We start from the raw sequence: 66,278 nt of genomic DNA, 5'->3' as shown, positions 1-66,278 counted from the left end.
AAGCTGATGTCGAAGTTCGAACAGGTTCGACGGTCACATTACGTCTATGGAGCCTTTTCTTCTTACATAGACTTTCTTTGACTCAGCCGACACACGTGTCGGTATCGGTGCTACTCTGTATAAATGTGTCGGTATCGGTGCTTAAAACTGTTTGTTTTAAAAAATACCCTGTAAAATATTACTACAGGAAACAAAAGATTAAGCTGTACAATTCAGTATAAACTAAGAGTGTTAAACTACGCCAAAGTGCATGGATGGAAACAGAGCAGCAGCAAGGGATTTCGGTCCACCACCTACCGAAAAAAATAGCTTGCCGTTTGTTTATTTTCCTTAATAAAAATATGTTTGGTAATTGCATTCAATGATTGTTTATTTGGCTTTTACGAAACGTGAGAACTAAAAGAAACCACATTTTAAGTTATTGTGGTACAGCGCTATCGCGCGGACTATTGAAACTTTTTTTCCTAGTGTGTGGCCGTCTAAATAAGGGTGCGTCTTATATGCCAGTGCGTCTTATATGCCGTCAATTACGGTAATCAAAAGTATTTTGTTAAAAGCTACATTTAGTTTGTAGAGCCATTAGGAATTTTGAAGCCGGAAACAGGAAAAATGAGCAATGGCCTCTCCGAGTCTGGACACTCGAACACGCGCCAAATGTCCTAACATTATATTACAAAGGCACGTAGAAAGAAGCGAGAAAATGCCTTACATATAAGGATTCGGGAATGCAATTTTCAAATCCTGGTGGTGAAGAATCGATCATCCACCACCTTTTGTTAATTCGGGCTCCTCTGTAGAGTCTTTAGGATTTTTTTATGCTGGAGATGTGAAAGATGAGCAATGCCTGGATCTCTGAAATAGGCGCCGAGTGTGCTATCTTTATGTCATGAAGGCATGCAGAAAGGAGCGAAAAAATGCCTTATAAGTTATATGCAAAATCATAACCTGCTTAAAAAGAATTAAATACAATTCAGTAAATGATTTTTTTTTCTACTTTTCAATTCTAGATATCGCCACCAAATGAGATGACCATACCACATATAGGTTTTAAATACTTCTCCTTTATGGGATCGAATCAGATCCGTTCGCTCACTAAATTGAGTCAGCTCTTTTTTTATGACTCATCGCTCCTAAACAATAACCTTGATGTAAAATATCGCTGACCAAGAGATCCGTTCGCTCACTAAAACGAGTCGTTCCTTTCTATGACTCACCGCTCACTAACAATAACCTTGATGCAAAATATCGCAGAACAGGAGATGTGTTGGCTCACTAAAATGCGTCGTTTCTTTTTTATGACTCACCACTTCTAAAAATAACCCTGATGCAAAATATTGCACAACAAGAAATCCGTTCTCTCACTAAAATGCGTAGTTTCTTAGTTTGTTTTTTATGACTCGCCACTCACTAACAATAACCTTGATCAAAATCGTAAAAACAACCTTGTATTTAGCGTAGGTATAATGAAACACTCAATCGATTTCGAGGGCAAGTAAAGGTCGCTCCTCATCAGGAGAAAGAAATACTTAGAAAGAAGAAAATAAAGGAGTCACAGAAACACGTGGTCCTTATCAGCATTGCACGTGGTTATAACTAGATTTTTAATCAGAGTTGTACTGGCCGCCTACTTTTACTGAGCCAGGCTATCTGATCAAGCATAAAGGACAAGAAAAAATTAAGTTAAAATAGGGAGCGAGGGGCAAATGCACCTTACGCTCAAAATCTGAACTTCAAATAATGGAAAGCAACCACTGAACGGATTTTTATACCCTCTGATAGTACCAAACGCGAGGAGGTAACGCCATCTATCGGCAAAAATAACTGAATTAAGATAGTAGAATTTTAAAGGCATTAGGAAGGACTGGATTGGACTTCAAATCATTAACTAAACTTGCTAAATCTTTGTGAATGTGAAAATCCAACTCACCTATGGAAGAAGCCTTTTGGATAATTTTTGCGTCAAGTCAATAAGTGTCGTCAACATACCGAATCAACATACCGACGTCAACATACCGACGACACTTTCGCACTTTTTGACGGTTATAAAGAGGATTTATCCGAGATTCTATCTATTATGAATTCAATTGATCCAGCCATCCAATTCACTCTTGAAATTGAAGCCAACAATTCCCTCCCCTTCCTCGATATTCTTATAATCCGCAATGAAACTGATTTTAGCACCACTGTGTACCGTAAAACCTTTGCAGCTTGTTTACCACCCCATGCCAAGTCATGCCACACTGTTAAGCAAAAAATGGCTTCTTTTTACTATTATGTATTCCGCGCGCTTAAAGTTTGTTCCTCTGAATCTTTGCTTACCAATGAACTTAATTATTTGAGAGCAGTTGCGATTGACCGTGGATTTTTCTCCCATGATTATTGATAAAGCCGTTAAAAAAATTTCAGATTCCCATTAAAGAAGACATTCCACTGTTAGAAATAATATTAATGACCTTTTCGTGCTTCCATTTTATCCTTCTGTTAGCTATAAAATTGCACGGATTCTCCAGAAATTCAATTTTCAAGTCGGTTTCTCCCCTATTAATAAAATTCACCCTTCGATTCTAAAAGATTGCGTTTCTGTCTTGAATTCTTGGGGAATTTATAGTATATCGTGTCAGTGTGGTTTAAGATATATTGGCCAAACAAAAAGAGCGTTGAAGTTTCGTATCAAGGAACATGAATCTTATGTCAGAAAAGGCGAAATTAACAAGTCTTCAATAGCGTATCATAGTTGGACTTTTAACCATAATTTTGATTTTGGGTCAGCAAAAATTATCTAAAAGGCTTCTTCCATAGGTGAGTTGAATTTTCTTGAGGCTTTTCACATTCACAAAGATTTAGCAGGTTTAGTTAATGATTTGAAGTCCAATCCAGTCCTTCCTAATGCCTTTAAAATTCTACTATCTTAATTCAGTTATTTTTGCCGAAAGATGGCGTTACCTCCTCGCGTTTGGTACTACCAGAGGGTATAAAAATCCGTTCAGTGGTTGCTTTCCATTATTTGAAGTTCAGATTTTGAGCGTAAGGTGCATTTGCCCCTCGCTCCCTATTTTAACTTCGCTAATTTTTTCTTGTCCTTTATGCTTGATCAGATAGCCTGGCTCAGTAAAAGTAGGCGGCCAGTGCAACTCTGAATAAAAATCTAGTTATAATCACGTGCAGTGCTGATAAGGACCACGTGTTTCTGTGACTCCTTTAATTTCTTCTTTCTAAATATTTCTTTCTCCTGAAGAGGAGGGACCTTTAGCTGCCCTCGAAATCGATTGAGTGTTTCATTATACCTACGCTAAATACAAGGTTGTTTTTACGATTTTGATTGTCACATTAGCGTGTTTCTCTTCTAGTCTAATAACCTTGATGTAAAATATCGCAGAACAAGAAATCTGTTCGCTCACTAAAATGCGTCGTTTTTTTTATGACTCACCACTCACTAACCATAACCCTGATGCAAGATATCGTACAACAAGATATACGTTCGCTCACTAAAATGCGTAGTTTCTTTTTTATAACTCACCACTCACTGACAATAATCTTGATACAAAATATCGCAGAACAAGACATCCGTTCGCTCACTAAAATGCGTAGTTTCTTATTTCATTTTTATAACTCACCGTTCACTAACAGTAATCTTGATGCAAAATGTCGCAGAACAAGACGTCCGTTCGCTCACTAAAATGCGTAGTTTCTTATTTCATTTTTATAACTCACCATTCAATGACAATAATCTTGATGCAAAATATCGCAGAACAAGACATCCGTTCGCTCACTAAAATTGAGTCGTTTCTTTTTTATGGCTCACCATTCCCTAACCTTGATGCAAAATATTGCACAATAACAAATCAAGAAAAGTTAGTGAGGATGGAGCAACGAGTTGAGGGAACAGACTTAAAGGTCAACTTCCTGAATTGATTTCTTTCAGCTGTAATTTTTGGGCTTACTAAAATCTTCTTTCTACAAAGAACTAAAAATAATATTCTAAACTTAAAAATTTCAAACAGTTGGGAAATGATAAAAAATAAGCTCACTGTTAAGATGGTAGAGTAAACAGTCTGTTTTCCCTAAAATGGGAATCGGAATTTCCTGCATGTTTCGAACAAAAGCTCTGCTCTTTTTTGGTGAATCAGCCATCCTTTGCTGAGTAAAGTGAAGCACTACGTGAACGAAAAAAAAAAAAAAAAAAAAAAAGCGCATCGCTCTCCCTATCACGTTTTCAACAAGAGCTGTTTCTTAACTGTAAAAGAGCCCAGACTCCGTGTTGTGGAATTAACTCTTCTTTCGTTCTGCGAGTCGGCTCTTTAAATAATGTCGGGAGCAAATACAAACCTATATAGGTTTGGATTTGTATACTTTATACAATGGATTTCAACTTGTCAAGAGTTTCCATTTTATACGCGCAACAAATTTTAAAGTGATAAATAAACCACTAAACTGCAAAGTTACAGTACCTGCAATCCAAGTGTTCGAGAATTATTCTAGGACAATTTGAAAGAAATAAACCTAAATAAATAAACCTAAGTAATTGCTATTTTTCATCTTGACTGCTTCTAAAATATACCCAATGTTTCTACAGTGGCGCCTGAACTAAAAGGGTTGTGGATGATGATTCTCAGCACCCAGGATTTGGCGACTAGGTCCCCTAAAACCCCAGTCGCCCTTTAAGAAGGGGAGTATATAAAGTATTTCTCCCACTTTCCTAGCGTCCTTCTTGGTGTAGTAGGTCTGCACGCTGGGCCGGTATTCCAGAGGTCCGTGGTTGGATTCCCGGCGAAGGCGTTTGCTATTTTTCATCTTGCCTGGCATCAGCAATTGACGACTGGCATCAGCAATTGACAACCAGTGCTGCCTGGTGTCGTATACAGGTGGTGCGCTGCTCCTCTGGAGGGGTAATAGTGGAGGTATACTTTATACAATGGATTTCAACTTGTCAAGAGTTTCCATATAGTGTGCTGAGTTCACGGAACAGGGCAGCCAAAAATCTTATCTTATTTTGACTGTCTTATTCTTATTCTGACTCTATTAACAAAAACGAAAGCGTTCAGGAGAATTCGTCGGCTACTTTTGCTTAATAGGTTTGTTTATTATTTTCTTTTTCTTGGACTAATCAACAACGTGCGAGACTGTTTCTCGGAAATACTAAAGATGTGATGTTGTTAAATATTTGTGATTTTGCTGTTGAATTGAAGGAGAACGTAAAAAATCGTAATACATCTTTTTGGGGGATCTTCAAAATCTGAACTCGTTCAGATTTTTTTTTATTATTATTTGAAGAGTATGAACTAATATTTGAGACATGATTAATTTGTCTCGTGATACCATTGTCCAATTACCTATCTCATAGATTACATCATGGGCGTCTTACTGACAGTGACATAACAAACAATGTTTATCGGCATCTTTTTTTACCGTGAAAAAAGCAGCAAAAATTCTTTGAAAGTCGTATCTCATATGCTTTCCAGATATACTGAAATTCCACTATTTTTTAAAAACACTTCCTTGTGTCTGTTTTTTCACTATCTGTGAATACATAACAAAAATGAACTTCGGTCAAGGATTCCATTTTCATATTATTTTACTGCCAAAATACAAGTGGTGATGCGCCAGAACTAATCCACTTTTTTTCTACAGCATACGCAATTGACTGATAAGCAGACTCGACATTGAGATAAAATTACATAAACGGAGTTTTGGATAATATTTTTGTGTATAATTTAGTTATTTAAGCTTTTGATAACATCAGCGTCTAACAGGATATTAAAAAATCTTGAGGATGATTTCTGAAAACGAATATCATCTGAAAAACGCAAATGCCATTTTAGCTCAAATATAATATTGTCTTTCTTAAAAGTCACTCCACAGGGGCTCAGGCATGTGAAGACACTTTAAAATTTAAAAAAAAGTGATTTGGATGTAATTTCTAATATGCATGATGAAAGTGGCCTAAATGAAATGCTAAAAGAAGGAAAATTTGAAAGTAATCAGATTTCAACTTCGCACCAGAAGAATTGATATCGTTTTCTTATGCTTTCGCTGAGCATCGCAGGTTCCCGCTTTGATTTAGGACTCACTTCTGCTAACATATTTTTTTTTTTTTTGTCTTTTTAGCTTTACTATCAAGCATCACTTTCTTCTCACTTCCGCTTCACAAAATTCAAGAGCAAAGTCACAGAATATTTTAAAGCAGCATGTCTTTAGAATTCCTTATAGAATGGTAAGTCTTTACTTTTTTGTATTCGTTATGCATAATATTTTTGATAACTAACCACTAAGGCAGCTAGCAGCATAAAAAACTTAATGACTACCATAAAAAAGAGAAAACACATAAAGATTTTAATGAGTCCAGCTTGAGTCTATTTCCAAAAAATATTGCATATTTCAAATTACGCATCTCGCCTCCCAGACGGAAAAATGGTTAGTAACTCTGACTGCCCTATCGAAGTACTAAGATTTGGATCTCAGACAAGGCATGGATGTAATTTGTCTATCCCTTATAGGGGGAAACGTTGCCCACTTACTATAGTAACTAAGTACTAAGGGACCACTGCTTTTGGCCTTAGTAATAGCCAAAGTCTACGGACGACTCGGGCCCGCCATTTGGAGGTTGGAATAGACATCTCATGATATAAAGGCATTTTCATTTAAATCAAACAAATTAAAAAACACAAAAATTGTTTTTAAGAACTGAGCGTATTGTGTTTCAATCACCTGGTTTGATAATTGTTGACAGAAAGATTAAATTCGGAAGATAAATTGTAAATCTTATGCTTTAATAAAAGGCAACACGCTGGTTCGCAGCGATAATAAATACAGTCAAAAGTCGTTAATCCGGACTCGTCGGGACTTCGGCGATTCCGGATTATAGGTTTTTCCGAATTATAGATCATCAATTTAAATCTGGTAAGATGGCATGCAGAAATTACAAAATTAAAAATATGAAACCGTAATTTATGAAATAAAGAACAATTATGATCTAAAGGGTATCAAAATTTACAAGAAAAAGCTTAATATTTATTTGTTTACTTTATTAAACATTTCTTTCAATGTATGTTGTTAAAGTTGCTTCGTTTTATGTGATAATGCTTTCTCTTTAATTCTAAAATCAGACATAATTTCTTCTTCAGTTACAATGTTCCGCTGTTCAAGTCCTATAATTGCTGTGTCGAGAATACCGACTAATCTGTCAATCGAAATTTTTTCGTTTTCAATAACTTCTGTGTCACTTTCTTCACTATCGGAAGCGAATTATAATGACGAGGAACTTGATTTATATCATATCAAAGACGGAGTACATCGAGATGAAATACTACATTTAGTAAGGAATAAGCCAAATAAAATAAAAACATCTGCGACTTTTGACTGTACTCTATTTGAGGCAGTGCCAACCGCCATTTGAGGCATTCAAAAAGCCGAATTTGTGGATTAAAATTGAAAGAAAAATATCTTACATTTTGCCAAATAGCAACAGTTTTGCGCGCTACAGATAAAAATGCCTTATTTTGAACAGTTTGTCAGTTCTAGTTTTCAAATCACTGAAGTTGATTAAAATAAGTAAACCAAATTCGAAATTCAAAATTCTGATTTCTGTGGGTCCGTCTTCAGGTGGAGCATGAAATATATTAAAAATATTAATGCGGTGTCTGTAGGTTCCGTCGTTTTTACCAAATGCGAGGAGCAAGCATAAATCCATAAATATAAATCCTTCGTTATTTTATTTTTGTTTAAATGATGCTCAGTGATAACATTTGCAGGCAACATTTTGAAAAGTGATTCGGACACAAAGTGGTACTTATAAAAAGTGAGTTTTAATACTAATGCAACAGAAGTGTTTGCTAAAAAATCGATTGTAGTTTATCAGATTACGCCTTAATAAATATGTTTAATTGTTAACACTGATTTTCGGTTCTTTTGGCAACTTACAGTAGTTGCAAATATATGGCAACAATCTGAGTTCTGCTATGACAGAGATGAAGATATATAGAATATTGTCAATATCTCATAACTGGTGACTTTAACATCCTGGATTTACAATTCTTTAATGTCATACAGGCATTGCAACATCTAGTCGCGCCTATCAACGCAGACTCCATTATTGAATTTATTTATACTTCATTCAATGCGTTAAATGTTATCAACGTTTTTTTACTTCGTTATGCGAAGTAAAGGAATTACTGTAATCACGAAAAATTTCGGGTATCATATTTCAACGAAAATATCTATTTTGACCGATCTCGAATCCAATTTAATTAAGTTTTTGTGTGACATCTGTACGTACAGGCAAAATAAAGGGCAACTTTTACTTCATAATACTATATAATAGAGAAACATTACATACTCCGCTGGGACAGACTACGATCACGACTTGCATCACCACGGTTCTAAACTGACACTTTCCAGGAATTTCAAGGAGCTGTTCATCATGAATATTCACTTTGCGGCAGGAACTTCTGGACTATCAAATATAGAGGCATTATATATTCCTTTAGGGTGCACTACCACCACGACTTCCATCACTGCAGTTCCAAACTGGTACTTTCCAGGAGTTTCAAGGAGCTGTTCATCATGAATATTAACTTTGTCACAGAAACTTCTGGACCATCTAATAGAAAAGCAAGACATATTCCGATAGGACACACTACGGCCACGACTTGATTCTCTACAATTCCAACTTGGCACTTTTCAGGAGTCATCAAGGAGCTGTTCATCATGAATATTCACTTCGCTGCAGGATCTTCTGGACTATCTAATATAGAGTCATTACATATTCCGATACGACGCACTATGACTACGACTTGCAACACTGCAGTTCCCATACGGCATTTTCTAGAAGTTTCAAGAAGCTGTTTAACGTCAATATCCACTTTGCCGCAGAAACTTCTGGATTGCCTAATGGAGAGCATGAAAACTCCTTGTAAAGCTTGATTTCGGGCAAGAGTGCCCACAAACTTTATTAATGCTTTCTTTGTATTCCTAAGAAGTTATAAAACCAGCGTTTCCATAACGGACTTTACATCATATTTCTTATGTTCTTATTCAAATAATTTTTTTTTCAGATATAGGCGATTCTGAGTTTTGAGGTACATCAAGAATGTCAATGTAGACATCAAGCGAAAGTTCTGTTTTTTTACCTGCAAAATTCATTGGAGATTTGTGAGTTTTAGAGTTATTTCTTTAGTTTTTCTGGGCAGTATACGTTTTTAAGGTAACTTTCAAGCATTTTTAAAAATACCTGATATATTAAAAATAGTGCTGAAGAATAAAGCAAAATAAGCTGAATTGTTAAGCATAGAACAATTGTTTAGTTATAAGCTATTTTTATCCCTCCTTTCCACTTGCCTTCGTGGTGTGATTGGAAGCATACTCGACATGTATTGGAAAGGAAAAGGGATCGAGTCTCCGTGACTTTACTGCGCATTTTTTATGTTTCCTGCTTCAAAATAAGCTACCGACTTTACAAGTGGCTCGAGAACTAAAAGAGTGGTCTCTTGTAGAGTCATTAGGTTATTTTGAAGCGATAAGCGATAAGCAACGGAGCTTTTTTACGTTCAGCAGTACAAGTGAAAAACGTGCAGAGCCCTCGCCCTGTGCTTCTGGAATATGCATCGACTATGCTGCCAATTACACCACAAGGGCATGCGGAAAGAAGGGAGAAAATACATTACATACACCCTCTTTTTTAAAGACAACTTGTGATTTGGAGACTATACTCCAAATCTTTGTGGTGACAAATTATCGTTAACGCCTTTCTTTTTCAGTTCGAGCGCCACTTGTAGAGACTTAAAAGAAATTTTCGAAGGTCAGGAAACTGACGAAATACGCAGCGCCATCCCCGAGGGTTTCGAGCTTCGACCTTCGGAATACGCGTCGAAGGTGCTTCCAGTTACACCACGAAGGCAGGCGGAAAGGAAGGACAAAATTCCTTATATTCTCCATAACTGTTACATATAATCCATAACTGTTATACTGTCGACGCTTGTTTTAATGACCGTTCAATGCAGAAACTAGTTCGCTACGAAGATCAGCAAAAAATTTTTCCAACATTTAAAAGTCTAGTAAACATATTCCCGTTATGGCCACTATTTGTTATAAAGTTCTCCTTTAAGGTTTACGTGGTCGAACATCAGCCATAGTATTAGAGTTTTCCCTTTTACTTCCTTGTACAAAGTAAAGCACGTATTGTTATCTCGAAAACTTTGGGTATCATACTTGAATAGAAATATCTATTTTGACCTTTCCCGAATCCATTTGGAAGATTGTTTTGCGTGGCACTTGTATGTACGGACAGAATAAACGATACCTTTTTTCAAAACGGATTGTAAAAAGGATTTAAAAGGAATTCTTCGTGACAACTCTGGGTGTATATGTATGTATGTGTGTATGTATCTTGGTAGCTCAAAAAAGATTAGCTGCATAAAGTTGAAATTTTATGCATTGCACTGCTATAACATCTAACTGAGCACCTCCGTTTTTATTGCAATCGGAAATATATATAATTACAAAACATTTCTTTTGATAACAAAATTTAAACATACCTAGTATTTTCGCGCATTAAGCTGCAGAAAATCTATCATTAGACATAATTTAAGAAATTTAGAACTAATTTTCCACAAAGGCTAAAAATTGAAATTCATAACTAATAAATTTCAAATAATCTTACAAATACCACAAAGAATTTTAAAACGTTAAAACCAAAACTTTTTACATTTAAAGCAAAACCCCATTAAAAAAATTAATGAAACTTAAAGAAAAATGAACAAAACCAGAAGAGGAATTCAATCAACATTAGTGATACTTCGTAAGGGGGGAGTAACATTTAAATAAATTGATCTCTTTAGTTATAATAATATTTTAATTATAATAGTTCACCCGAAAATTCTGGCCCTTCCACAAAGCAAGGAGAAAACAAAGTAAATTCTAATTCGAATTAATTAGACTAACCTCTAATAAAGAGAATTTTATCTTATTAAAGGAATTGAAAACGAAAGTGAAAAAACAAAATATTTCAGTGAAAAATTTAAATCCAAATGTTTACCTTTAAGCAGATAAGCCAAAGACTAAAACGTGAGTGAAAATAAAAAGCATAGTTGAATAAAACCTAATTGAAACACACTAGAAGTAATTAAGAACTTCAAGCACTCTCATTAGATATATATATGTAAATAACATATATGTCATAATAAAAGCACAGGAAAAGACAGAACACTGTCGATGCGTGATTAGACCCATATTGAAGAAGAATTTTGATTGCGTAGTATTTAAAGAACTTGGCAGTCGAAGCAGTTTTAATTCCATTTTTATTTCCAATTGATATATGTGGCCACAATCACTTGGCACTCTAGTCGTGCCTTTCCACAGAAGATTTACATTTTTAATATTGCTGAGATAGAAAGCAAGCCAGCGAAATTACATCTTAGCAAAGTTGAGAGCAAAAGCTGAAGTGCGTAGTTATGAAAGATGGAAGCACGTGAAGAGAAAAGTTTTGGTTTACAATTCGGTGATTGGTCGTCAAGAGGCATCTGGTATTAACGGTTATGTAAGATCGCATGATTAATTTGAATGACGCAATGCAGATAAGTTATTACGATTTTAGAATAGAGAGGAAGAATTAATGTTTATGGTTATATTATAATTTTGATTCATACATTTTTATCTTACATATATATATATATATATATACGTTTATATATATATATATATATATATATATAAACACGCACATATATACATACGTTTTTATATATATACAAATACATATATATAAAATCCTCACCCTGCGTCTATTTTCTTTACCGTTGGTAGCAGTATATGCTTCTAATTACAGAAGTGTTTTAAATGAGAAAGTACTCATGTTTTGGAAACGTCGAATCTTTTTAAAATTGAAATTTTGGACAAATAACGAAATCTAACTTTGAATGCGGTCTCTCGGTTCTTATACGAAGTAAAATTTAAATTAAAATTTATTAAAAAGTTTGATTCCCGTAAGATAAAATTTTACTTTCAAAATTTGCAATATGTGTCTTCATTTTCAAATTGCCTTGTGGAATCGGTTAATTAATTTAGAATAAATCGAGGAAAATTGTTTAAATTAAGCGAGCAAAAAATGTGTATAATTTAATGGGCAGTATAAGAAAATCATGTGGCATCCAAACAGACTTTTAATTTCGTTAGTACGTTGTTGCTTGCGTATGGGTTCGTTCGTAACAGATCTGATAAAAGTCCGTTAAAAGGTTAAAATTCATTCTTATCAAAAGAAATATAACAGAAAGTTGGAATTTGTGCAAGTAATTCACAGTAATCAGAGTAATAATCAGTAGTTATACTTTAAACAACTAAAACGTTAAACATAATGCAAAGCACAGCAAAGAGAAGCTAATCCGATAAACAATAACAACAGCAGCTAACAAACAACTGGGCTGAAATGTCTCTCTCCGGCGTTTTAAAGCTTTCAATCGGTCGCGAGAGAGTTCTAGTAATTTTTTTGCTTATCGAGATTTCTGGAAACCAACTAGAGGATGGAATTACGGTTACAGCTAACACAGTAGTCAATTACATATATTAAATTTCAGTACAAATGAAAGCTATGTCCATTTATTTCAATGTTACATGCACGTGCTTTTATATTTTTTTCTATATTTCGGCGTAGCTTTCTCTGAAAATTTCTCACGCCCTGCATTGTATGCGGACATTAGCTATTTATATACTAAATTCGTCAAAATATTTTCAAATTTTTTATAAATACTTAGAGACATAAGGTTATTTTAAAGCAGAAGAGATGAAAAATGAGCAGTGCCCTCACCGGATCTCTCGAAATCGTGTCGAGCCTTGTCACCACTACACCACGAAGGCATGCTAAGAAGCATCAATGGCAGTGATATTGAAGACACCCTGGCTAAGGCCGGTGCTGGAGTTTTGGTGCCTTCTATGCTTGTCACCTGCATGGAACTTTGTTCCATGATTTAAGTGCAAGAATAAAACCACTTGGCTTGTTCCAACGGCGCATCTCTGATATCGGAGTAATCGGCCACATGGCTCTCTGGCACTTGATTGCGATAGGCAAGATCCAATCACCCTCAGCCGCTTCCTCAGTGGGCGTCTTAGATCTTTCACATTTTAAGGGTTCCAAACGTTTTGAAGTCTGCATCAAGTGTTCTTCTGAGCAAGCTTTCCCTGATTATAATTCTTGCTTGTCTGAGGTTCTCTAAGAAAGAACTTACTGACAATTCGTTGTTGGTTCTGGATCTCTTTGGGGTGCCCAGTGTTATACACCATATTTAGTCCTGTTGGTCTTTGGCAATGAGCAAACAATAACAGCAACATATGGTTATTTAGACGTACCGCAGTTTTGTTTTTTAATCTTTATTTTTCGAGTTGGTGGTATATGAAAATATTTTCTTCTTGCTAGAAGTAACGTCTTTCGATATTCTCAATGAGTGGAATTAAATGAAGTGTTAAGCTATTAGCTGCCATGATTCCCGTTTGGGGATTTGTCTTAGTAGCGGAAGTTTGTGAACTTCAGATAGGTTGGCAACAATGGTTAAATTTTTACATCGTTGATTAAACCTTTCTCAAGCTTTTGCATGAGTTGTTGAGTAGTAGTCGTTAAACGAGTGAGCTGGAGAATATTAATTGTGAGAAGTAAAATTTTTGTGAGTTGCAAGATTTCAACATTTTCAAAACGCGGTATGTCATATTACACTGCTCGACGTTGAAAATGCAACACCAAGAAGGAGTGGTCAGAAAGTGATGAAATTTGGAAAAAAAGACAGAGATAGAAAGCAACAATAAGTGATCTTTATTTCAAAATGATAGTCAGAATACAGAACGAGAACGGCGTCGGCTCTGTAGGATGTAGGGCCACCGCGGACAGCGATGCACGAAGAAACACGTCTAGGCATTGAGTCAATAAGAGTGCGAATGGTGTCCTGAGTGATGGCTCTTCATTCCTTTTCAACCATTTGCCACAGTTCGCCTTCTCAACGAGGCATGGGCAGAGCCTGTAAACGGCGTCCAATCACATCCCACACATGTTTGATTGGTGACAAGTCAGGTGAGTACGGTGGCCAGGGAAGCATCTGTATACCTTGCAGAGCATGTTGGTAGATACGAGCACTGTATGGTCGGGGGTTATCGGGTTGAAAAATTGCATTAGGCAGCCCCTGAAGGGTGGGGAATGCCACCGGCCGCAGTACATTATCCAAGCATCTTTGGGCCGTCATAGTGCCCTGAATACGAACTAGAGGGACGTGGAATCGTAGGCAATAGCGCCCCAAACCATTATGACACGTTGTCGCGCGGTGGGGTGTTCCACAGTTACTGCCGGATTACATCTGTCTCTATGTCGACGCCACACACATATGCGGCGACTGTCACTGGATAAACAGAAGCATGACTCATCTGAGAACACGACGTTTCGCCATTCTGTCATTCACATCGCTCCAGTCCGGAACCATTCTAAACGTTGGCGTCTATGCTGTGGGGGTCAATGGCAGTGTTCTTAACGGACGCCGTGAGTGCAGGCCACGTTCAGCCATTCGACGGGAAATGGTTCTGGTCATCACGAGAACATTCAGGGTATCTTGCACATGCTGCAGAATCTCGGTACAAGCGACTTGCGGGACCGCCACAGCTTGTCGGCGGATGCGTCGATCCACGCGTGCTAACGTCACTCTGGTTGCACCTGCACCCCTCCTTCTTCCTACAATTCCTTGTTCCAACCATGTTCGCCATAGCCGATGCACCGTGCTCGCATCCATGTGGGTATCAGCTGCGATTTGACGTAATGACCAACCCGCCCTTCTCAGTCCGATCACCATACCCCTCGTAAAATCGCCTATCTGCTGGAAGTGCCTTCGTTGACGGGGGCCTGGCATTCTGTCCTATTACACGTATCCTCCGGGACAAAAAACCAACTTTCTTCGATAATTCGTCCCGGAGAAATAACGACACGAATATTGCCCATTCTGCACGTTCCTTCCCTTATATCTTACTTAACGTGCGCCGGAGAGCTGCGCATTTCACATCATTCGCATAACTCAGTGACGTGCGTCTACTCTAGAATTTGCATAAATTTCTGACCACTCCTTCTTGGTGTTGCATTTTCAATGTCGAGTAGTGTATTATGTACATCATTTCGTACTCCTGCGTCCTGCCGTGTTCTCTAATAGTTTTTGAGTATACTATTTACTAACTATTTATTGTCAATGTGAATTTTATTTTCCGGTGAGGGCTACTTAAATGTAGATCTTCATTTAGGGCTTCATGGCAGATTCCGTATATATTCCATTTATATTCCAAATTCAGTCTCTATGTCAATCGAGCCATTCAGAAATAAATGTAAATTGAGAGGAAAAAAATTGGCAGTTAATGGGTTAATTTCAGTGTTTAAAATTGACTTCAATGAACATCCAGTGGACTGTTGATTTCGTTGTATAATAATAATAATAATCTTAAAGCTTTCAGATTTTTATATTACGCCGAAAGGGTCTTTTTTTTAACGTTTTGTGTGTTATATTTGCTTATTAACTATCTTGTTCTTAGCATTTAAACCATAAAATTCAATTCAATAGCAATATCGCAAAATATTTAAAAGAGCATATCTTTAGAATTTCCGATATATTGTCTGGCGCACTGGAGATAATTTTTTTTTCGTACAGTGTTGCCATTGCTTGCTTTGAAATCGTTGAGTTTTTTAATAAAAAAACTCATAAATGCTTTACAAAATATGAAACAGATAATAAAAAAATTCCGAATTTGGGCTTCCAGATGCCCATATTCGAGTGGAGACGTGCGTTATTCAAAATTGGATGTCTCTAGAAACCGTTGTTTTATAACAATGCGAGAAACATACATACATTTATGACGAATCTTCATTATTTAATTTCTTTAAATATAATACAGGGCTTTATTATTTGGTTTTAAAAATTTAGCAATTTAAAAAGTGATTCGTTGTTTACAGTGAATCAACACAAAATGCCAAAACAAAAGTAATAGCTCTTGTGTGAAAGTTGCCCCTTTGGACTGATAATAACAAAATATAAAAACTAAAATTCTTCCTCATAAGGGTTACAGCCGAAAACATCGCGGACGAAAACGTCGAGGAGAAAACAACGCAAGGCGAAAACGTCGTGCTACAAAACATCGTGGGAGAAAACATCGCAAAGAGAAAACATCGCAGTTCTAAAACATCGTTGTACAAAACATCGACGTCGAAAATAAAGCGGTTCAAAAACTTCTCAGATTAAAAACATCGTCGGCGAAAATATCGCGGTAAAAAATAAAGTATCTACAAATCATCGCATGACGATAACATCGCAGAAGTACTTTTTTTCAGGTTTTAATAACTGTAAATGGATATTCCCATAATGATTTGTAAGCGCAAGATGGAAAGAAGAATAATTTTTACTTTCATATCTTTTATTAACTAATAAATTTTTGTTGAGAAAATAAGAAGGAAACTTAAGCATAAAAAATTAATGCAACTTATAGCTCTTGATAGAATTTTAAACCGACATGGTTAACTAACTAACAAAGGCCATTAATAATCATATAAGGCGCATTTAATTTTCTATGCTTAAGTTTCCTTCTTACTTTTTCAGCAAAAATTTGTTAGTTAATAAAAAAATGTGAAAGTAAATATTATCCTTCTTTGCATTTTGCGCTCACAAATCATTATAGGAATATCCATTTACAGTTATTAAAACCTGAAAAAAGCATGTCGGCGATGTTATCGTCATGCGATGATTTGTAGATACTTTATTTTTTACCACGATATTTTCGCCGACGATGTATTTAAACTGGGAAGTTTTTCAACCGCTTTATTTTTGACGTCGATGTTTTGTACCACGATGTTTTAGAACTGCGATGTTTTCTCTTTGCGATGTTTTCTCCCACGATGTTTTGTAGCACGACGTTTTCGCCTTGCGTTGTTTTCTCCGCGACGTTTTCGTCCGAGATGTTTTTTACGCGATGTTATCGGCGGACACCCTCATAAGTAGTACTGATTTTAATCATATACCGAGCTTTGGAAAAAAATTAGGCTTTGGAACAACTTTAATTAAATTAAGGATTTTTAGCCTTATTCGTATTGCCTTTTAAATTATCTAGAACGTAATTAAAAAACTAAATTTCATTTCTAGATTTCAGAAAACAGGAGACTTTGTTTTTATGAAAACATATCTGTGCCGTAAAATGAAAATAATAGTAACAGAATCGGTAATTAGAACAAGTTCGCCTTATATATATTAATTATTTCAAACACTAATTTTTACCCAAGCTTTAATTTATTTAGCGATAAAGTGTTTTGTATGGCAACATGATGTATCATTTTAACTCGTTTAAGCAGTGCCATTAGAGGTGACCTCAGCCAAAAAATTTGTCATTTTTTAAATCAATTATGAATGTTTATAAATACATTTTAAATGCTTGATACAATTTTTGCATTTGTAAACATGTTTTGCATTTGTAGGCATATCAATAACTTGATTCTGTATCATTGAACAGTAACTGCTTTTGTAAGCCACTACTTTTGATTTACAGTATATGTTTACTTTCGAGGAAAATACAATTTCAGGAAAATTTTCACGAATAAAACAGAAAAAGAGTTTTGTAAAATATGGCACTATAATTTTGAAATAATTTCTTTATATTAAATTTTCTAAAATATTATTCGGTGTGAACGAAATCTAGAAACCTAACCCTTACAAACAAGCCCTCTAGAGCTGCTCCTCTTAAGTGGGATGTTTTCTGGGAAAACTTCCCAAGGGAATGTACTCGCATTCCAATTGGAAAACTCACAGATCCATGTAAATTCCTTTCCCTTACCATGGAAACTGAAGCAACGTTAGACTGTCAGTTTATAGTGATAGTGTAGACATATTAGGTTATTTCGAAGCTGAAGACGTGAAAAATGAGCAATGTCCTAGCCGTGACTCGAACGTCGGACCTCAATCTGCGCCGAGTGTGCTGTTCACCAAACCACGAAGGCATGTTAAGAAGGCGGGCAAAATACCTTATATACTTATCCTTTTAAAAACGACTAGGAATTAAGGAACCCACTCATCAAATCCTGGTGGTGGAGAATCCTAATCCACCATCTTTTTTTTTTTTTTTTACTTCGGGCGCCACTGTAGACACATTAGGTTATTTCGAAGCTGAAGACGTGAAAAATGAGCAATATCCTAGCCGGGACTCAAACTTCGGACCTCTCGAATTTGCGCCGAGTGTGCTGTTCACTAAACCATGAAGGCATGTTAAGAAGGCGGGCAAAATACCTTATATACTTATGCTTTTAAAAACGACTAGGAATTAAGGAACCCACTCATCAAATCCTGGTGGTGGAGAATCATCATCCACCATTTTTTTTACTTCGGGCGCCACTGTAGAGACATTAGGTTATTTCGAAGCAGGAGACATAAAAAACGAGCAATGCCCTTGCCAGGACTCGAACCTCGGACCTCTCGAATTCACACCAAGCGTGCTGACTATTACACCACGAAGGTATGCTAAGAAAGCGGAAGAAATACCTTATGGTCGATTTAGACTTAACGTCCAACACACTCCGGCTTCTGAAAGAATGTGTTTTACTTCATCAATGACTATTATGTCTATTATGAAGGAAAAAAACAGGTTTACCAATGATAGTAATATACAATTTAATTGGAACATACATAGCTACTCTGACGCTCAGGGTATATTTTTTGGTTCAAATTTCTTGTCATATATTATATGTAAGATGTTTTTTCAAAGTTCTAAGAATTGAGCTGTAGTTCATTTTCTATAACTTGTAGTCAAGGTTACCGACCACAGACAAGTCTTGCCATGTTTATCCCATGTATCACTGTTTTTCTGGATTCGGTTGTTGGCGATTGAAAGTGGAGTTTTGTAGCACTGTTCTCGTAACCATGGAAGGTGCGAGGAGTAATCCGTTTTTCTTGTGGGAAAAGAAAGTGGAAACTTCAGAAGTTTTCCAACGTCTGCGAGGAGTATTCTATTGCCCCATTTGATAAAAATTTACGGTGTGTTCGATTTAAGATTTTAACCATGCCATAAATAGATGGATTGAGGTTCAACAAAAATGTTCCAAAATTGTTCTTTGAAGACGGTTTAAAGATTAGTTTTCCTTTGGAATAATAGTATTCAGTTAAATTAGAGGTATGATGGAAAACTGCAATAATTCAGCAAAACTGATGAAATAAAAAAGTATATTTAAATTAATAGAACCTCAGAATCATCTCTCGTAGATGATCTACACGAGATCATTTTGTCATGCCACATATTCATTCTATAGTCATTTTTGGTCCACCGACGTTAAGGCATATCCGATGGGACGTGCTCGATATAAATAACATAATATATAATAATAAATAATATAATACTTAAATCGGTAAAAAAGGTATTGAGAAACGCATCATCATTTTCTGATTTGTAGCCAATCCACACTGTCGCTCTTAATGTAGACTTCCTGTACACTTAAAATTGGCGAAACCATTGTAACATACTCTGCTTTGCTGAATGATCTCAGTCGGCAAAAATTTAATTGAACCGTAATTGAAGATGTTGTCTGTAGCATACTGCAGAACACATACACACAGATACACTAAAAAAAGTTTCGCTCAGAACTTGTATACTAGCCAAGTGTATTATGGCTCACGCGCTCATTAAGGGTATTCCAGTGTCATATTTATGAAGCTTGGATAGTTATAGTTTAATTGATGCATCACAGATAAGTAGACAACTGTTGCATTGTTAACTACAATAATTTATAACAGGATGATTCTTTTTCCACTTACCCTGCATAGAGCAATTTAGAGAAATGCAGTATGTTAATTCTGCTGTTAAATTGCGATTTTATGTGGCAGAATAAATATAGCTTTAACATATCGGTAGTCAATTTTCTATGCGCACTGGAAAGGTGTGACATAAAATATCCCAGAAAAGGATAGACGTCACTGTGTGTTTAAGATTTGAGAGTCACTGTGTTGCACTTCTGTTGACTTAGTCTTGAAACCAAACTGATTGAGCTTCTGAATGTAAGATTCATAACTGAGAATGAAATTCCGGAATTCTTCGTCGTTAACTGGGTCGCCTGTTCCTCCAAATTCTGAGGGAAGGACATCTTGTGGGATATATTTATATAAAGATTTCATATCAGTACCATGCATGACAAACTGAAATATAAGAACAAATTGCATTAATTTCAATTGTTTAATATTTCTGAAGATAAGACAGGTAAGTGAGATGCTAATAAATTATCACTACATACAATGCTTTTAAAACTCTAAAAATTCAGTAATGGAAATTTATTTTGATAAACAAAACAGCGATTATGAACATATCCATGCACTTAAAATTTCTGTAAAATACACTCAATATTCTTTGGTACACAAATATTCTTTGGTACGTAAAGATACACATTTATCTTTATGTACCAAAGAATTGCGTTATTACATGAGCTATCCAATCAATGTAATCCATTTTTACAGAGAATACAAGAAAGACAAGCCTAATTAGCATTATCCAATCAAAAGTGATCTTTTGATTTTTTTATCCAAACGGTTTCAGGAAATCAAATCAAAGCGTCGCATCATCTGACGGTAAATAAAGTGTTCTGCGCAAAGCGAATGACGGTTTCAGAAAAGCAAATCAAAGTGTTACGATATCCGACGGTGAATCAAGGGCTTTGCGCAAAGTGAAAATCTGAGTAAATTTCTGTAATACGGCTTTTGATTTTAGTGCGTAAGCCAAAAAGGAGCCATAACGAACCTCAAAAAGATTTGTTATGGCTCCGAAATTTGGAGCAATCTGTGAAATGGCTAATCATTGGCCATTTAAAGGCAGGGAAGAAATCATGGAAGCAGTGAGATGTGTGAATGTGTCAAAACAGGAAGTCTCCAAGCAATGGAAAAAATTTCAGAGTTCTGGAACTCTTTAAAGAAGCACGAATAAGGTCGTAAATAAATAACAACTACATTTACCACTTTGAGTCCTGCAATGAACTTTCCGTGTGGCCAGCATCGGCCACTGGGGAACGGCACTGGAATTTTTGTTTGGCTGGCGTCTGTCCGCGGGACCGGCAGTATTAAATTTAAAAAATAAATATAGTCTTAATGAAATGTGATCAAATGTAGGCTCTACTCTTATATTCGCCCTAAGATCACCAAATGTGGCGAGATATGTTCTGTGCTGGTTTTTGGCGCGATTGCGGTGGTTTGGGGGACGATGTTGTTTGTATGGCAACCCTTTTAGATATTGAACCTTAACTCTTTTGTTGCAGGGGTTTAATTGCTCATTGATTCGTGTCGTGCGTGTTTTGAAATGGCCTATGTTGCAATGATAGACGTGGTGGCAAGATTTCAGTTGCGTATTTAGATTGTGTGGAAAGTAAATTTAGTATTAAAAGGTACGATTTTGGAGTTGTTAAAGAGTCTTTTGTTCACATTGTTCACAATTGTTCGAGGATCGGAGTGTTTGGAATTTCTGTGGGACTTTTAAAATGAAGTTCGAAATGCGGAGTTGGAGAACTCGGACGAAGAAAGGCGTTTCTGATAGTTCTTCTGTGGACTTGCAGTTAAATGCTTGCTGATAGAGTATATGACTGTCAGCGGAGTTTAAAATTTGGATCGTGGATTTCGTGTAGCAAGTTAACGTTGGAGGAAGTTTTTATTGTTACTTTCGAAATTTTGAATCGTAGAAAGAGATGTGATATAGCAAAATTGTGGCACTTTTGTTCACAGACGTTGTGTGACTGGTGAAATTTTATTAACGAATATATTATGGTAAGTGCATTTTATTTTACAGTTTTTATTTTGTAGAATATTATATTCATTGCTTTTTACTATGAATTTCTGTTGTTACTGTTGTTTTTTGAATTGTTTGTAATTTTAGCTATTTTAGTTTATTGTGTTGATTCGTGTTCAATACCTATGTGCAATTCGTAGATATTTTTTTAAGTTTAAACAGGATGCTGTGTACATGGTATTCTTTGAAATTTATTGCTGTTATGTTAATTTATTAAAGCGAGTAGATGTTAAGTTAAAACATATCGCTGTGTACATGGATTCTTGTCAAATATTTTTGGTTAGAAACTTTACGTTTTCGCTATCTAAATGTTTTGTTTTTGCTTCGGTTTTTTAGCTTAAATTGTGTGTTGAAAACGTGGTTTTTCCATGAGAAAACCGCGTTTTTGAAGACATTTTAGGTTTAAAGTTCGAAATGTAGACGTAGTAATATGGCACCGTGGAGTTTGGGCGCTTATAAGAGTAGTTCCCAAATGTAGTTTTAATGAAATTTATTGAAACATTCTAACGAAAGTACGGCATAGGTTTACACATATTACAACACGTAACAATTTTTTTGGTAACATTTTGTTATGAATGTGGATTAAGCCGATTTTGTTACCAAGATAATCGGCTGAACCGAAACCAGCCGATTACCGGCTGAACGGAAAGAACAGCAAATTCGGCGCCGGGCTCAACGTGTTAAAGATCGAAAATAACACACTTGTTAACTTTTGGCTGAACCGCCAAAAAGAATTTAAAGGCGTTTCAAATAAAGCTATTACATTTTTATTGCATTTTTGCACAACCTATTTATGTGAACAAGGATTTCCTTCTACGTTTTATTTAAAAAAGAAATGCAGAACAAAATTAGAAGTGGATCCTAATTTATGATTAAAGTTAAGTGAAATAAGTCCAGACGTAAAAAAATGCTCTCTCTTAAACAGGCCCAAATTTCACACTAAATTTCAGAATTAAAGTATTATAACTTAAATTTTGATAATTAAATGGTAACCAATTTTTAATTTAATATTTTTTATGCGCACACATTTAATATAGCCATAGGTTGTGCAAATGGAAACATATGTATATTTTATTTTATATTTCTATTTATAAATTGAAAAATAGTCATTGTAAAATGTAGGGGAATACTAAAGTTTTACGCGTTAGTCAAAAACTTGAGAACCTGAGCTAAGTGTAGTCAATAACTGACATAATAACACTAACTTTATGGCTAAGTCGAAGCTCGGTCTGCAGCAATTTTTATTATTGGAACTGTACAATAATTGTTAATATTGTTGCGTTCTACAGATTCGTAGATTTGGAGTGACTGGTGGTAACACTTGATGAAGAAACAAAACACAATCCATACGTCAGTATTTCACAGGATATTTGCAAGACTATTTACCGTAGTCGAAAAATTACGGTAAACATGCTGAAACAATCAGCAACACAGCCAATAACGGTGAAGATAGCTTCACGGCAAAGCACTAAAATCCAGCTCCCGACTCAGTCGATCGCTTTCAAGCTAATCTCTGAGTTCAAAACACTGAAGATAAACTCGACGATACATTGTCACTCCGCGTACAGGCAGTGTTTTGTATAGCTTTTGATCTGCCTTCGAGAACATTCTGGGGTAAATCGGTAGAAATTCGTTCTAGAATATTCTCGTTCCATCTCACATCGCCAATTCTGTAGCCAAATTTCCCAAACGGGAGATTTCGGGCCAAATTTGTTAACCCTGCCCTTTCTTTCCATTTTCTGGCAATCCTAAACTCGCTCTGCAGAGAAGTAATCTTACCACGGCCGGGCATTTCGCAACAGTAGTTACTTCTCTTGAATTATCGGTCATGCGCACAATTGTTTTAAATCGCTCTTCATATTTCTTACAATTTCATTATATATTTCCTTGCAATTAAAAGAAAAAGATATCGTGTCAAAATTAGAAAATAGCAGAACTAAATATTGTTAAAATAAAAAAATTGAAATAACTTTATCTAAAAACCTATTGTATATTTATTATTACTTACCCTTTCTTTTAATTTTTTTGTCAGAAAAACCTTTATAATCCGGTATACATAATGCACGTATAGAGGCTCGTTTATTATATGGAAGCCTTTGAGTCGATATGGCCAACATTCCTGTAAGGATAAAGCAGCATTACTGAAAGATAAATTCGTAGGATTTTATGTTAATTAACCAGTTATTATAATTTGAATATTAACTTCTTTCCGTTGTCCAAAAAGAATGCAAATGGGTTGTTGTATTTAAGCTAATTTCTTCCTTCCTTCCCCATGCTTTTGTGGTAAAACGGTAGCACACTCGGCGCATATTCGAGAGGTTCGGTTCGAGTCCATGCGATGGCACTGCTCATTTTTCTTCTGTTTTACTTCAGAAATCCCTAACGACTCTATAGTATATTTAAACCGATGATTTGAATGTTTTAGGTAGTGCTTTTGGCAGCTTTGCTTTGCAGTTACTATCCTCAATTTTTTCAAAGATTTTTCCGGCTTTAGCCATTTTGCTAGCCGACGTTTAAATACGCAGAGTTAATTACTTGAACCAGCTTAAGTAAACTATTCTGCGTGTAGTATTAGACTGCACCTCTCGAATTTAAACTTTCAGTTGTGTGTTTTTTTAAAAACCCATAAGTAGCGATGTTAGATTTTGTAGCACAAGTCTTGTCTTACTTTAAAGAGTTTATAAAATTTCTAAGATAGTTGCTTGATTTCAGGCTTGATCGATAATTCGCTGGTCCATCATTTGAATGTAATTTTAGCAAAATATAATTCATATTAAGTATCATATGTGTTAGGACTGCACAGATTGAGAATGGACACGATTACGTCCTGGTCTTCGAATTTAGAAACGTTTTATTGGTGCTTTCGTATTAACGCAACCACCTTCGCCCAATATGGCGGGTTTTTACATTTGAAAAGGTAAAAATTACTTATCACGCTCAAGTGGGTGATTTTCCCATATTTGTTTCAATAACATACTCAAATTATCGGTATTTATTGAAAGTTATTAAACATTATCAACATGCAAAAGGATAATCTCTTTTTAAAATTTTTATAATGCAAGTTTAAATTATTAACTAAGGATAATAGTATGATACATTAAAAAATACAAAACACGTATTTGTTACAGACTCGTTCTCTAATTTTTTAACTCTTCTTCTGCCCATGTACACAACGATCAGTTTCCGCTTTGAAAAGATTGCAAAAATTTGGCATTGTGTACCATCTACCAGACATATCGCATTATTATTTCCTTTAGGAATCTTTTGATAAAATATTCTAATCCTGAACTTTTACCTCAATTTCTTCTACTGCTGACAAATGCTTCAAGCTATACTAAAGTTGAGTTGAATGCAAAAAATATCACAATTTTTCTATCCGTTAGAACGTGAAATGCAGTGGAAAGAATGCTACGAAAAATGGCGACGTTGCTTGACTAGAGGATTATTATGATCACGGTCGCTTGAAGAGCGATTGATTTTGTTATGTAGTAAAAATAATTAAATTTTAAAAATACGTTTATGTACATTTAACTTGATCTGTTCTGTTAAATTAACTCTCAGAACACAGAACAACTGGTGGTGGACAACTAAATTTAAAACTAAATTGACATAATATCTGGAATCTACTGACTGGTGATTGAAGTTAAACTATTTATTTTAAACTAAATATTTTAGTTTTAAAAATGTTTTAAAAAACTGAAAAAATGTTAATTTTTAAAACGTTTTTAGTTTAATAACTGTTTAGTTTAAACTATTTGGTTTCTAAAATGTTTTAAAAAAATAAAAACCTTTTAGTTTTTAAAAAGTTTTTAGTTTAATAACTATTAAGTTTAAACCATTTAGATTTTAACCTAAACTGTCATCTTTGTAAAGCAAATTATATTGCTTCAAACCTCAAACTCTTTAAGTCAATACCTTTACACTGAAATGAGATAATATCCTCTCTGTTGTTCTGACGTGAAATCAAAAGTTTATTTTTCAATAAAATGTGAAAATGCAAATCATTTTCAAATTCTATAAATACTTTCTCTCTTACTACATCCTCTGACTTTCCTGAACAAGTAAATCTCAGTACAATAATTCCTAAACTCTACTGATACTCACAAACACTTTTCATTCAAAGACAAATACGTAACACCTCAAAACACTAGGGAAGGATAATCCACACGAGAAAAATTCAGTCACGGGTTAAAATAAAAATAAAAATATCCTATCGCATAGTTCAAATACACATAAATAATTAATTTCGAAACTACACTGATATTATTTAGTCGGGTCCTTCTGGAAGAATCCATGTTTCTTTTAAGGATCACGTGGGGGACTAAAATAAACATACAAAAATTGAAATTAATTGCCTTGAGGAACATCCAAACAAACCACCAATGAATTCAAAGCGATAAAGCCAAACATGAGCTAAATTAAGTTTTACAAAAAGAAAGTAAATAAGTTAATTCAGTTACCTTTTTCAAGTTAAAAAGGTTAATTAGCATTACCAAACACAATTACAGCTGAAATCAAACTTTTAAATAACCACTTTAACAAAACCAATCAGTTACTAAAATTAATATTAGTTAAATTAGATAACAAGTTACACAACAGTTCCCAAAGTTCTCATATTCTGAAAACTTGGCGACAGCTACTTATGCTGATTGTGATAATACGTAAGTAGCGTTTCATTTAATAGAAAAACGGGCCCACCAGCGGCCGACCGGTAAAGTCGCTGAACACTGGTAGTTCGGTCCGAGGTTCAAATCCCGCGAACGGGCTGGCTGCATGGGTGTTTTCGTGGCTTTCCTCATGTGTAACGTGTATACGAGCCAGTTTCCCTTAGAAAGTCCTCCACGAAAGCCTCCCTCCCCTTAGGCAGATAGCCCTCGAGGCTTTGCCGTAATTAAACAACCTAACCTAATAGAAAAACATTACATTAAGACTTCATAATGATTTACGTTTCATTTCCCTATTTCATTACTGCATTTTTTCCGTAAGTAAACTTTCCTTTCCTGTATAAAATCGTACTCAGTATTGTCTTTTATAAAAAAAATATTCTTATGCAATTTTTAGCCCCAAGGGTGTTAGCCCAAGAGGGCTATTAATTTAGTTTGGCATTTTACGTTGAATCACTATAAACGGCGTATCACTTTTCAAATAGATGCTACCAAATATTATAGTCCTGTGTTATATTTAGAGAAGTTAAATAATGAAGAATCTGCATAAATGCATGTATGTTTCTCGCATTGTGATAAGACGGCGCTACCTAGAGTCATCCGGTTTTGAATAACGTAGTCCTCCAGCGAATATGGGCATCTGAAAGCCCTAATTTTGAATTGTGAATTTGTTTTACTATCGATTTCATACTTTGTAACACTTTAACGAATTGTTGATTAACAAACTCAACGATTTCAAAGCGAGCATTGGCAACACTGTAGAGTAAAAAAAGAGCATTTTTATCTCCAGCCCACGAGACTGTGTATCATAAATTTTAAAGATATGCTCATTTTAAAATTATTTTGCGATATTGCTCTTGAATTATTATGGTTTAAGTGCGAAGACCATTTTATTTAATAAATAAAGGTAACACCCAAAACCTTAAAAGAAGTCCGTTTGGGCTTAATGTAAAATCTGAAACCTTTCAGATTTTTTTTTTTTTTTTCATTTTCTCAGTTCATTATATCAACGCTCAGTTTTTTTTTACTAAGAGGGTTTTAAAAAACTTTTATATGTCTTTTTAGTATTAACATTTTGTATGTTTTCTTTGTTTATTAAAATCACGTTCTTGGTGCTTACACCACATAAAATACGATTCAACAGCAAAACCATTAAACATTTACAAACAGCATATCTTTAGAATTTCCCACAGACAGTCTTGCGTGCTGGACGTAAAAATGTTTTTAATTTTTGTTTTGGTAAAGGCAAAGTCCATGAACAAATATCAACTATTTGGAAAAATGACCATATTATTTTTTTTTTTAAATTCGCTCACGTCTATTACGATGGTAAATTCCAAGATGGAGGGAAGTTTTCTTCTTTTAAAAATGATCACTGCAGTGCTCGCTTAAGGTAAGAATATTGTACCGTTTTTAATGAGCGCGTCATTATATGTATCTACACACAATTTTGGGGAGCACAGAGGCTAAAATTTTTATCGGGAATTAACTTTGGATTGAAACTTTAAGGAGAATTCGAAGAGGAAAAAAAAAAGAATTAATCTTAAATTTCTTGAGTGGAATTTCCTTTCTTTTCTAATTCGGCGCGGTAAAACAGAAAAGATTTCTCTTCGCCTTTCTATGTTTCCAAGAAGAAATTCGCCTTTAGAATAATTTTCCTTCTATTCTTGAAAAGAGTAATGCAATTTATATCGTTTTCATAAGCTGTTTCCTTCTCTGAGTTATGATCAGAGAAGGAAACAGCTTGTGAAAGCCACCTTAACATTTTCTAGGTTAGTTAAAATAGATTTTAAGAAGTTTTCTTTAAAGAAATTTCCCAATAATTTGAAATATTTTGTTGCCTAGAACTTACTGCAAAGTAGATTTTAAGTAGTGTTTTCCAAATTTAAGCAACAATAAATACTAATGAAAGCATTAGGAATTATGATTATGATATAGTATGGTTATCTTGGTAATTCGTATTGAAACTGAATAAATGTAATTGACCATTATGTTAGCTGTAACCGTCATTCCATCTTCTTGTTGATTTCCAGAAATCTCCCGAGAAGCAACAAATGCTAGAACTATCTCTCCCGGCTGGTTTGAAACTGTTTAAAGGCGGAAAGAGACATCTAAGCTCAGTTGTTTAGATATTTGTTTAGTTATTGTTGCTGCGATTTATTTGATTCCACGGAAACCGAGATATCTGAATTAGCTTTCGATAACGTTTTGTATTGCGTTGTATTTAAACGTTTTCAGTAGTTTGAATTATACCTACTGATTATATTGCGTGATATTGTGAACACTTGTACGAATGTCTCTGGGGAAAATTCCAGTGTTCTGTCATATTTCTTTTGATAAGAACAAATTTTATTAACATTTTATTGGACTTATGCATTCAATCTATTACGAACCCGTATGCAAGCAACAATATTGAGAAATGATTATAAAAAAGGTTTTAAATTTCTACTTCCCAAACGTTGCTCAAAGCAAGCCGCTACTTTATTTGAAAATTTTATTATTTTATTATTTATTACCGCTATTTATATTAGCCGCTACGCTGCCAGTCTTCGTCTGGCTTTTAAATGTATCAGAAAAGTGCCTATAGGAAACACCAACCATTAAATTTAAAATCTGCACAGAATTTTACTCTGCAGAAAAACTTTATCATATACACTGTTTGTGTTAACTTATTTGTTCTTGTTTTGTTCGCGTGTCAATAAAGTATCCGTTTGTTAAAAGTCTGTTTTATGCAATGCCCGCATTACGAGCACGTCTACATTAAGAAGTATATACACTGAAGGGACAAAAGTCATGGGATATCTCCTAATATTTTGTCGGTCCTCCTTTTGCCCGGCGAAGTGCAGCAACTCGACGTGGCATGGACTCAACAAGTCGTTGGAAGTCCCCTGCAGGAATATTGAGCCATGCTGCCTCTATAGACGTCCATAAATGTGAAAGTGTTGACGGTACAGGGTTTTGGGCGTGAACTGACCTCTCGATGATCTCCCATAAATGTTCGATGGGATTCATGTCGGGCGATCTAGGTGACCAAGCCACGGTTTTCCATTCGTTTAGGGGCCAACCGATATGCTCACGAGCCCACGAGAGTCGCTGCAGGCGATGTCGTGCTGTCAGTAAAGGCACTCGAGTCGGTCTTCTGCTGGCATAGCCCAAGGAAGACAAATTTCGCCTCACTGTCCTATCGGACACGTCCCTCGTACGTCCCACATTGATTTCTGCGGTTATTTGACGCAGTGTTGCTTGTCTGTGAACATTGACAACTCTACGCAGAGGTCGCTGTCTCGGTCGTTAAGTGCAGGTGGTCGGCCACTGCGCTGCCCATGGTGGGATGTTATGCCTGAAATTACACTGAAGTGACAAAAGTCATGGGATAGCAATATGCAAATATACAGATGGCAGTAGTATAGCGTAGAAGATGTATAAATGCGAAGTGATTTGGCAGGGCTTTCATTTGTGTTCAAGTTATTCATGTGAAGAGGCTTTGACGTGTTTATGGCCGCACGACGAGAATTAACAGACTTTGAACGCGGAATGGTAGTTGGAGCTAGACGCATAGGTCATTCCATTTCGGATATCGTTAGGGAATTCAACATTCCGAGATCCACAGTGTTAATAGTGTGCCGAGAGTATCTAATTTCAGGCATAACATCCCACCATGAACAGTGCAGTGGCCGACCACCTGCACTTAACGACCGAGACCGGCGACGTCTGCGTAGAGTTGTCAATGCTCACAGACAAGCAACACTGCGTCAAATAACCTCAGAAATCAATGTGGGACGTACGAGGGACATGTCCGATAGGACAGTGCGGCGAAATTTGTCTTCCTTGGGCTATGCCAACAGAAGACCGACTCGAGTGCGTTTACTGACAGCACGACATAAATTTCGTCAATCGGCCCAGTAAAACGGCAGATATATAACTGTCCCATTTTTTGTTTGTGCAGTGTACATCTTCTAAACCATCTTTCCTTTATGATAGAACATAAACTTTCAAAAGGAAATAGTCGTTCTTGCACGCGGAAATCACGAAATTTGTGCCTCTAATTTTCATTCACTTTTTACAGATAATTCAGTTAACCCTTTCCGGCACGCTACCTTTTACAGTCGAAGTTTTGATAAAAAAAGGTAGACAGTCTAATTAGGCCAAGAGGAGTACAGAAGTAAAATTTTGTTAACATAGCACTTATCGTTTATTTCTGTGGGTGTGCCCGAAGAGGGGGCGCACTGATTGAATAGAGTGCTGAAACGAGCATTGTTGTCAATGAACTGACCGACGAGATGCGGAGAAACAAAGAATACAGACTCTCAGTTATCCTAGATTATTGGTGAGCCCCGTATGGGCACACCTAGGGTTTGCCGTTTGATTTTAGGCAAGATTTAAAATTAAAATTTGATTAAAATTTGATTTTAGGTAAAAAAATTAAAACTAATATAGAATAAGGAGACTAGCATACAGCCAAAAAAATAACATAGAAATTTCTTTTCAAATAATTCTTTTTATATCCTAAAAAACATCTGGAAGATTTCTTTGAAAAATGAGGTCTTAAAAAACTAAACATGGCTAAAATATATGGACTGGTTTGTGTTGAGCTGCCATAAATAAAGAAGGTTCAGTGTAACGTATAGTAACGTATAAATCCGTTTTCATTCAATTTTTCTGTGGGTACAGAAGGAAATTTTTAGGTGTGTCCAGACGGAACACACTGTACCGCAAAGCGTTAAGGATGAGAACAAAAGCAGGTTTCGACGTTCCTAGCGAATGCACTAGCGTGAGCAAAAGGAATCGTTGTGGCCAAAGCGTACAATAATAAGACTTATTTATTATCTACTGAAAATGGACAACTTAATTTATTATTATAAGATTTATTTTGTTTCACTCATGGTATTATTTTACAGAGATTGATGTCATAAGTTTCTACTTGGGCGTGTGGGTTCTGGATATATATACACTGGAGTGACAAAAGTCATGGGATAGCAATATGCAAGTATACAGATGGCAGTAGTATCACGTAGAAAATGTATAAATGCGAAGTGCTTTGGCAGGGCTTTCATTTGTGTTCAAGTTATTCATGTGAAGAGGCTTTGACGTGATTATGGCCGCACGACGAGAATTAACAGACTTTGAACACGGAATGGTAGTTGGAGCTAGACGCATGGGTCATTCCATTTCGGATATCGTTAGGGAATTCAACATTCCGAGATCCACAGTGTCAAGAGTGTGCCGAGATATATTCAATGCACGTGCCCCTGTACTTTTACTTTTTCGGCATAGCTTTCTCTGAAAATTTGTCTCACGCTGCATTGCACGGGGAAATAAAACAATTTTAAATATAATTCTACCAAAATTAGCTATCTAAATACAAATTCGTAACAACAGGTTGACTTTTACTAACGAAGGAACCAGTTAATTTCTGTAATTCGATATCGTGATGCGAATAATAACATTAATAGCAACCGCATTGAATGGAAACTACTAAATATAACTTGCAGTGTTTAAGGATTTTTTGTCTGGGAATGGGTGAAGCTACGTGCGTTGAGGATAAATGGCATTTCTTTTTTTAAGATTTCTAAAAAAATTAGAACTTTATAAACAATACTGTTACTAATTTGTACATGTGTAAATAATTTTAGTGAAATTGTATGTAAAATTATAGTATTTGTTACATGATGTAACATAAAACGGTACTTTTCTATTTTGCCGGCGCTGGCGATAAAGTCGCCAAAAGTGGTACAACTGATGCCAAACGGAATATCCTCGCTGCTAACCTTTTACGCCTCATTTTCAAAACAATTCGCAGCCATTTCTTATCAAATTGATTGGTTCCTTCAATATTGGCATACAATTACTTAGAAGTTTATTAGATAGTTCAATGTTATGCTCTAAGGGAATTTGCGGTAATTAAGTCAATTAGGATGCAATCACACCGCTCACCCGAAGGCGAAAATATAGAAAAGGCAAAATCAAATGTTAAATTCATCAATTCTAATGAGAATGCACTAACGAAGTAAAGCACTGCGCTTTTACATACTTTCTGAGTAAGCTATTCGTACGAATTAAAATGATTCTTGTATTTAAACATCTATTCCATATAAAGATTTAACTTGATATTAACTTAGATAATTACTGAGAGAATTAGAGTTTTGTAGCGTAGTTTACGTGAGATGAGATCACTTGGGGTCATGTGATATGAACCGGCGAATCAGGATGTTGAACCATAAATACATAGTAAATTATTAAATTAATGCTTTTTACAGATTTATTGTCTTTATTTATGGCTTTTTACAAAATTTTAAATGATATTAAAATGTTTATGCCTTAAAAATAAAAATTTGTTATTGTGTGTTGTCGCCAAGGCGAGATTTGCGCCGACGAAATGGAAAAGTACCCATAAAACGCTTGAAAGAGAAGATGCTCTACCGGAAAATAAGAGAACAGGAGAGGGACAAGTGTTTTTAGCACTGAGTAAATGACCATGTCGTTAAATTGACAAGTTATCGCCAAGCTGGCAATAGCTTTTATCCACTGATTTTTATTCCAAAATTTGGAGAAAAATCGCCAAAAGTTGCCAAACTTGGCAATTGTTAAGCGACATTTTGGTCCGGTGGCTGTATGTTTATAATGGATATTGTAAATGAGTACCTATAATTGATCCTATATACAAGCGTAACCGTATCTGGCCTTCATATGCCTTTCAGTTATTTCGAGAAGTGGAAGGTACTAAGGATCGGAGAAAACTATGTAAGATCGATGAAAATATTAGTTTCTCAGTATTTATTTAGTTCAGTGTGAGTTCGGAATATTGAGAGATCTCGGTAGGAACTTCTGCTTTTTAGATACGCTTTGCACTGCGTTGTGTTTAACGCTCTTGGTAGTTTCAAGTGTAACCACTGATTGGGTTCTGTGATACTGAGAAGAGCTGTACGAGTATTTTTGATGGAGTTTGCAGAATTGCAAAGTGTTCCTTCTTGTAAAATAAATTTTATCAATCTGCAATTGTTAACCCGTACGTACGCAGCAATACTTTTCCATAAAGCAAATTATTATTGGCAATGATTATTGGCAATTTATCTATAAAAGTGATTCACATTTTTCATCAATATTTACGTTGATAATATTCATATGATTCAAAATATAATCTAACTAGAAACTAATTCTAATTAAAGTAAAACTAAGTTTAAATGCTTACCTGTAGATACTTGAAAAACCTTGTGAGAAAGGTAATGGACAAGATATTATACAGTTGTTGTAAACTGCAGTCTTTGAAATCTATAATAACGTGAGCCCCGCTCACTTGGACTGATTCCTGCAATAAGTATATTTCTCCAAACAATATTCCAAGAGCTCCAACATCATCAACCTTGCCCACGTCTAAATCCAAATTGGCTATAAAACAAATAAAACATCTAAATCCAAATTGCCCACATCTAAATCCAAATTCGCTATAAAACAAATAAAATAATAGAAAGAGTTCTTTTTAAGTTATAAAAAAATTTAAAAAGATAAAAAGTAAATAATTCCGCAATTGTGGATTCCAAAATGATATTAAAATATATACAAGGTGTGTTCGAAAAGTTCGGTGATTGGTCTCATAATTATGAAACCGCGCAGGTTAGGATCTTGCACTCACGCAGACGCAGTGAGAGAAATGTCATCTAGAGCCACCTAACGGCCATTTTACAACAGATAAGAGAAAGCGCATGCTATGAGCAGTTTAACACAGTCAGTGTGAGAAAGATTGTCAGCGTGACATGAAGCAACGCATAAACATAAAGTTTTGCTTCAAGTTAGGCAAAACGCTTACGGAGACACATGACATGTTAGTGAAAGTTTACGCTCAGGAAGCAGTGAGTAAAAAGTGGGTTTATGAGTGGTTTAAACGCTTTACAGACGGAAAGGAGGATGTCAAAGACAAGCATTTTGGATCATCCTCCATATTCTCCAGATATGGCTCCCGCGGACTTCTTCCTGTTTCCCCGCCTCAAAGGAGTTCTGAAAGGCCAACACTTTTCCGACATTACTGAGATCCAACAACGTGTGACAACGGTGCTTCGAGCCATACCGAAAGAAGCGTTTGCAGACAGTTTCCAACAATTGTACACCCGATGTCAAAAGTGCATTGTTGCTAATGGCGAATACTTTAAAGGCCAGTAAAGCTATTTTGCTTGTTTCTCTTGTTTCATTTTTTTATGGTAAAATTCACCAAACTTTTCGAACACACCTTGTAGTTTAGCCCGTGACATTGTAAATTTTGCATCATTGCATTATGTAGATGAAAAATGTAACCTAGAGTTGCAATAAGTGAACAGATAAGAGATAGTTTATATGGGTGCAAGAAATATAGCTACTAATTATGTATGCGCGGCTCGCCAGCCGCCGAGTTGTAAAGTCGCTGAGGACTGAGGAAAGTTGCTTATTTTTTATCAATTCATGAAACAAAAATACTATTTCGAAGAAAAGTGAAATGTAAAACTGTACGCATTTTATGCTTATTTAATTTTCCTAAATCATAACGTTTGGCGAAATTATATAATCTTGTTTATTCCAACGAAATCTAATATTTAAGTCTTATTTCGGTAAAGTAACTGAATATTACATGAAGTTACAATAAGTAACTGTAAAAGTTTTATTTACTTGAGGTATTGTAGAAAATTGTAACTGTGATTTTTTTATATTTATAATATTATACTATAACAACAAATTTATTATAATATTATAACAACAAATTTATTATACGATAACAAAAAATTTATAATATTATACGATAACAACAAATTATTTAACTTTTTTTTAATCTGGTACACACAATAAATAATGTGTTTTAGTATGATATATTTTGATGGAGCTTTAAAAGGCCTATCTTTATACGAAAAGAGTACTGTATTCACTTGTGAAAGAACAATTTAGTTTTGATTCCATTTTCTATGAAGAACAGTATTATTCTCTTGCAGATCTTATTTAACTTCAACGCAGAATTTTTAAAATTAGGTAACCCAAACTTAAAAAAGAGCAGACGATCAATAAAAATAAGAATAATAAATATTAATTCGTATTAACGAAATGCTAGTAGTTAAAGTATCAGCAGTAGTTAAAGATACAGTGAACTGGAACGTTAATAAAAGAAATAAGGTGAAGTTTGGATGTTGGAAAGTTTCTTCAGTGTGAGAATACCCGCCATGTCTGGATAGCTTAAAGAATAATACGCACAAAATACGTTTCAGATAATAAATGCAAGGAGAAATAAACGGGAATAAAGTTCTAAAACGGGAATGAAGTAAAATACAAATACAAACTGAATAAACTTCATAAAAATGAAATTAATTAAGGCAATAAATTTTACCAAGTAGTCCTCAGAGAGAAAAATATATGTGTAACAGAGGAAGGGGAAATATGTAAAAATTTTCAGAATCTAGCGCTGAAACACCTACAGGGGAAAATACGCAAGGAAATACTGTATATAATGTCAGTTCTTAAATATATAAATAGCTAGCATTTTAAAATCATTTGATTCAATATAACTTCAAAACTTACAACATTTATTCCAGAAAATTATAGCTCCAGAAGGGTGCTTTTTCGGAAGAACACATAGCAGGTTCAGATCCAAAATTGGTTTCAGTTCCGATGGCAGAAGATTTGCGTAAACTTTGGAATACTCTTTGTTGAAATTGTAATACTTTAACAAAGTCTTTAATGTTCTTTGTACATCATATTTTCTTACCCTAAGAAATCTTAGCAGGAAAGCATCTTCAGTTAATGGATCAATGTTTGGAATCCCTGTAATAAAAATACAGCTTTTTAAAAAAAAGAACAGTTTTATATCTTCTACTCCACGGAGCCGATTGGCGAAATTCAACTTGCGTTTTGCATGTCTAAAAAGCGTGGCTTAGTATACATAAGTAAGATTGACTCATAACATTTTTCGGTACTATTCGGTTTCGAGGGCCGTAAAAAATCGCCAAACTATTGTTGATGCCAATGCTGCCAAAAGTAATTGCGGCAACCCTAAAAATTGCGGCAAGAAAGGAAGTATAATAGTAAATAACTATCTAAGATTGATGTTTTAATTTAGATGAAAGGTTAATTTCATATAATACTTTTTTATTATTATAATTTATATGAAAAAGGCTAAACATGACTGAATGGAAGCATAAGAGTAAATAACTATTTCAAATCATTATTATAATTTATATAAAAATTGCTAAACATAACTGAATGGATGCCTGCATCGCTATTTCGCTACCGACTTATCACTAAAGCATAATTTCATCTCGTTGCTTGTTCAGACATAATTTTCTATAATAAATGATGCCTTTTCTTTGAAAAAAATCAGAATCGGAATTCAGATGTGCAGAATCGCTCACTATTTGTTTGCCGCTTTTTACAAGGGTAAAAACAATTGGATTTTTGCGAATTTTATTTTACTTTTTAAATGAAAACAGGTCGATGTGTACATAGATAAAGTCAAGGAGGTGCGCAGTGCCATTTTTGTGCAATTCTGGGATTTTTGTTTTGAGTGAAAATAGGTCGATGTGCACATGGACACCGAGTATGTGCAATTCTTAAAAACGCGTCAAGCAGTGAGTGATTCTGCACTTTACCCAAAATTCTATTGCCGACTTTTCGTCATGGGCAATTCCCAAATTGTTAAATACATAGGATATCAAAAGAGGATTTAAAATCAAAAAAGGATTTAAAAATTAAACTAGTATTTCAATGGCGTCTTAAGAAATATAGAACTATATAAACTTACGCAATCTGAAATCAGCGCGTACGCTAGATTTGGCGCGCTGTTAAATGGGCGCGTTTGCTAGATTTAGCGCTTTTGCGCATACATTTTCGCTGCAATTTTTTTACGGGCCTCGAAACAGAAGAGTACCCATTTCTCTAACATAGGTGTTTCTGAAATGACAAACCTTTATTTCCATATTTCGAATTCTGCGACGCAAATTATGTCAAAATATTAAATTTTGTAAAATTAGGTGGGAAATTGGCGAGAAATTCAAACATTTAACCGTGGCTCACATTTTTCAGTCTGCGCAGAGAATAACTCACTTGGCGAAATTCTTAATTTATGGTAACCTACTTTCCTTTCCCATTTTCCATTGAGCAGCAGTGGAAAAATGTTGCATCATTCATTCTTTCAAATAATTTTAACAAAGTTCGTGAAGCACATGTGGCGTTATAATAGTTTATAACAAATATGCCAAATATCAAAACGCACCAATAAATACTTTCTAGTACATGTTAAAACATTTTAAATAAAAAAAGCTCTAAATTTTACCAGGTATGCCTAGAAATACATCTACTTTAAGATGATTGTAAAAATTTGGTAGAGTACAATTCAGAAATGTTTTCGAAAAATTTATAAAAATTATTGAAAAACAAAAATTTTTAAAATAATTCAGAAAATATCTCCATATTTATTTGAAGCAATGAAGTGGGTTAAACAAAATAAAAAAGAAATTAATAAATATATAGCAAATACAATTAACATTGACGAGCTAATATTTAACAAAACTTGGCACTTTGACATAATTTGAGTTGTAGAATCGAAATATGGAAAACAATCATATGTCATCTCAGAAGAAATCGTATTTTGTGTCATAACATCTTTGTTATTTATTTATTTATTTACCATCAGATGAGCAGCTGCACCGCCTTTAAGACATTTAGCTGTTACGCTCAACTGATGGAATCGTTAGGTTAGGTTAGGTTATTTAATTACGACAAAGTCTCGAGGGCTATCTGCCTAAGGGGAGGGATGCCTTCGTGGAGGACTTTCTAAGGAAACTGGCTAGTATACACGTTACACATGGGGAAAACCACGAAAACACCCATGCAGCCAGCCCGTTCGCGGGATTCGAACCTCGGACCTAACTACCAGTGTTCAGCGACTTTACCGCTCGGCCGCTGGTGGGCCAACTGATGGAATCATCTACCAGCTGTGTTGTTATATAAAATACAATAAAATATTAGAATTTGGATAATTACATAATAAAAATTAAATATCAAGAAATAAATATATAAATAATACAATAAATAATAAACATAAATAGATACAATAAATAAAAGTTAAAAATTTAGAATAAGATAAATACAATGTTGTTATATATGAAGTCAATATAGTATTAGGATTTTGAGAATTATATAATAAAAATTTTAAAATTTAAATATATAAATACACAATACCTAAATAATAATACCTTAAGTACTTACTTAAGGAAACGTGAAGGAAACGTGAATAGTAGGGGCAGAGTAATAATACATGATGAATAAAACATACATGATAAATGAAACATAAATACGTAAGTAAATGCTTAAGAAGATCGTTAGAAATTTTGAAAATGAACAACATAATGTATGAGAATAGTAGGGGCTGAGAATATAAGTTTTGTAAAGAGTAAAGAATAAGAGTATAGGTTTTCCTTATGGAGAATGAAGAGCAGTAATTGATTAAAAATTGATGAGAAATAGTATTTGAATGAATTAGGATGACTTGAAGGAAACGTTCTTGGAAATTCTTGATAGAGAGTCACCCTTGAATAAAAGTCTTGACTAATAATCTTGAGTTGAGACTTTATTAATATATTTTTAAGATTAATATATTAAGGAGATGGAGTTAGAAAATATTCTTAAATTCTTGATTGAGCTTGGGAGATCTTGAAGATGCACTTAAATAAAGATGGTCTTGAGTGAAAGCATTAAAATGAGGTAGTAGAAAGGGTGGCGGATTAAGTAAGGTAAATGAATAAAGAATAATATGATTTCAAGTTCCTTTAAGATTATCGATGTTTGCGGAGATATAATTTATTATATTATGAAGAGGATGTCTTAGAATATTACTTTTTAATAACTGTTGAAACCATAACTGAGCATAAGTTAAATTGTATGCTTTAAGGTGATAATCTTTAGTAAGGTTGCAGTGAAAGAGATAATGATCTATTGTACCTTCATTCTCACAGGTACAGAGATTTGCATGGTGAAGTCCGAATCTATGAAGGTATTCTGTAAATGGACCATGAGATGTTAGGAAAAATGTAATTGAACGGTTGGTAAATATTAATGATCTGGAAGGATTTGATACGAAAGTAAAAGTTCTTCTGCCGGTTGTTACTTCAGTCCAGGTTTGCTTCCATAAGTGCATTAATTCTGTTCCTAATTTTGTTTTTACTAATGATATTGGATATGGAATTGAGTAATTTGGAAGGGAAGAATTGTTTGCAGCCTCTTTTGCTAGTTCATCTGCTAAATAACGCATAGTCCATAACACCTTTGTTAGAAAATGCTATATATAAATCTAATGGTAACCGGAAAAATGTCCACAGGAAAAAAAGCCCACAGGAACAATGCTCACAGGTATAAAAGCTCACAGGAAAAATGCCCACGAGGAAATATGCCCACATAGAAAAAAGCTCACATGGAAAAATGTTCACATAGAAATATGCTCACATGGAAAAAAGCTCACATGAAATATGTTCACATGGACAAATGCTCACATTAACCTTCTCAGAAGCGATAAATAAAAGCATGAAAACTGTAGTAAAATTTTGCAGGTGCTGTAATATGTTTATACCACTGCCCCTGTACAAAGTTGTTTTCCTGTAATTGCCAATATTTAATTTTTGCTTTTTTACTCTATTTTTGCATACTTTTGATGTGTACCTATACAAATTGTTGTTTGAATGTAGTTATTTAAGCTTAGAGATAAAACATTTGTAAAATTTCTGCAGAAATTTAAAATTTTAGAAATAGAATTAACATTTTTAGCCACTTTGAGAATGCCTCTCTATTGAACACTATGAAGCAGCCTTCGAAAAAAAATCTTCTAAAATCGCAAATTGTTGCGAAGGCTTTCATAACGTATTAAATTCATCATTTAATTATAGCCATCCTAGTATGTGGTTTTTATTTGACAGACTGAAAAAAGATTTAATGTAAATACAGGATGTACTGAAGTAAAAAAAAAAAAGAAAATACGAAAACTGACGTTTGGTAATCGCGAATCATGTAAGAAAGTATCATGACGTCGATGATAAAATTAACTATTTTACGTAATTTAAATAAAATAATAATTTCTATTTGTTTATTTTGCTAAATGATTATAAAATGCATAATATAATATTTATTATTATTTTATTTTTAAATTTTAATTAAAATTGTAAAAAAGTTTCACTGTATATTCTCTTTGATTTTTACCTCCTTCCTTCTCTCCTTTTCTTAATTCAAAACGGCTCATAATTAATAGCAATCTTATATAGCAACTGAATATATACACATGTTATACAGTTTTTGAAATATTTACCATATATGTTTTGGTAATTTAAATAATTTTTCTTTAGAAAATTAGAGTAGGTGTACGATGTTCAAATATATTAATTATTGATTCATTAATGCATGGATATTTCTACGTGAATTATTTATCAGTGATCTTACTTCCATGTGAACATATTTCTATGTGAGCTTTTTTCCGTGTGAGTACATTTCTAAGTGAGCATTTTTCCATGAGAGCTTTTTTCTAATGTGGCCATATTTCTGTGTGGGCGTTTTTCCTGTGAGCATTTATACCTGTGAGCATTATTCCTGTGGCCTTTTTTCCTCTGTGCTTTTTTTCCTAGAACCAAATGTAATACATATCCGAAGTCGAGCTTTCGAGACATGAAAAATGCAAGTTAAATTTTGTCAATCGGCCGAGTAGAACTGGTGATGCAGAACTGCAAATTTTTTTTAATCCAAAGGGGCAATTTGCCCAGAAGGACTATTAATTTTGCGTTGATTCACCATAAACAGCGAATAACTTTTTAAATTGTTGCCCCCAAATATTAGAGCCCTGTATTATATGTAAAGAAATTAAGTAATGAAGAATCTGCATGAACGCATGTATGTTTCTCACCCTGTGGGAAAACTACGGTATCTAGAGACATCGAATTTTGAATAACGTAGTATCCATTCAAATATGGGCATCTGAAGCCTAAATTAGGAATTTTTTTATGTATTTCATATTTTGTAAAGCATTTATGAGTTTTCAATTAAGAAACTCAACGATTTCAAAGCGAGGAATGGCAGCACTGTACGAGGGCAAAAACATTTTTTATCCAGCGCGCAAGACTGCGTATCGGAAAGTTCTACAGATAGGTTCTTTTAAATATTTTGTGATATTGCTGTTGAATTGAATTTTATGGTTTAAGTACGAAGAACATGATATTTAATGAATAAAGGTAACACAGAAAACGTAAAAAAAAAGTCCCTTTGAGCGTAGTATAAAATCTGAAAACTTTCAGATTTTTTTTTTTTTTTTTTTTTTCTGGTAGAAGATATTTTTACGCATCATATCATACCTATCGTCAGGAAGTGTTTAGCGTCAGGTTATGGATAAGCGTGACGTAACAACACACTCATAACATTTGAACTTTCGTTTAACCTAACCCGGATTGATTCTTGGTAAGTCACATTTTATTTTTATGAATAGAGATACAAATTATTTATAATGTCTGTAGTGTTTCCTTGCATTTTGAAAAATAATTAAAATTTTGTACCTGCCACCTACAGAACAGCAAGCACTTGATTATTTTCAGTTTATGATTATTTCAGATATGATTCATTGCCTCTCAATTAAGAATGTCTCGTACCAATATCCAGCGTGTCTTGAACGCCGAGTCATTACTCCACGCCCTTCGTCTCCGAAGGGTTCAGTTTGAACGTGTGCGTTTCGCACAGTGGTTTCTGCAAGAAAGTGCCCGTGATGTTAATTTCCCAGCTAATGTGGTGTCCACAAATTAGACCACATTCAAGAGGGATGGCGATTTCAATCACCGTAACCAGCATTTATGGCCTCAAGAAAACACTCACGGTGTGCGGCACAACAACGTTTCAAAGTCCATGTGTGTGGTGGTTGGTCGGCGACTTCATCGTCGGGCCGTACCATCCAAATTGAATGCTGCGAATTGTCTGATCTTTCTGGAGCAAGTTCTTCCCGGCTTGCTTGACGATGTTCCACTAAATGTGAGGAGCAACATGGGGTTCCAACATGATGCGGTGCCTGCCCATTTTAGACTGGATATTCGTAGCCATCTGAACAAATCATTCTCGCATAGATGGACTGACCGTGATGGACCGGTTTCTGGCTTCCCCACGCACACCAGATTTATCGGGCCTTGATTTCTTTTTGTGGGAAGCCATCAAAAGTGTCGTGTATCACGATCTTGTGTCTGAAATGGATCTCGTGGCAAGACTCGCTTGCGCAGATGCTACAATCAAAGAAACGCCTGGTGTGTTTGAACGTCTCTGGCAATAAATGGTCCATCGAGTGTGAGGCATGTTTGGCGTCTGATGGTGCAAACACCGAACATCTCTTGTAACCTGACTTGCACCCTTTGTATTCATGTCCAATAAATGTTTCAAATTAATCACTCTCTTGTTTCCTTTCCCATCTTCTACCTCTACTGCCACTTACTCCTGACATTTCCAAGCGTGGGTTCCTATGCAATTATTAATCCTTATGATCTGTCCTACCTCACTCAGAAGTTTGTAGCAACATTTACGGGACACCCTGTGTAATTGGAGTTAGATGTCTAAGTAATAATTACGATCTTTTGAATTAAGACTTTAATAGGGAAAGAACTCTTACTTCCGAACTATATAAAGGTTCGTAGAGATTTTATTATGATCATTTTTAGGCCTTTTAGAGATTGTTTTCAATATTAACTAGTCTTATATTTAAAAGACTGCACAAATGAATTTTTGAACTTTAAAAGACTCTACTCTACGATGTCATTTCTGAATAGTTGAACGTAGCCTTCGCTGTAGGAAATCATCTGAAGGTTATTTTTGCTTGCGTAAAGACATCTTTTAGTCGTACGTCGCACAATATTGCTAAGATGTCTATGTTTTATATATGTACACTGATTGCTGTAAGTTGTATTTGCTAGCGAACAAAACAATTGCAGCTGGGCGGAAAACTGACTTGTCTCATACTTTCGGAGATTGTATCTGCAGAGAATGGTATATAATGAATTAATAATCACAACACTTTAAATATGAAAGATTTTAAATCAAGAACACATTTATTAAAAATCTCTGCACTTAATACACATTTACGGAGCTAGCAAGTGAAGAAAGAATACTTTTTCTCTCTAGGAAAAAAAATTGCTACATTTTTTATATTAAGTTCACCGCACTAGTGTTGTAAGAAGTGTAATCTCATAGCAACAAAAATACAACGCTCGTAATAATCGTACAATCCGTTTTCGGAAAAAGTGTCGTTTATTCTGTCCGTACGTGCATATCTCACTCAAAAGCATCGTTCAAATGGATTCGAGAGAGGTCAAGAGGGATATTTTCGTTGAAATATTGCACCCGAAATTTTTCACAATTACAATACTTCCTTTACTTCGCACGAGGAAATAAAAATGGTGTTGTAAAATAAGCTTTTATTGAAAATTCATAAAATCATTAATGAGCTAAAAGGAGAAAAATAATTTAAATAATTCTCTTTAGATAATTCATCTACAGTTTCATATCACGAATAACAAAAGATTAGATCGGCCTCGACAACGATAACGACTTACACTTTGAACAACTCAATTCAATTATTACGTAGATTGCGTTGCTCTGGCGCCCACGCTTTTATTATTAAATATATATTTTGTAGCTGAATTTTGTAAACAGAATTATTTAGTCAGTTGCTCCCCTTAAAATACATGATAAATTATTTTTCTCCATTTTAGCTTCTTAATCCTACCATTGGCCGAGCGGTAAAACCGTTAAACACTGGTAGTTCCGCCCTGAGTTCGAATTCAGTCGAGCGGACTAGCTGAATGAGCGCTTTCGTCAATTTTCTCATGTGCAACGTGTGTAACAGTAGTCAGTTTCCCTTAACGTCCTCCAAGGAGGCATCTCTCTCCTTAGACGGATAGCTTTTGTGTGCCCATAATAAACTAAACCAAACCAAACGTTTTAGTTAATTAATCATTTTATGAATTTTAAATAAAAACTTATTTTATTGAAACTTATTTAGATATTTTTATTTCCATCCGTATAGTTTCTATGCCAGGTTATGAATCAAATTATCCATTGCAGAACACCGACTAATTAGCAGTTTTTTATCATTCTTGTTTCAAAAAATCTGATGTGGACATTAAATGACTTCCTTGCACGGCCTATTAAATTTTACACACATTTTTTGCTGCATTTCATTTAAACATATTTCCTCGAATTTCATTATAGATTTACTTTTTATTGAATTAATTCAGTTCGCAATTCGCAGCGGGCAAAAGTACATAAAAACTCAAAACATCTTTATTAAAATTGAAAAATATAGAAAACTATAAAGCACCAAGTGCAATTAAGACAGTTAATTTTTTTTCTTACAATTGAAATTATAATTTCTGAGCAAGAGCAAGCAATTCGACCAGCGTGCAGGAGGACAGACGTTTTGGTGCACAAACTGCCTTTGGTCCAACTCGACAAAAAGACACTGAAGGGGCAGAGACTGACTGAATTCACTATTCTGCTATATTTCAAATGTGAACGAATATGGCTGCTCTATTAGGTTTAGTCGCACTTAAACAACTTTCTCATTGTTGATAATTCTACAACTATAGCATGCAGATTAACTAAGACATAAAAACGTTAACCGGAAGATAATAACAACATAATTCAATCGCTTTTGAAAACGAAATATTCACATTTTATCATCATATAAGAATAAAATGCATCTGAGCTCATCGAGCCGTGTAACAGAATGGTTGTGCATTGCTTTTTGTGCGACATTTTTGAACCAAAAATGGAGTTAAAACTATATGTTATAGCAGTTCTACATGCAAAATCTCAACGTTCTGGGAATACTCATCTTTGAGTTATGCGAGATACATACATACGTACGTACAGACGTTAAGAAAAAAGTCTGAGTCCGTCTTAAATCCGTTTTATAATTCGTTTTGAGATAAAGAGTCCTTTATTCTGCCCTTACGTATAAATGTTACGAAAAAACATAATAAAATTTCATTCGATAGTTGCGGAAATGGATATTTTCAACTATCGAATATAGTTATATATTCGACAGTTGTTCAAATATGATGCCCAAAATTTTTCGTGATTACACTACCTTTACGTTGAAATGTGATGCCCGAAATTTTTCGTGATTACACTACCTTTACGTCGTTCAAGGAAATAAAAAGGAACAAAGAGTTTGTTTTATTATCTGTGAAAATTTCAAAATTTTAGAAAACATTTTTAGGTGATGAAATTTTCAGATCACAGACATCAGATTGTCCAAAAAAGAAAGAAATAAACAAACGATTTATAAAAAAATACCGAATTATCAGAAATTATGTTAAAAAGCTCATTTGAAAGACATTCTGCGCTTCGCTATTTAGTATAAACAATAAATTTATAAAATTTTTAGTTTTTTCGTTAAACGAAGATATGTGCGAAAATCGAAAGCGAATATGCGGGAAATTTTAAAAAATCTAAATGAGATATTTGAAATATGGCTTTACGACACTGCACTTTCACCCATAAACAGTAAGAGTACAAAATTTGAATTCGTTTGCTTATCAGGAAGTAGATTAAAAATCGGTGACAAATTTCTGACCATGCGACATTAGGAATAACAAAAGCTTTTACCACGAATCTTCTGATTAAAAGCTTATAATAAAAAACATGGAATAACTGCAGTAATAGTAGATGACGTCATAAGTATTTACAATTTATTTTATTCGTAATGTCGTTTATTTATTTATTTATTTTATTTATTTATTTTATTTATTTATTTTTATTTATTTATTTTATTTATTTATTTTTATTTTTTTATTTTATTTATTTATTTATTTGTTATTCTCAGTAGGTATTTTTTTTAGTCCAAAGGAGCGTTAGCTAACGAAAGCTATAAGTTATTTCTCCCGCCTTCTTAGCATGCCTTAGTGTAAGTGGTCAGCACGCTCAACACGTATTCGAAAGGTCCGCGGTTCGATTTCCGGCGAGGGCATTGCTAATTTTTGACATTTACTGCTTCCAAAAAATCCTAATGACTCTGCAGTGATTCCAGAACTAAAAAAGGTGCTGAATGATGATTCTTCACCACTAGGATTCGGCGAATGAGTCCCCTAAATCCCAGTCGCCATTTAAAAGGGAGAGTGTATAAGGTATTTCTCCCGTTTTCTTAACATGTCTTTGTAGTGTAGTGGTCAGCACGCTCGACGTGTATTCAAGAGGTCCGCGGTTCGATTCCCGGCGAGGTCATTGCTCATTTTTCATATCTCCTGCTTCCAAAAAATCTTTTTCGAAAGTCCTTTTTCAAAAAAAGACTTTTCGAAAGTCCAACCGAAAAGCTTCGGATTTTTTCAGCACCCAATTTTGAGGGAGAGCGCCGCAGAGGGAAGGGGGGGGAATCCGGTGGTCTCCCACCCGTCTCCTCCTCCACCAATCCACACGAGGGGACTTTCGGCTCGCTACATATTTCGAGTGCCGCTATGCCGCACCGACACTATACATTTACAAACATCCATGTCTTACCCGGGATTCGAACTTGTGCCCTTCGGTAACTTCTTTCCTAACCACTATACCGTCTGGGCGACTGTAATTTTATTTCTAGTCTACTAATGGAAAACAAATATTTATGATCGAAAATGGTTCCATTTTTTTACAAAATATTCTCCGTGAAGATCAGTACACTTTCGAATGCCTTTGAAGGAATTTTTAAAACACTTTTTCAACTCCGATTGAGGTAATTCCAAAATATTCTTTTTCGATACATTAACTGCTTGTTTGGGTGTTGAAATCGAACACTTAATGTATTTTTGATGTGCAAGAATAAAAAGAAGTATTTGAATGCCAAATCGGGGCTGTACGGCGGATGACCCATGAATGGCACGTCAAAAATTCAGGCCCGTCAGCTTCGGAAAAGTCCAACCTCTCTTCGGAGTAGGCTCTGGCAACTATTGTTCCATGTAATATGGAACAATAGTTGCCAACAACAACAACAAGTAAAATTAGCAACCCTCTTATTTTTAAAAATACTTTCCGTTTGTTTTCGATTCCTGCAACATAAAAGAATGCTTTGCGTCATGTCAACTAAATGACGATATGGATTGGATTGGATTATTTAATTATGGCAAAGCACACGAGAGCTATCTGCCTAAGGGAAGGATGCCTTTCTTGGAGGACTTTCTAAGGGAAACTGGCTCGTATACACGTTACACATGGGGAAAACCACGAAAACGCCCATGCAGCCAACCTGTTCGCGGAATTCGAACCTCGGATCGAACTACCAGTGTTCAGCGTCTTTACCACTCGGTAAATGACGATATGAGTGAAACGGGTGGTAGGTTGAATTAAAAAAAAATGAATAATTTATGTAATTTAATTTCAGAGAAAACTGTTTACAAAATGCTGAGAAAGTAAAATGATGCATATTTTTTCAAGTTTTCAAAAATCTCTACAAATACAATTTTAAAAATTAAAGGTTACTTTAGCTTTAAAAATTAAATTTTTTAAAAAAATTTTCTTCGTTTTTTAGTTAAATTTCCTATTGAATTTTAATGAATGTACTAAGAGTTTGTCTTTTTGTGGCCGTACTAATAGTAATTTTTAATGAGTCAATATTGTGTACCTGAATTACTAAATTAAGTTTTTTTTTTTTTTCTCATTTCGTCTCAAAGCTTTGAAACTTGTTCCTTCGCATAAACATTAATTCCAGAATTTTAGTTTTAACAATTTACAATAATAATAAAAAATGAATTAATACATACATATTTTGAAGAGATACTCGACAGATTTGAAAACTATAGCATTATCATGTACCATTTCAGCCGTTTTAAACGCTGTATGTTAATTCAGATTTTAACGGTTGCGCAAAAGAAATTGTTAAGCTGTTTAGACTATCAGTTTGCTGTTACTCTCACTTCTACTAACCCATTTTTCCTGTCATTTTAGCTTTATTATTAAGCATCGATCTATTCGCACTTACGTTATGTACATTTCAAGAACAGAATTAGAGAAAAAAGAAAGAAAATCTGAAACTTTCAGATTTTATATTACGCCAAAAAAGGCGATTTTAAATGTTTTTTAAATGTTTAAAATAAATGTTTAAATGTAATAATTTTTTTTTTTCAGTCTAAAGGGGCTTTGCCCCTGAAGGAAGTTTTCGTTTTGCGATTTTGCGTTGAATCAATGTAAATGTCCGTTTCACTTTTCAAATTGTTGCCACCAAATGTTAGAGTCCTGCAGTATACTTGAAGAAACTAAATAATGAAAAATATGCATAAATGTATGTCTATTTCTCGCATTGTGATAAAACAACAGTACCTAGAGCCATCGAATTTTGAATGACGTAATCCTCCTACGAATATAGGCATATGGTCAGACCAAATTTGAAATTTGGAATTTGTTTTGTTTTGTTATCGATTTCCTATTTTGTAAAACGTTAACGAATTTTGATTAACACACTCAAGGATTTTAAAGCGAGCAATGGCAACCCTCTACGGAAGAAAAACAAACAAACCAAAAAAAAAAAAAAAACTTTTTATCTGCAGCGCACGGTGGTGTTGGTGTGTTGAGTTATGGCTAAGCACACGAGTGATGCCTTCGTGGAGGACTTTTTAAGGGAAACTGGCTCGTATACACGTTATGCGTGGGAAAAACCACGAAAACACCCATCCAGCCAGCCCGTTCGCGGGATTCGAACCTCGGCCCGAACTACCAGTGCTCAGCGACTTTACCGCTCAGCCGCTGGTGGGCCTGCAGCGGACGGAACTGTGTATCTGAAATTCTAAACATATGCTCATTTTAAAATTATTTTGCGACATTGCTATTGAACTGAGTTTTATGGTTTAAGTGCAGAGAACATGATATTTAATAAATAAAGGTAACACACAAAACATTAAAAAAAAAAAAAAGATTCTTTGAACGTAATTTAAAATCTGAAACTTTTCAGTTTTTTTTTCGTACAGTGTTGCCATTGTTCGCTCTGAAATCGTTGAGTTTGTTAATCGAAACTTCGTTAAAGTTTTACAAATTTGAAATAGGTAATAAAACGAAGTCGAAGATCAAAATTCTATCTAGTGTCCTATGTTCAGTTGGAAGACTACGTTATTCAAAACTGGATGGCTCTAGGTACCGATGTTTTTTCACAATGCGAGAAACATTTATGCTGATTCTTCATTATTTAACTTGTTTATATATAATATATGGCGGCAATATTTGGTTGAAACAGTTGGAAAAGCGAATCAAAGCAGAAAGGGAGAAAGGGAAACGACGCAAAATGCCGTTTTTAGACAGGTAGTCCTTTGGGCTAAAAATTTTAAAAGCAGAATATGTTTAGAATTCACGACACAGTATAGAGTGACGACATGCACTTTTTTGTTCTTTTTTTTTTACAGTGTTTTCTCAGTTCAGGATACCAAGTTTCAGTTTTCTTAGTAGGATGGCTTACAAAACATACAATTCTTAGAAATTCTGATAGATAGTCCTCCCCGTTGGAGATATTATAAATGTTTCATTCCGTACACCATTGCAACTGCACGCTTTCAAATCGTTGCCATTTGTTAATCAGAAATTCATTAAAAGTTTACATAATACGAAATAAATAATTACAAAATTAACGTCATTCTACGAAAATTTTGAATATTTTTTATCAGACAGATTATGAATGAAATGCATTTTTATTACTAAAAAATACGATTCAAAAGTAACGGTTATATTTTTAAGAACTCCATTTATAGCTTTCAGATAGCTTAGTTTCTTAATCCAAACCACATAAATTCCATTTGAAAGATAAATAAATATCTTACGTTTTGTTAGCGGCAACACACTCGATTGAAAAATGAATGACATTTTTAGTGATTCGACGCAAAATCACATTTCGAAACTAATAGCCATTTTGGACTAATAAGAATGTTGTAAAAATAAAATAGCCGTAAATTTATATACATAACAGGAGAAAGAAATTAAAAGTAACTATAGAAAAAGAAAGAAAAGAAAATCTGAAATGTTTTGAGATTTTAAATTACGTCCAAAGAGGCGTTTTATAAACATTTTGTGTGATACCTTCGTAGAGACAGGTATTTTTTTGAAAGCAGGAGAGAAGAAAATTAGCAACCGCCTTCGCCGGGAATCGAACCATGGACCTCTGGAATACCGGCCTAACGTGCAGAAACACTACACCACGAAGGCACGCTAGGAAGGCGAGAGAAATACCTTATATACTCCCCCGTTTAAAGGGCGACTCGAGTTTTTAGGGGACCCAATCGCCAAATCCTGGGTATGGAGAGTCATCATCCACAACCCTTTTAGTTCGGGCGCCACTGTAGAGACATTAGGTATTTTTTTGGAAGCAGGAGAGATGAAAATTAGCAGCCGCCTTCACCGGGAATTGAACCACGGACCTCTGGAATACCGGCCCAGCGTGTAGAACCACTACACCACGAAGGCACGCTAGGAGGGCGGGAGAAATACATTATACCTTTATTTATTAAATATCATGTTCTTTGCACGTAAACCATTAAAATTCCGTTCAACAGCAATATCGCAAAATAGTTTTAAAATGAGCATATCTTTAGAATTTCCGATACAGAGACTTCCGCGCTGGAGATAAAAATGTTTTTCTGGTACAACGTTGCCATTGTTCGCTTTGAAATCTTCGAGTTTGTTAGTCAAAAATTCGTTAAAATTTTACAAAATATGAAATCCATGATAAGGCAAATTCCAAATTTAAAATTTAGGCTTGCAGTTGCCCATATTCGCAGGAGGTTTACGTCATTCAAAATTGGATGGCTCTAGGTACCGTTGTTTTATCACAATACGAGAAATATACATACATTTATGCAGATCCTTACTTACTTAATTTTTTCAAATATAATGTAGGGCAATAATATTTGGTGGCAACAGTTTGAAAAGTGAAACGGGCATTCAGAGTGATCCGACGCAAAATCGCGGAACGAAAACAATAGTCCCTCACAGAGAAAGCCGCTTTGACTAATAAATATGTAAACAATGAGAGACTCATTTGTAGCATATGAGATTAAATAAAATAATGTAAATAATTTTACTTATAAATAAATGTAAATAAAAAAAAATCTGAAATGTTTCAGATTTTAAATTACGTCCAAAGGGGCGTTTTTTAACATTTTGTGTGTTACCTTTCTTTATTAAATATCATGTTCCTCGCACTTAAACCATAAGATCCAGTGCAACAGCAATATCGCAAAATAGTTTTAAAACGAGCATATCTTTAGAATTTCCGATACAGAGACTCACGCGCTGGAGATAAAAATGTTTTTTCTGCACAACGTTGCCATTGCTCGCTTTGAAATCCTAGAGTTTGTTAATCAAAAATTCGTCAAAGTTTTAAAAAATAGGAAATCGATCATAAAACAAATTTCAAATTTCAAATTTGGTCTTCCACATGCTCATATTCGTTGGAGGATTACGTTATTCAAAATTCGATGACTCTATGTACCGTTGTTTTATCACAATACGAGAAATATACATACATTTATGCAGATTTTTCATTATTTAATTTCTTCAAATATAATGCAGGACTCTAACATTTTGTGGCAACAGTTTGAAAAGTGAACCGACATTTATGAGTCCGACGCAAAATGCCAAAACGAAACTAATAGTCCTTCGGGATTCAAATCCCTTTGGATTAATAATGAGAAAAATATAAGTAAAATTTAATTAAATGTAAAAATAATGAGAGAAAGATATTAAAAAAAATTGCAAAATCGGAAAAAAAAAATTGCACTAACCCTTAATAAGGTCTTTCAGCTCCTTTAATGCTCTTTCCTTTACTTCCGGAGTTTCCCCGAGTTCCGCTTCTGCTCTTTTCTTGAGAGCCTTGGGAAGAGGCTCAATTTTCAGATCTAAAAGATTCATGAGCGCGTATTTGAATAATGAATAGTGTGAATGCCCATTGCCTCGGAAAGCAAGTTTATCTTTTATTTTGTAGCCTATCTTTCAAAAGACCTTGAAAGAGAGAACTCGCTTTGCATGAATAAATGATAACATGTGAATAATCATTCTCTTGTGCAATTATTTTCTATTTGAGTAGAGGAAACACTTGACAACAAATACATTGTTACATATTGAGCAGTTGGCTCTTTAAGACCACTGAGCTATGAAGCTCGTATACGCGCAGTGCATTTTAAATAGAATTTCTCAAAATTGTTAGATAATCGATTATATAAGATCCGCTATTTTATTAGAAAAAAGAATGAATAAATCAATTATTAAATAAAGAAAGTAAAAAACTCTGAAAGCTTTCAGATTTTATATTACGACAAAAGGGCATTTTTTTCATTTGCACATACATACACGTTTACACGTTTCGAAAGCATTTGGAGCTAAAATTTTTAAACCAACACATCTTTAGAATTTCTGATAGACAGTTTCATGCGCTGGAGATAAAAATATTTTATTCCGTACAGTGTGTTGCCAATTGTCACCTTGTAATCGTTGAATTTCTTAATAAAAAATATGAAGCACACAATAAAACAAATTTTAAAGCTTAAAAATATGAAACACATAATAAACAAATTCGGCATTCAAGTTTCGAGCTTCTAGGTGCCATATTCGGGTGGAGGACTACGTTATTCATACATTGATCACTTAATGTAGTAGTTTTTCACAGTGCAAGGAATACACATATATTCATACAGATTCTTTATTATTTGATTTCTTTAAATATGCGGTAATAGTCAAACTGCTATCCAATATTACCGCATATTTAAAGAAATCAAATAATAAAGAATCTGTATGAATATATGCGTATTCCTGTAATATTGGATAGTAATTTGAATATTACCGCTACTTAAATGATTATTTGATAATTGTTGCTGTATGTGATTTTAATAATATTTTTTAATGTTGCATTTTCGTTGTCCTGTAGTGTATGAATCTCTGTTAACTCGAAAGCGAGAACCGTAGAATGTTGAACTTTTGTATATGGAACTGCTTGCTCTTGCTCTGGCGCAGCCCGTAAAAAAGCCATAGGGCGACGTAAAATCTGCCAGGAAGGTCGGGCTGCGTCCCTCATATCATATCATATGGAACTGTTATAACATGTAGTTGTGCGCCTCCCTTTTTCGTTTCAATCAGCCGCACCAAACGTATATACATAAATGATTATTCACACCCTGTTACTCGGCTGGGAAAGCTTATAATTTTTATTCTTATATGTTGATAAATTGTGCATTTTCCCTTAAAAGTATTTGAATTATGTTATTCTTATGTCCCTGTTAGGTTTTATTTGCCTTTAGTTAACCTGCATGCAACAGTTGTAAAATTATCAACAATTTAAAAGTGTTAAGTGTTCTAACGAGGGTGCCATTTGTTTACATTTGAAATTCTTATTAGAATAGTGAATTAAGTCATTTGGTGCACCTATTTCAGTGGCTTTTTGCGTAGTGAGACCACAAGTTGACTTCCAATTCTGTGCACCGAAAATTTGGTATTCCTGCCCGCTGGCCGAATTGCTTGCTCTAACCAATGGGCTGTATTTTTGATAATTAAAATTAGAGCATGTAATTTAATTTTACAGTAACGTAAATTGTAACATGTAATAACTTTTACAGTTAAACAGAACTTTAATTATAAAAATTGCTTTTTTACCTGTTTTATCTGTATTTGGTGCTTTGGTTTTTCTGCATTTTGCAATGTTTAATGATGATGTTTTGAATTTTTACGTTTTTTTACCTTGATACATATCTCTAATGAAATTCGAGGAAATAAGTTTAAACGAAGTCCATCAAAAGTGTGTATAATTGAATAGGCCGTACAAGGAAGTCATATGGTATTTTTATATGTTCTGTATAAATAGCATTTTTAGATTACTGTTATATTCTGTATTGCCAATATTTCTTCCATGCATTTATGTATTTAATTTAAAACAAATTGTAATTTGAAATAAATATACGAGTACTTTAAACGTAACATTTAACAAGTTAAAGCGCATATTCATCTTTTCTGAATATCATTGGCAGAAATTTCCGGACACTACAGAGTAGATGTTTTAGCAAGTTCTAAAATTATTATTTTGTTCTAATTTATACGATTTATTTATTAAAACTGACGTGTTATCGGTGTAAACTGACGCCTTGTTCGTCTGTCAGTGATTAATTAAGACAACAGAAATCTAAGCTGATATCAGTTATTTTGTGAGCAAGGGAGATATCAAGAGACATCAGTTGTTTCATCAGCAAACAAGAACGCAGCTCTAAGTTCTTCTGCCGGATAACTCTAGCAATTTATGACTTTTTTTTGCTATTTTAGTTTTGTTTCAGCAGCATAGTTTTTTTCAATAAGCCATTTGTAATTAATATGTAGGTATAATTATTATATGTGTTAATATGTGGTGGTTGTTGTGTCTAGAAATTTGTGTCAAAGTCCGGTAGATTCTAATAGATTCATAGCGAATTATCGCTTAGTCTGAAAATAACAACAAAGTCTTAAAAAAAAGGTTAAAATAACTTCATACTTCCTTATTCGAAGTAAAGCAAATATTGTAATCGCAAAAAATTCCGGGTATGGTATTTGAGCAGAAATATCTAGCGGGAGATTTTTTTATGTGACATCCGTACGTACGTTCAGAATAAAATACTTGTTTTTACAAAACGAATTTAAAGTGGATTCAAAATTGTCTTCTTCATGATGTTTATACGTACGTATCGCATGTATATATGTACGTATGTATGTACGTATGTATGTACGTATATCAAGAGACATCAGTTGTTTCGTCAGCAAACAAGAACGCAGCTCTAAGGTCTTCTGCCGGATAACTCCAGCAATTTATGGCTTTTTTATTGTTATTTTAGTTTTGTTTCAGCAGCATAATTTTTTCAATAAGCCACGTGTATTAATTAATATGTAGGTTTAGTTATTATATGTGTTAATATTTGGTGTCTAGAAATTTGTGTCAAAGTCCTGTAGATTCTAATAGAGTGATAGTGAATTATAGCTTAGTCTCAAAATAACAACAAAGTCGAAAAAAAAAAAAGTTAAAATAAAATAAACTTTTCATACTTCCTTATTCGAAGTAAAGCAAATATTGTAATCGCAAAAAATTCCGGGTATGGTATTTGAACAGAAATATCTATCGGGAGATTTTTTTATGTGACATCCGTACGTACGTTCAGAATAAAAGACTGGTTTGTACAAAACGGATTTAAAGTGGATTAAAAATTGTCTTCTTCATGATGTTTATACGTACGTATCGCATGTATATATGTACGTATGTATGTACGTTACGTACATACATACGTACATATATACATGCGATACGTATGTACGTATGTATGTACGTATGCACGTCTATGTACGTATGTATGTACGTATGTATGTATGTATGCACGTCTATGTACGTATGTCTACGTATGTATGCCTATGTACGGACTTATGTATACTATAAGATCTAGTTTGCATCTTCCTTTTTTATTGCAAATGGCAGATCCAAACGTATACATATATCGCAAATGTTTATGTATTTAGCAATTTCTGTTCTGATGTTAATTGTTAAAATTTTGCTTATTAAAATTTTTCTTTTGCGATGTAATTCGGAAACAGAGATAGGTAGAGTTCAAATATTCCCTCGGCTTTTACTAGGTATTTTAATCTTAACTTTTAAAATTCCTTTATATATATTATTACATATATATGTTACGGTGAAACACCGAAATCTGGAGAATGTCGACTTTCACCGGTGAATGTCAACATTCACATAGTCTCTTGGTGATGTCCGAAATACTTTAAAAATACTCTTATTTCTGACTTACGCCAGTCAAAGTCGACATTCACCATGTACTAATGGTGAATGTTGAACATATAACAATATTATATTTTCTTCTCCGTAATTCAGTCACGAAAAAACGCACTTAAGAGTTAAAATAAGAACTTAAGAATATAAGAACTTAAAACCCACGGTACATTCAAAATGAGAAAAGAAAATAATAGAAGTTAAAAACTTACTAAATTATGTGATTCAAATCTTATTTATTGCAACAATTTAAACTATTATGATACTTTATGACCTCTCTTTCCGACTTTCACTAGAGCATATCTGTGATTGTCGACATACACCGGTGAGGGTCCGAATATACAAGAATGTAGTGAGATATTCGAATTTTCACCGACGTATTTGGTGAATGTTGACATTCTCCGGTGAAAGTCGACATTCTTCAATTTCGGACTTTCACGGTAACATATATGTACATGTAATATATTCAAACTCAGAAGCAATGACCAGGAAATTGGAGAGAAAGGCAGATTAAATCTTCAATTTTATTTTCAGCAACATGTTGCGGCTACACACAAGTCGGCACATTAAATGTGCTTGTTCTAAAAGGCTTACATTTTTTATAACTTTGTAGCAAGAAAGCAGCAGCAGATAGATAACAGTCTAGCTAGGCCAACGCTGAGTTTGGTAAAATCAGGAATGGCATATGAAAGATAATAACGGTGAAACCATAATTTCTGAAACTATTACTTCTATTATATTTTTGGTGTTAAAATATAATTTATCAGTATGAAAATTAGTATCATAAATATTTATGTGCGTTACATTTAATTATAAGTAATGATTATGTAAAGGTTTTATTTTGTGATATTCTGTGATAACAATCACATTAAATGTGCCTGTTCCAAAAGGCTTACATTTTTGATAACTCTGTAGCAAGAAAGCAGCAGCAGACAGACAACATTCTAGCTAGGCCAAAGCCTGGAAAGTGCGTAATGTTCAGAATGAAATCCGAAGTCATAGTTAGTTTACAACTCAAAATAGTTAGATTTGATTCTCAAAGCATTTTGATTGGATAGTTAATATTGCTGCAAAATTATTATTGGCTGCTTTAGTTCAGTTTACATCAACAGAATTACGTAAGAGTTATATGACACAGATTTTTCTCGAAATAAGCCAGCGCAAATAGAAGTTGCTATTTTTAAAATAGAGGAGGGAAATTAATTTACGCTGCTAATTTAATCTTTTACATATTCTTAATTTTTCTTACATATTTATATATACATATATGTAATAAAACGTATATATACATATATGCAATAAAAGCAAAATTTAGAAATACTAGTGAAGGAACACGGAGACGTAGAAACGCAGTAATACCGATGGCGTAGATACTTGATAGCTTAGTATGTAGATGGCGTATTGAAGAATTCCAATTGCATAGAATGGTAATCCATAATGAAGAGGAAACTTGGCAGTCGATGGAGATTAAATTCCATTTTTATTTAAATTTACATTTGTAACCACATTTCACTTGGCACTTGGATAGTGCTTATTTTCTTTTCGACAGCTATATTAATAATTATGATTACTACTATAAAATGTCGTCGCCAAACATTCTAAAGTATTTTTCTGGGTCCTCGGAAAGGTCGACGCCTACTTTTTAAAAAAAAAATGGTCAATCGTTTGCTTTCTACAGGCAGTCTATAGAACTGACTAATAGGATTGCAGTATTGCAAAACATTCAGTTAATCGGTAGCGAAGGCCATCTGGGCACACATGCACTAGAATTTACATATTTTATCTATATTTTCTCTGCCTGAGTGGAAACACGCTTCTTCAAAATCCACTATTGCCAATATTTTAGAAATTTAAAAATCTTCTGTTTCTTTGATTTTGATTTGTGAAGTTTTTGGCCTATCACTGTCTATCTAATGTATATGCATGCACAAATGCAGAAGGGAAAGCACGTATAACGGCAGGAAAATTTTAAAGAAATGTGGGATTAATCTGAAACAAACAACTCAAGATTCTAATATCAAAAGTTATGGAGGAAATAAAATTAAAAGCACACATTTTTATCGATTTGTAATTTGTTTTGAAACAACAATATGCAAAGATGAATTTTTATCGACTGTTTCAACTAATTTCGATTATGATCGATTAAATGTGACCACAAAACATCGATTATTTTACGAATTGTTTTGTTGATTTCTGATCAGTTATGATGAAAGTTATATGTTACATTTAATCACCTCTGCAAAAAAAAAAAAAAAAAAAAAAAAAAAAAAAAATTAAGAGAATTTTTCGTACTTGATCTGCGATCTCCAGAACTACTGGACAGATTTTAATAAAATTTGGTGTGAACATAGGTTGATATAATACAAACAAAGTAAACATTCAATAGTTATAATAGAGACACAATGTTCGTGTGTAACACTCATGGGATTCTGAAGGTCTGAAACAGCGGTTGCAGAAGACACAAATGAAATGGGTTAATAGAGGGTATCAGGTTCAGTGTTCCTCCTTACTTGCTTCGGGAACATTACATGACCTGACTCGGAACAGGGAGCTTACTAAAGCTATGTTCAATAAATGTGGGAAGTAGACAAGATACGCAGGAAGGGTATACGAAACCCTTTATTTTTCTCTCTTTACAATGATTTCCGGACTTCGGAATACAGAGACCAACCACTTGTGGTCTGAACGTAAGAATATAAAAATATTAACTAAATTCTAACTAAACTAACTTTGGATTAATAAACAAGTGGCTACTTGAAGATTGGCCGTATATTAACAGAAAGGCCGTATGTAGTACAGAGAACTGTTAACACTACGATACGTTTAAAACTATCAAGAGGATTTAAACCTCTGGCCTTGAAGGCAACCAGCAACCGAGTAAAACTGCTAAGGCAAGCGGCCTGCTTCTACTAACTCCTTCCTCTCTCTTGCTTGGCAAAAAGCCACAACTTAAGTACTTGGCGTTCGCAAGACAAATTTGCATAAATAAGTTAAAGCTTTTAATTCTGGCCGAAAGTAGAAAATAAGAAGTGATAGTAAAGATTTAAAATAAAATAAACGTTAGTAAAACTTAAGATCCTTACATACTTCCCGCCAGAGTTAATTAGTTTGAAACTGAGGTCTAAAACGACCTTGTTGAAAACTTTAAGCTCTAGAATCTAACGCGAGGCCAATTTTTTACAAACAGTTCTCACTGGAAACTAGAAATTTAAAAAAAATCGTTTTTTACATTATCAACTTCATGGACAATTACTTTTCATCTGTACTGCATCTAAACAGGAGTTGTTATTTGAAATCTGGTTCCTTCCAGAGATCTGGAAGGAAAACTAGTTTAATGAAATGTTACACGATTAAATGGCAAGTAACATGAATATTTATATTTCTCTTAACATTCTTATTTCATTCATGACTTTATTAATTATCTCTCCCCGTGATCTCTGTACAAGTGTTCAACACTACCGCCTGCAATCAAAACACTAACGTGTTAAAATTCAACATAACAAGACCTCATAACACACCTTATATTCATCTCTAAACCCTGAGGTACTATTCTGAAAATGGCTAACTCTGAAGTGTAGCGTCAGAGAGCCTAACTACATTCATTCAACCTTTAACACATATTCACAATAATTTTCTCTTTTTACAGTCACACGAATAAGTTAAAATTTTTTGGCATTACTTTCACTTTTAACATATCACAGTATTTCTTAACGCTTAAAATAACAGTTCACATTGTATATAAGAACATATTAACATGCCGTTAATTTTACGCATTTTAAGACATACATTAGTAGTACATTGTTAACTTCTATTCTTTTCCAAGCAAGTGCCAATTCTTCTCCATTGAAATACTACATTTCAAAAGTCTTTCAGCTAAAACTTCTTTCTTGCCAGAATCTTTTAAATAAAATTTTATACAATAACGTTTACAATATTCAAGTATTTACACATTCCTATTATATATTAATTTTAGTTTTACTCGCGAGTAATTGAAAAACATAATACCAAAATAGGTAACAACTCATTTCTCGCCGTTTTGGCGATAAAGGTAGACCTCACATGAGGTAAAACGTCTTGAATTCTGCCACTTGCAGTAAGAATGAAAGATTAACTTAAGGTTGCAAAGTAACACAATGTTTTACTTATCTTTGTGATATTCGGACACTCTTTTTTCTGCCGAGTCCTGGAAGGTAGCGAAGATTAGCATTTGGTTTATCTTCCTTCTTGTGCGGACTCGCCCTTCAGTTCCTTCCTCTATGAGCTTTATTTTCCTTCCAGTTCGGTCACCCTTGAAGACCTTCTTTTTCGCCTCTGCCTGTGATCTTGGCCGTTTGATGGCAGCTGGTCTTGGCGGAACCGGGACACTTCTCTCTCGTTCCTGCTTGGATCTCGTTGCTGGCCGTTCAAATTTTCCTTGTTTCTTTGCCTCCGCAGCTGGTGTTCCTTCCGCAATTCGTCGACATTTGCTGCGTAGACTCCTGTCCGATGGGTAGATCTTCCGTTTGGGAGCCGGGTTATAGTTGCCGTTATTTCTCCTGGTTCTCTTTGCATACGTCGTCCTTCTCCCTTCTTCATTCTGGGGGTGATCGTTAGCTCTCTTTTCTGGACGGTGGAACGGCTTCTTTTTCTTGCTACCTTCAATTTTTCCTCGGGGAAACTTTCTTTTCACTTGCTCCTGCCTCTTAATGGCTTGCCCCTGTACTTGTCGTTTTTCCACCTCTGGAGCTTGTGCCTGCGGTGTCTGCCGTGCCGGATCCTGCAAAAGATCTGAAAATATTTGCATTTTATTACGATCATAGTAGGGTTTGATTTGATCAATGTTTGCGGAGCAGGTTTCACCATTTCTGGCTTTTAACACTACTACAGCGTGAGTTTTTTTTTTCTATAACATATGGTCCTTCAAATCGTGGAAAAAATTTGGCAGTTTTATCTTCTGGTGCTGAAGAAATGAATGCTTAATTTTTAAAACTTCATCCCCTACTTTATAAGTTACTCCCCGTCGTTTCAAGTCATAATATAATTTTTGTTTTCTCTGTGCTACTTCAGTATTCTTCTTTGCTTCCTTAATTAGTTTTTCTACATCACCCATTTTAAATTCTGGGGCTCTTTGTTGCACATAAAATAATTTATCTAACAGCGTTATAATCTTTCTGCCTAAAAATAACTCAGCAGGAGTTTTGCCCGTTGTATCATGTTTTGCGGTCCTAAGGGCGAAAGCAAATTCATTGACATAGTTATCCCAGCTTTTATGAAAATTTTTAACATAACTACGGATAATTTTCACTATATTTCTATTGACCCGTTCCGCTATATTTGATTGCGGCCGATACGGGACCATTTTTAAATGACGTATGCCCAGTTTTTGGCACATGTCTTCAAATATATTACTTACAAATTGAGGACCATTATCCGATATAACTTTTAGGGGCGCCCCGTATTTTAAAATATATTTATTTAAAATAGAATCAGTAACTAATTTCGCGGAGGCTCGTTTTAAGGGAACAATTTCGGTCCATTTACTAAAATGATCAACCATAACAAGGAGATAGCGACTTTTATTTAACTGACTTTTTGGGAAAGGGCCCAATAAATCGATGCCAATTATTTCATTTGGAAATTCGGATTTAATACTATTTAGAAACCCGGCCGGGCGGAAATTAATATAATTAACTGCTTGGCATGTTGGGCAGGACTGGACATACGCCCTCGTTAACTTTTGCAGTTCAGGAAAGTAGACTGCCTCGCGTACGCGTTGGATAGTTTTTCGAATACCAGCATGAGAAGCTAAAGGGCTGTCATGGAGCTCTTGCAGGATATTTAATCTAAGACTAGCTGGGATAACAGGTCGAAATTCGTTGTTGGAATTCGTAGTTTTTGTGTAGAATAATAGACCATCTATTAGTTCGTAATGGGCCGCCGCCCTATTTCTTATCGCCACAATATCTTGGTGGCTAAAATTTTCAGGATCCTTCAAATACTCATAAATACTTCCAAACTCAGGATCCTTACCCAGTTCGGTTATTACAGTTTCTCGGGAATTTATTGTACACGCTGTCAGCATTGCAACTTTTACGGTATTACCCTGTTCGTCTAATTTAATTCGTGATAGGGCATCTGCTACGATATTTTCCTTTCCGGGGGTATGCTTGATTACCAGATTATATTCTTGCAGCTTGAGTGCCCATCTTATTAACCTTGGGGATAAATTTTTCCCTGAGTACAATCTAGTTACCGCCGCATGATCAGAATATACTGTTATCGGCGCCTTTCCAAAATAGACTCGGAACTTTTGCACTGCTAACAGAACTGCAAGTGCCTCTCTCACGGTCGCGGAAGAATTTCTTTGTATTTGATTTAAAGTTCGACTAAAAAATGCAACGGGCTGCTGATTTTGCGTAAGTACCGCTCCTACCGCATAATCCGAAGCATCCGCTGAAATTTCTAAATTTTCCTCCTTTTCAGGAAATTTCAAAACCGGGGCTTGCGTTAATGCTTGCTTTAATTTTTCGAAAGCACTATTGGCTTCGGCCGTCCACGAGAATCTTGCCTTTTTCCTTTTTAATTTTAACAATGGTTCAGCAATAGCTGCAAAATCTTTTATAAAGGACATATAATATGAACAAAGTCCTAGAAAAGAACGGATACTTTTGCACAGAGATTATTTTTGATTCGTCTGTCTCGATTCCTTTCTGAGATATTTTGTAACCTAAGTATTTTAATTCAGGGGCTGCAAATTTGCACTTTTCGACATTAACGTTTAGACCGGCCTCATTTAATAATGAAAACACCTGTCTTAAATCCTGAACATGTTGGTCGAGATTATCACTAGTAATAATGATATCGTCTAAATAGATAAATGTGGACTTTCCAAGAACAGGCCTTAGCACAATGTCCATACATCGCTGAAATGTTGCCGGTGCCCCTGAAAGGCCAAACGGCATACGCAGGAATGCATAAGTGCCAGACTTGGTTATAAAAGCAGTCTTAGGCACGTCTTCCGGTCTAACCCCTATTTGAAAATAACCAGTCGTTAAGTCTAAAGTCGTCATGTATTTCGTAGACGTTATGTTCCTTAGAATTTCTTCAATAATAGGTAACGGATATACCGGATATTTAGTCATGGAGTTTAATTTACGATACTCAATCGCAAAACGACACCTTTTTGGATGTGTTACTGGATAGTCATTGTTTTTCTTACATAAAACAACCGGGCTAGCATAACTATTGAGATGGGGGTTATGATCTTTTTACGTAACATATCTCTAATGTGCCACTCTATAATTTTTTCTTTATTCTTATCATACCGGTATGGTTTGTGGCGAACTGGCAGTGAATCTCCGGTGTCGATACTATGGTTAGTAACTTGAGTAAATCCTGGAATATCACTAAATAACGAAGCAAATTCACTTACCACTTGTCGGATTTTTTGTTGCTCTTCCTTAGGCAGGTGGTCAAGGTTTAACATTGGTGGTTCTGTTTTTACTTCTCGAACTGGTTTCATCGTCAGCTTAAGAGACGCTTCGTTAAAATCCAGTGTTGCTTTTGGCTCTGAAAGAAAATCTATTCCTAAGATGATATGTGCTTGCAGATTCTTTACTATAAAAAACATAATCTTTACTTGTTCGTCCTTAATACGAACGTATAGCGGTAATTTACCTATACACTTGCATCTTTCTCCCTGCGCAGCTAACACTGCTGTATTATCCGAATTATATATGCGGTATTTCCGAAAATACTTCCTAAAAAAATCTTCTGCCACACAGGAACACTGCGCGCCTGTATCCAGGAGTGCGGTGGCTGGGATGTTATTCACCAACACTTCAATCTTTGGAAGAATCAAATTTTTCACCATCACTGTATTTAACTTGAAGGAAGAGGGGTTTTCTTGGCCTTCGGATTTCCGCACCCTCCCGTCAGCAGAAATCCGTTTTAGTTTAAATCTTGTTTTTTCCTTTCCATGCTTTCCTTCTTTTTCCATTGGCCTTCAGACTTTTTTTCTGGATTGCTATTGAACTGTCGACGTTCGCCGGCTGTTTTTGGATACTCGGGTTTCCTTGCCCTCTGATTCGCTTTGCTTCCGTAGCCGTGTGCTTGACTTTGCTGTGGTCTTGGCGCACCAAATTGGTTTCGTTGCTCATATTGGCGTCTTCTTTCAATGTCCACCGTTCTTCTACTTTCAAACTGGATTGCTAGCTCAAATAACTTTTCCAGTGTAGTCGGATTCCTTAATTCAATAAAGTCTTGTACTTGGAGAAGTAACCTCGGCAAAATCACTTGAATTATCTCAGGATCCGAACGGTTTCCATACAAGAGTTTGAAGACGTGAATTTTTCTTAAAATAAAGGTGGAAAGATTTTCGATTCGTTGCTGATATATGCTGAAAAGTTCCGTTTCTAATTTTGCACGATCCCTTACGACAGGGAAGGCTTTTACTAAGGCAGTCTTGAAATTTTCGTAAGTATAGGTGGGACTTCCCGCTTGACCCAAGAGACTTCTGCCTATACATTTGAACCAATTAAACGCTTGGCCCCTTAAAGCGCTGGTAGCTAAGGTGACTTTCTAGAACTCATGCACGGGATACATCATGAAGTGGTCCTCCAATTTTTCCAAAAAACTGGTTACCGGTGAGTTTCCATTAAATGTTGCTTCTGGTTTCATCGATGCGCGCATTGGTCTGGACGATGTAACCAAATCCTTCCAGGGCGGCAGCTGGCATTTCTGGATTCTGAGCCGCTTCTGCAGGCAGCACAGGTTCTTCTTGAAACTCGGCCATGGTTATTCTTCTTCGTCGGGCGCCACTATCAGGTTCAGTGTTCCTCCTTACTTGCTTCGGGAACATTACATGACCTGACTCGGAACAGGGAGCTTACTAAAGCTATGTTCAATAAATGTGGGAAGTAGACAAGATACGCAGGAAGGGTATACGAAACCCTTTATTTTTCTCTCTTTACAATGATTTCCGGACTTCGGAATACAGAGACCAACCACTTGTGGTCTGAACATAAGGATATAAAAATATTAACTAAACTCTAACTAGACTTAACTTTGGATTAAACAAGTGGCTACTTGAAGATTGGCCGTATATTAACAGAAAGGCCGTATGTAGTACAGAGAACTGTTAACACTACGATACGTTTAAAATTATCAAGAGGATTTAAACCTCTGGCCTTGAAGGCAACCAGCAACCGAGTAAAACTGCTAAGGCAAGCGGCCTGCTTCTACTAACTCCTTCCTCTCTCTTGCTTGGCAAAAAGCCACAACTTAAGTACTTGGCGTTCGCAAGACAAATTTGCATAAATAAGTTAAAGCTTTTAATTCTGGCCGGAAGTAGAAAATAAGAAGTGATAGTAAAGATTTAAAATAAAATAAACGTTAGTAAAAACTTAAGATCCTTACAAGGGTATGGTCCTCTCTTACAGCCATACAGGCCTCGCAGCGTGATGTTATACTGGAAATAAGGCAGTTTATCAGTGCCTGTGGTAATTGGTCCCACTTATTCACCAACGAAGTTTTCAGTTCCTGGATGGTTTTCGGAGTGGGTTGCGAGTTGCGATTGCCCTCCCCAGAGCGTCCAAAACTTGCTGTATAGTGTTGAGGTCTGGGGACTTGGATGGCCAATGCATCCGGCCAATATCCTCACTCTCGAGAAATTCGTCGACCAGAAGAGCTGTATGTGGCCTCGCCTTATCATCATCTAAGATGAACTCGAGCCCACTACACCCCTGAAAAGGCAAACATAAGGCTCCAAGACCTCATCCCTATACCTCACACCAGTCACAGAGCCTCTGTCAAAGACGTGGAGAGGTGTGCGGCCCTCCAACATGATTCCTGCCCAGACCATTACACCGCCCCGATATAATTGTTGATTTTGCGGACATTGGAGGGTAGGCAGCGGGTCCCTGGCTTTCTCCATATGAAAGTACGGCTAGAATTGGTGTTTAGTTTAAAACGGGACTCGTCGGTGAACCGAACGGTCACCCATTGCTCCGTACTCCAATCACTATGCTGCCTGCCGCATGCTAATCGGACTCTCCTGTCCGTAGACGTGAGCGGGACGCAAACAGCCGGTCTTCTGG

The 66,278-nt window shown here is 35.0% G+C and overlaps 1 protein-coding gene and 1 long non-coding RNA gene across 2 annotated transcripts; one reads left to right on the top strand and one right to left on the bottom strand.

Moving 5' to 3' along the window:
- The first annotated feature begins 5,736 nt into the window (after positions 1-5,736).
- LOC118194516 (uncharacterized) lies at positions 5,737-9,178 on the top strand. The gene is made up of 3 exons (XR_004759108.2): positions 5,737-5,974; positions 6,106-6,211; positions 9,051-9,178. It is a non-coding gene; the product is annotated as an uncharacterized LOC118194516 (long non-coding RNA).
- A 9,452-nt stretch (positions 9,179-18,630) lies between these two features.
- Positions 18,631-52,359, bottom strand: LOC118194517 (alpha-tocopherol transfer protein-like). Its single transcript, XM_035365657.2, has 5 exons — positions 52,202-52,359; positions 35,988-36,230; positions 33,646-33,842; positions 23,801-23,911; positions 18,631-20,162 (listed from the first exon to the last, which is right to left on the bottom strand). The coding sequence occupies exons 1-5, from the start codon at positions 52,326-52,328 to the stop codon at positions 19,941-19,943; spliced, it is 900 nt and encodes a 299-aa protein (XP_035221548.1). The 5' UTR covers positions 52,329-52,359; the 3' UTR covers positions 18,631-19,940.
- Between the last annotated feature and the right edge of the window lie 13,919 nt (positions 52,360-66,278).

This window comes from Stegodyphus dumicola, chromosome 11 (assembly GCF_044657685.1).
Source record: "Stegodyphus dumicola isolate Sdum_Otavi_A_Nest chromosome 11, ASM4465768v1".
NCBI lineage: Eukaryota > Metazoa > Arthropoda > Arachnida > Araneae > Eresidae > Stegodyphus > Stegodyphus dumicola.
Note: the sequence above shows the minus strand (reverse complement) of the source record. Positions and strands in the feature narration are given on the sequence as shown.

Bases quoted from the DNA above. Each gene is read 5' to 3' on its own strand.
- LOC118194517 (XM_035365657.2), bottom strand. From the start codon at position 52,328: ATGAATCTTTTAGATCTGAAAATTGAGCCTCTTCCCAAGGCTCTCAAG. The intron at 36,231-52,201 runs GTTAGTGCAATT...TTTTTATTACAG, and splicing joins GCTGAAAGACCTTATTAAGG to GGATTCCAAACATTGATCCA. The intron at 23,912-33,645 runs GTAAGCATTTAA...TTATCCTTACAG, and splicing joins GGTTTTTCAAGTATCTACAG to GAATGTTGGCCATATCGACT.